A 72089-nucleotide genomic window follows, 5' to 3' on the forward strand; every position below is an offset into this window, starting at 1 on the left:
TTGGTCGTTTTGAGCTAGCGTGTCGTTCGACGGTTCGACGCCTTGAGTAGCTTCACTTCATGTTTTATCACTTGTACGCGTGGTCGGAATTGAGTTTTAAGAAGTTCAAAGTTGATTTGGAAGGGAAATTATCAATTCGGAAGCTTTAAGTTGGAAGAGTTAACCAAGGTTTAACTTTTCAGTAAACGGCCCCGAAATCGGGATTTGAAAGTTCCAATAGATTCGTATGATGATTTCGGACTTAGACGTATGTTCGAGTTGAGTATCGGGTGCTCCGGCAGCATTTCGTCACTTATTGTGGAAAGTTGGCATTTTGAAGGTTTTAGAATTTTTTAAGTTTTGATTTGAAGTGGACTTTGGCGTTATAAATGTCCGTTTGGGATTCTGAGCCTTGGAATAGGTTTGTATCATGATTTGTGACTTGTACATAAATTTTGGCGTAATTCCGGAATGTTAAAGTTTGATTCGGACGCGTTCGTCGAAGTTTGAATGTTTGAAAGTTGAAAGAAGGATTTTGATCGTCGATTCGTAATTTTGATGTTGTTTATGGTGTTTCAAGCCTTTGGATAAGTTTGGATAAGGCATAGGGACTTGTTGGCATGCTTGTACAGAGTCCCGGGGACCTCGGGTGTGATTCGGGGTGGTTTCAGACCATTTCATCTTTTCTTGAAGTTGTTGGTTTCTAGTGTCAGATTTGTTCATCGCGATCGCGATGATAGGCTCGCGATCGTGTAATGTTGATTGGGATCTGAGTGAAGTTGTTCTTCGTCATCGCGTATGGTCAGTTGGTTCATCGCGTTCGCGTGGAAGGGGCCGCGAACGCAAAGTGTTAGCGAGGTGGCCTGTGTTTCGAAGGCTGTTCTTCGCGATCGTAGGGATTGATTCGATCGCGTAAGGTGTTGGTCTGAGGAGGAAGGTTTGGCCTTCGTGTTCGCAGAGCAAGGCTTGCGTTCGCGTAGGCTATTCGGGCAAAGGTTCGCAATCGCGTGTCATTCGTCGCGTTCACGTAGGAGAAATCTGGGGCAAGGTTGGCTTGGTCTTCGCGATCCCGAGGGTACTTCCGCGATCGCGAAGAGGAAGGACCTGGCCAGACTTGATTTTTATGCGGGATTTGGCTCATTTTTCTCTCATTTTCACTTGGTTGGGAGAATTTTGGAGCTCTTGGAGGGGAGCTTTTCATTATCTATTATGAGGTAAGTTATTCTTACTTGTTGTAAGATAAATGCATGGATTATATATGGATTTAAACATGGAATTTTATAAAAATGTGGGATTTTGGAAAAATACCTATAATTTGGTATTTTTGGATTTTGACCACGAAATTAGACATGGAATTAAGAATAAATGATATATTTGGGTTCGTGGTATTATGGGTAATGTTTATCTTTGAAAATTTTCGGAATCCGGGCATGTGGGCCCGGGGTTGACTTTGTTGAATTTTCAAGCGGAGTTGCAAATTGTTATAAATTGATTAGCTATGAGTGCTGGAGTATATTTTTATTAGTTTGCATGTTGTTTGCCTAGTTTCAGATTGATGGGAATCGGTTCGAGGTGTTAGAGAGGCGTTGGAGCCGGTTATGAAATTTTAGAGCGATGTAAGTCTCATGTCTAACCTTGTGAGGGAAAAACTATCTTTAGATGATATATTTTATATATGCTACTTGTTGTGGAGGCTACGTATGCACGGGATAACGAGAGTCTGTACGTAGCTAGATTCATGTTTATGTCCGGATAGACCTAGGACTTTACCATGCAATAAATTGTATAACTTGAATTTAGTTGTCAGCTTAATATTTGAAGACTATAAGTAAATGCTGATAAAGATCATGTTAGATCGAATCTCAATTATGTGAGCTATGTGACAGGATAATCGATTGATGGTAACTATCATGTTTATGTTACGTCTCTGGCCCTGTATAGTAAATATGTGATTCATAAGTTGATAAGTCTCTTCTCTTCATGAGGATCGGGCCGAACGCCTCGGAAATATATGTATATATGAGATGCATCAATTGATCGAGTTGTACGACCTCGATAGTGTATGTACACAACTATGGACCGGGCCGAACGACCTTGGCACAATTCGTGCGTAAAATCGCTAGGAGTCCGAATACCCACGAGATTACCCTCTTGATTGAACTTGGAAATTACGTGATATTCTCTTTATGACCTGAGACCAGATATTTAATTGATAGTTCTTATTTGTCGAGATAGCGTGTGGCACTTGGGGATTTTTAAACTGATGATATTGTATTAATGCATTTAGTTATCTATTGTTCCTTATTCTATTTATCCTGTTGTATTTCATTCTTGCTTATGATTCCTACATTTTATTTATTTGACCACTAGTAAGTGTCGATGTTAACCCCTCGCTATTACGTCTTGGAGGTTAGGATAGATACTTACTGGGTACGAGTTGATTTACGTACTGACGATACTTCTGCACTGAACGTGCATGATCTGACATGTTTATTTGGTGGTCATTCTGGCGCGTAGGCACAACCGCTGAGGGGACTTTATGGTGAGCTGCTTCCTATTCTACGCACCACAGCTCTCAGAGTCTCCATCTTATTTATTTACCTTATCCTGTCTATTTCATTTTCCAGCCATTTATTATATTATTATTGCACTCCTTAACAGACGCTCATGCACTTGTAACACTGGGTTTTGGGATGTTCCATAATTTGTTTATGGTTTGCTTTACATTGACACACTTTTACTTTATATTTTATTTAAATTGTATGTCTCTATGATTTTAATGCATTAATTTCTTTATCTAATAAGATTCATGACTTCAAAATTTATAGAATGAATAATTAAGTTAGTAGTTCACTGTTGGATTGCCTAACGGTGACGTTGGGTGCCATCACAGCCTATAGCAGGTTTTGGGTCGTGACAACTTGGTATTCGAGATCTAGGTTCACTTGGATCCCACGAGTCATGAGCAAGTCTAATAAACTCATGTGGATCGGTACAGAGACGTCTGTACGTTTCTTCGAGAGGCTATAGGGTTGTTAGGAGAAATTCCCTTCTTGATCCCTCGTTGTGCGGTTTGATTCCGTTGAATCTTATGCCTTCATTTTCTTCCTACTCATTCTTATACGATGTTGAGCGCTTGTTATCAATTCGACATCGAGGAGTTGTAGTGGTACTGCAGATGTGGTGCAGGATGTTTCTCCATGCGTATTCGAGTGGGCTATTATCGTCGTCTTGTCGAAGGGTTCTCTGTCGTTTTATCCCAGTGCTAGTGTTGCCTATGGTTTTGAGGCTATGCACAGTGTATTATGATGTTCATGTGTTGTTCTCGCGTAGTGTTGGTGTAAATGGTAGGGTGCTTATTTATGTGTCGCGGTAGTGAATGACTCAAAAAGAGGATTTTTTGGTTTATGGTTTAGAGGTTCGGCATTTAGTTCCAGTGAAGGAAAGGCAATTGGACTATGGATAATCAGGCCTGGGTTGATGGGGTAGCGAGACTTGATATTTTCGAGCGTGGTGGAATTCTTTTTGTGGTGTGGTGTCGTTGTCCTTGTTGGAACGCATTACATTTCATCAGTGTTATGATCTCCTTTGATTTGTCTTCGAGGCAGGATGTTGTGGAATGGTGCCTAAGCAGCGGTTATCAGAGATAGCGGTGTATGGCAGCTTCAGTGTCGAATCAGTGTTTCAAATATTGATGGCTCGAGGGAGATGATCTTTATGGATGCTCAGAGTTGGTGGCAATTTATCCATTCGGGTGCTACAAAGATGGATTATGGTTTGAGGCAGTATTTTGGCAGCAATGGAGGAGGAAGCACATGGTGGGAGGTGTCTCGCAGTGGTTGAATTGCTAGCAGGTCAAGTTTGAACAATAGAGGTCGAGAAGTTGCTTAAGGAGATGGTTTAACCAAAGTGGGAGTGGCAGAGTAGCGTAGAGATTATGTGGTAGGATATCAACATGCTTTGAGAAAGTTTAGAGCGATTTGGGGACCGTGGTGGAAAATGACTAAGTCTATGAATTTCATTTGGGATGGTGGCTATTGTACTGAGGAAGTTTGAATATGGCGGAAAGGAGTTTCTTAGAATGAAGAGGGGTGTGAAACTTGATTATCGTTTTGGGATGCAACATGACTTCAAGTTGGAACATATTGTTGGACCTTCGGATGATGCTAATAGGGAATGAACAGACTCTTACAACTGGTGGACGAGCATGGGCTCAGGAGGGTTTACTGATTTTATGGTAGTTGTAACCAGGGCAATGTAGTTGGAAGATGTCAATATGGAATTACACAGGCGGGATATCTCCTGTGAGCAAGTTAGCGGTTGTGTGACTTTTATGAAGTTCCTACAAAAAGTTCTACTTTCTACCCAGTGGGAGGCACGTACTACGATGCGAGATTGGATCGCTTGAAGAAGATGGTACGACTGTTAGGAAGTCGAATATGAAATGGTAGATAATAATTCTAAATGTTCATGAAAAGATTAACAAGAGATTGCGAGAAATTTGGCGGGTTAACAGTGTGAGATCATGGTAATTGAGTAGGAGGAGTTATTATGGATTCTGGATTTATGTGATTATAGCTTAAGGCTAAATGAGGGATCCCACCACCAATGATTGGGTCATATGGTTGTGTGCCTTAGCAGTATCAGGTTATCGACACATTTGTATATTAGTAACCAAGGGGAGGAAACATCGAGGGTATTTCGGGCAAGGAATTTGATGTATATGTGCTACATTTCACCTTATCGATCCGTGTGTGGATTTTGGGATGACTCAGAGTGTATGTTTTTTATGGATATGACGTACAAGGAATGGAATTCATCCGGTTGCTTCTTTGGGAGTGTACATATGATAATAGAGCACTAGAGTTTGATTATATATCCGGGACCATGTCAGAGTGGGTGACTCTCAATAATGGTTCTAGTGGGTTCAAGAATTAAAGTGCGGTGTTTAAGGATTTTGGGTTTGTTATATGGCGGAGGATTGGGTTTTATAGCAGAGCGTGACGAATACTTGGAGAATTTCTATGTTATCATTGATTCGGATTTGCAGGAAGTCTTCTAGAACGGGTGTATCAGTTGAAGATACTATTGAGTGCATGAGGAGGGTATGAGATGGCTGATGGGTATTGAGACAATGTGGTCTTGTGATTTAGGGTCACTCGGGGTAAGTGTAGTTTGGGGTCCATTATGTGTTTGAATAGAACTATTATTTCAAAGGCAAGTCAAGAGTAAATTGGAAGAAGTTGAGTCAGTTAGTAATGGTTTGAATCAGCATGGTCGTGAAAATGATCAGTTCCTTCGGCGTGTTAAGTTATACAGGTGATTCGTGGTTGTACACGTGGGCTTGACAACCACCGTACTTTGATTAATTTGGAGGTGTTTGATTCTAATGGCCTTGTTATGTGTAAATTGATCCCAGAAGAGTTATGGAGGTTTAGACTATGACTTGGAGGTTTGCATTTTTGCAGTTATGGGAATTCGGTTGCGTGTTGCAATTGTTCTTCTGAAATATGTTGAGTGAAATGGATTCTAGATGATGAAGTGTTTATTCTATTAGTGGTTCAAAGTTTATGATGAAATTCTTGTACTCTCACGTAGCGATAGGTGCAGTGAGCGGTATGGAAATTGGAAGTTGAGGATCAAGGTTATAGTTCGGTGTTGATAAGAATATAAAGAGCTTGGAGGAGCGGGGGAGGATTTCAGATGTTCAGAGTATGCTGACACTATTTTCAGGCAGCCTGGTGGTGGTTTGTTTTGTGGTTGAAGTGTTGGGTATTGAATACGGATGCTTGACTAGTACTATAGAAATAGCATGGTCGATGGCAATTGATGTTCAAATTTTGCTACCTGGTGCGGGAGGTTGTGGGAATATATCCCACGGGAATATTGTATAAGTGTGATGTGTTAGTCATTTGATTGTTGGAGATTGAAATCAGGTATGGAGATGCTGGTACTGTCTCTAATGGGAGAGTTTATGTCGGAGACGATCTCTATTCCTTTAGTTGTGGACTGTGGGAGTTAGTTCCGGATTGGGCGGATGCTCGTGTGTGTCATTAATAAGGTCATTGTGGATCCTTGAAAAGTTATTGGCCTAGTATGTGATGAGCGCAATCGACTTGAGGTCCGTTGGTAGGTCTAATATGAATGTGTGCTCTACATCAGGTCGGATGTATTCATTCAGCATAGCATTGCTTATGGAGGAGTCTTATGGCGTTGGATGTTATTCCTGTCATCAACTATTCTATGTAATACTCTATTATGCCTTGTGGATTGTGAGACGGCTGAATTATTCGCACATGTGTTGTGATACCGTGTAGTTTGTGGTGTTATATGAGCTAGATAGCTCTCGAGATGCGGGTCATTTATTGCACCTTAGTCGTGCTTGGCATTTTGTAGTGCATGGCACTATCTGTCTCCCCAGGGTTGTGTTTATTCACTAGTCGTGCTTGTGGTCGATATTGGGGCATTTTATAAGAATGAGCATTTTGGCGTGCTGGGTATTTCCCTATTGATTGTTATGTGTGGATCGGGTAGCACGCCGCCACATGTATGATGTTTGGATCGGGTTGCGCGCTGCAACGGTATCATGTGTGGATCGGATTGCACGTCGCAATGGTGAGATGTTGAGTACAGTTCTTTATACTTATTTTGTGTGCCTTGTCTCTCATCTCTGAGATAGGTTCATAGCATCTGTTTAGCCATTTTATTCTTGCGCGGGCTGGATAGTTCTTTGCCAGTTCGTTCTTCCTTATGGGTCATATCCGAGTTGTAGCTTCTCGGCATATTGATGGCGTCATATGAGATTTTAGACGGTGTTTGAGGTGGCTTATTGCCTGAGTAACTTGTACTGGGTGAGACAAGGTTATTTGACCTGAGATCAGTGTGATCTGATTTATGCAAGGTATATTCAAGAGAAAATGCCACTATTCATTTCAGAATAAGGTAATGGTTCTTGTCAAGCGGAGGTAATCCATGATTTATTGATTTGGTAGGTGATTATGAGCTTCTACGGGTCGCTTTCATCGATTGCAGTATCGCGACGGTTGGATCAGGGCTTATGCGCGTTATGAGGTATACTACAGGCATCAGGTTAGTAAATTTGCAGCTTCTACGATTGGAGGATATTATTATGGGCATCCGAATTATGTGGTACATTGTGTGGTTTTAGCATGGGTGCATGATCATATTTGGTATGGCGAGTTGAGATTGTTACAAAATTTTGTATGTTAGAATCCGGTGACACAGAAAATTCTGGATATTGGAATTCGGTTCTAAGGCTTGTGGGCTAAGGTAGCGTGAAGGATCTTCAGTCTAGCTCGAGCTAATGTTCTCACATGGGTTGTGGTGGCACGGGTAGGTGCACGAGGTGTTGAATAGTGGTTTTGGGAAACTCTTTAGCAGTTCTTTGAACATTTGAGAACGAACGTATGTTTAAGTGGGGGAGAATGTAACGACCCGATCGGTCATTTTGAGCTCTAGCGCGTCGTTCGGAGATTTGAGTCCTTGAGTAGCTTCACTTCATTTTTTATGACTTGTACGCGTGGTCGGAATTGAATTTCGAGAAGTTCAGAGTTGATTTGGAAGAAAACTTCTCAATTCGGAACCTTATAGTTGGAAGAGTTGATCAAGGTTTGACTTTTGAGTAAATGGCCTCGGAATCAAGATTTGAAGGTTTCAATATATTCGTATGATGATTTTGGACTTCGGCGTATGTTCAGGTTGAGTATTGGGTGGTCCGGCAGTATTTTAGCGCTTATTGTGGAAAGTTGGTATTTTGAAAGTTTTAGAATTTTTTAAATTTGATTTGAAGTGGACTTCAGCATTATAGATGTCCGTTTGGGATTTCGAGCCTTAGAATAGGTTCGTATCGTGATTTGTGACTTATACGTAAAGTTTAGCGTCATTCCGAAATGTTTAAGTATGATTCGGATACATTCGTCGAAGTTTGAATGTTTAAAAGTTGAAAGAAGGATTTTGATCATCGATTTGTGATTTTGATGTTATTTATGGAATTTCGAGCTTTGTATAAGTTTGGATAAGGTATTGAGACTTGTTGTCGTGACTGGACGGGGTCCCGGGGTCCTCGGGTGTGATTCAGGGTAGTTTCGGACCATTTCATATTTTCTTGAAGTTGCTGGTTTCTGGTGTCAGATTTGTTCACCGCGATCACGTAGTGTTCATTAGGAGCTGGGTGAAGTTGTTTTCCGCAATCGCGTATGGAGGCTCGCGATTGCGGATTTTGGTCAGTTGGTTCATCGTGTTCGCATGGAAGGGGCCGCAAACGCGAAGTGTTAGTGAGGTGGCCTGGGTTTAAAAGGTTGTTCTTTGCGATCGCAAGGATTGGTTCGCGATCGTGTAAGGTGTTGGTCTAAGGAGGAAGGTTTTGCCTTCACGTTCGCGGAGCTAGGCTCGCGTTCGCGTAGGCTATTCAAGCAAAGGTTCGCGATCACATGTCATTGGTCGCGTTCGCGTAGGAGAAATCCGGGGCAAGGCTGGCATGGTCTTCGCAATCGCGAGGGTACTTCCAAGATCGCGAAGAGAAAGGACCTGGCCAGGCTTGATTTTTTTGCGGGATTTGGCTCATTTTTCTCTCATTTTAACTTGGTTGGGCGATTTTTGGAGCCCTTGGAGGGGAGCTTTTCATCATCTATTATGAGATAAGTTATTCCCACATGTTGTGAGATAAATGCATGGATTATATATGGATTTAAACATGAAATTTTATAGAAATGTGAGATTTTGGAAGAAAACCTAGAATTTGATATTTTTGAATTTTGACCACGAAATTGGACATGGAATTAAGAATAAATGATATATTTGGTTCATGATGTTATGGGTAATGTCTTTGAAAATTTTCGGAATTCGGGCACGTGGGCCCGAGGTTGACTTTGTTGACTTTTCTAGCGAAGTTGGAAATTATTATAAATTGATTAATTCTGAGTGTTGGAGTATATTTGTATTGGTTTGCACATTGTTTGACTAGTTGCGGATTGATGGGCATCGGTTCGAGGTGTTAGAGAGGCATTGGAGCTGGTTATGGAATTTCGAAGTGAGGTAAGTCTCATGTCTAACCTTGTGATGGGGAAACTACCCCTAGGTGATAAATTTAATATATGCTACTTATTGTGGGGGCTATATACGCACGAGGTGACGAAAGTCCGTACGTAGCTAGATTCATGTTTATGTCCGGATAGACCTAGGACTTTACCATGCAATAATTGTATTACTTGAATTTAGTTGTTAGCTTAATTATTTGAAGACTATAAATAAAAGCTGATAAAGATCATGTTAGATTGAATCTCAATTCCGTGAGCTATTTGGCAGGATAATCGATTGATGGTAAATGTCATGTTTACGTTACGTCTCTGACCCTGTATAGTAAATACGTGATTCGTATGTCGATAAGTTTCTTCTCTTCCTGGGGATCGGGACGAACGCCTCGGCAGTATATATATATATATATGAAATACATCCATAGATCGGGCCGTACGACCTTAGCAGTGTATCTACACGACTATGGATCAGGCCGAACGACCTCGGCATAATTCGTGCGTAAAACTGCTAGGAGTTCAAATACCCACGAGATTACCCTCTTGATTGAACTTGAAAATTACGTGATATTCTCTTTATGATCTGAGATCGGATATTTAATTGATAGTTCTTATTTGTCGAGATAACGTGTGGCACTTGGGGATTTTTAAACTGATGATATTCTGTTAACGGATTTTGTTATCTACTGTTCCTTATTTTATTCATCCGGTTGTATTTCATTCATGCTTATGATTCCTGCATTTTATTTATTTGACCATTAGTAGGTGTCGATGTCGACCCCTCGTCACAACTTCTCCGAGGTTAGGCTAGATACTTACTGGGTACGCGTTAATTTACGTACTCACGCTACACTTCTGCACTGAACGTGCAGGATCTGACGAGTTCATTTGGTGGTCATCCTAGCGTGTAGGTGAAACTGCTGAGGGGACTTTATGGTGAGCTACTTCCTATGCTACGCACCACAGCCCTCAGATTCTTCATCTTATTTATTTACCTTATCCTGTCTATTTCATTTTCCAGCCATTTATTATATTATTATTGCACTCCTTAACACACGCTCATGCACTTTTGACACCGAATTTTGGGATATTCCAGAATTTATTTATCGTTTGCTTTACATTGACACACTTTTACTTTATATTTTATTTAAATTGTATGTCTCTACGATTTTAATGCATTAATTTATTTATATAATAAGATTCACGACTTCAAAATTTATAGAATGAATAATTAAGTTGGTAGTTCACCGTTGGTTTGCCTAACGGCGACGTTGGACGCCATCACGACCCATATCAGGTTTTGGGTCGTGACACCTAGTCTAGTAGAACTCCTTCATATTCGATAACCACAATGCCTATTAGAACATGCATTTCTAATGCAAGAGTAGCTGATTTTATCATTTAATACAAATTTTATTACCAAAATAAAATAAAAAAGAAAGCACAAAAAAGAAGATTAAGTAAATAAAATAACCGGTCTCGCATAATTCAAGGAAAATAAATAAATAGAGATAAACTATAGCAAAACAATGATTTCAAAGTAAGTGAAACTATTAATAGTTCATTTGGCTAAGCTGCAAAAAACTGCTTATTTCAAAAAGCACTTTTATCAAAACAGCTTTCATAAAGGTATTTTTGGAGAATAACAGTTTGTATCTAGCTAATTCATTTAAAAAGTATTTTAAAGAGGAAAAAAACTTCCGTTAACCCAAAAAAAAAGAGAAAAGAGAAACCCTCAGTCAAAACAAGGGGCTTCATCTGGAGTTCTAAAAGTTTAAGGAAAGCAATGGAAAAGATAAGAGAACTGATTAGTTTTGTTCGAATTTATTTGAAATAAAATGTCATGTGAGATGCTCGTGACATTCTTCAGGAACTAATAGCTTGTTTGGCCAAAAGTATTTTTTTTTGTCAAAAGTGCTTTTGTCCAAGTCAAATTGTTTAGTCCAAGCTTTTATAAGGGAAAAAAAAAGTATTTTTGAGTGAAAGTCGAAGCAATATTTTGAGAAACAAAAAAAATAGCTTCTTCCCAAATGTATTTTTTTTTAAAATACTTTTGAGCAAAATACACTTAGAACCACTTTTTAAAAGTTTGGCAGAACATTCATTGTTGTTCAAAAGTGCTTTTCAAATTAATTAGTCAAACACAAATTTCTTCTTATCAAAAGTAATTTTTTGAAAAGCACTCTTGAGAAAAATACTTTTCAAAATAAGTTAGTTTTAAAAGCCGACCAAATATGCTATAAATGGGTGAATTTTCAATTAGTTTTTTCACTATAAGAGAAATGAGAATAAGAAAAATAAAAAAATAGTGTAAAAAAATAGTATTGTAATGACCCGACCGGTCGTTTTGAGTTCTAGCATCTCGTTCTTTGATTTGAGACTTCGAGCAGCTTCATATGATTCATTTTAAGTACGTGCAGAGTTGATTTTGGTTTTGGAGTAGTTCGGGATTGATTTGATAGACCGATTCTCAATTTGAAAGCTTTAGGTTGGAAGGGTTGATCAATGATTGACTTTTTAGTAAACAACCTCGGATACGTATTTTGATGGCTCCAATAGATTCGCAGGATAATTTTGGACTTAGGTGTATGTTCGAATTTGAATTTGGAGGTTCTTAGGATGATTTGGCTCTTTTTGCCGAAAGTTGACACTTTGAAGGTTTAGAGATTTTATAAGTTTGATCATGAGTTGACATTGAGGTTATCAGGTGCGGATTATTATTTCGGAACTTGGAATAGATCCGTTTTGTCATTGGAACTTGTGTGTAAAGTTTGATTTCATTCCGAGTTGATTTGGTAGGATTCATATGCGTTCGACGAAGTTTAAAGGTTCAAAAGTTAAGAGAATGATCTTCATTTTCGATTCTTGATTTTGATGTCTTTTATGATATTTTGAGCTTTTGGATAAGTTTGAATAATATCTTTCAAATTGTTTGCAAGGTTGGATGGGGTCTTGGGAGCCTTGGGTGTAATTCAGGGTGGTTTAGGACCATTTTATGATGTTTGGAGGAGCTGGTTTTTGATGCCTCATATGTTCTTCGCGATCGCGAAGGTGTGACCGCGATAGCATAGTGTATGTTGGGAATTGGGGCTTTTTGAATCACATTTACGACGAAGGATCACGTTCGTGAAGGGCCTGTGCATGAAGTTCTTCGCGTTCGCATATTTTGGGACCGCATTCGCGTAGAGCGATTGGGAGTTGGGAGCTGTGTGTGTCTTGCTCGCAGGGAACATTTGCGTTTGCACTGTGTTGGGCGTGATGTTCATCGCGTTCGTAAGATGGGCTTCACATCGGCGAAGCAGGATTTTGGTCAGAGGCAGCTTTGTACTTTGCGAGCGCGAGACTTTTTTCGCGTTCACGAAGAGTACTGCTAGGCAATGTATTTAAGAGTTTATTTCAGGATTTTGAGCTCACTTCTCATATTTTGAGCCTTAGACTTCGAGAATAAGAGAATCGGAAGAGCAATTTCATTACGACCTTGGATGTAAATGTTTTCTACTTGATTTTTAACAATATATCTTGTTTTCCCATAGATTTACACATAGATTTTGTGATTAGAAAGAGAAATTTGGGGGTTTTGGCTATGATTTTGGAGAATGAAAATTGGAGATTTGGGAGCCGATTTGAAGTCGGATTTGGATGTAACTTGTATATTTGGACTCGTATTGGAATGGGTATTCGGAATTTGTGGGTTTGTCGAGTTCTGGGATGCGGGACCAGATTGATATTTTGGTTGACTTTGTGTATTTGCATAAAGATCGAAGCGTTCTTCTTTGGGGTTATTTCCTTTGGCTTTGTTTGATGTTATTGATTTATTTTTGGCTAGATTCGAGTCGATTTGGAGGCCGATCCGCCTGTGAAGGCATTTTTAGAGTATTGATTTGGCTTGTTTTAGGTAAGAATCTTGCCTAACTTTGGTTGAGGGAACGTTTCCTAATATTTGATATTATTTGCTACATGTGGGAGGTGATGTATATATATGAGGTGATGAGCGTATATACATGTGCCATGAGTATTTATGCTCAGAGTAGATTCTAGCTTATTCTATGACTTGCTTGGTTATGTGTTCTGCTTGATTCTATGTGTTATTCTATTAAATGACTACGTGAGCATAATAAACTAAGATAGAGCTAATGTTAAGGCTACCGGTGTCTTAGTTTGAATATGATAAACTAATCTTGAGATTTATGCTACACTAGCCTCGGACGTAGTCACATGTATGTTATGAACACACACTCGTACTTGTCGCCCTTGTGTTGTGCGTTGAATTGAATGTGTGCTCCTTGTGATATTTGTGTGATCCTTTGTATGAGTACAAAGGTTCATCATTTTCATGCTAGAGATCTTGATTTAGAATTATAATTCTAAATTGGCCAAGTTGGGCATTTGTGAATCATTGCTAAATTGATTAAGCCGTAGTCATGCTTTATATGTTGAATCCTCATCCACATTTATTTATTTTCATATTCTTGTTCACTTTGTTGATAAATTATGCATGTATGATTTTGATGATAATTTGGCTTATTGTATTGTGGGGATAATGGCACATGTGGACATATTGAGCAGATCGTTTGGGTGTTGGCACTAGGTTTTTGTCGTGCGATTGTGATTGATAATATGGATTGTTTTGCTTCGTCCCATTTAGATATAACAACACATCAGCTGAGCTTGGACCCTAGGTTCAGACCGGTAAAGCAAAAGAGAAGACCCTAGTCCGAGGTAAAGTACGCATTCATAAAGGACGAGGTAACCAAACTTCTCAAAATAGGATCCATTCGGGAGGTGAAATATCCTGAATGGTTAGCCAATATAGTTGTAGTGCCTAAAAAAGGGAACAAACTTAGAATGTGTGTAGATTATAAGGATTTGAACAAAGCATGTCCCAAAGATTCTTTTCCGCTTCCCAATATCGATCGCATGATCGATGCCACAGCCGGCCACGGGATCCTTACTTTTCTCGATGCCTATTCCGGGTATAATCAAATCCAAATGAACCGGGAAGACCAGGAAAAGACTTCATTCGTTACCAAGTATGGAACATATTGTTATAATACCATGCCCTTCAGGCTAAAAAATGCAGGAGCTACTTACCAACGCCTAGTAAATAAAATGTTCGAGTAACAAATAGGTAAATCAATGGAAGTTTATATTGATGACATGCTAGTTAAGTCCCTGTGCGCAGAGGACCATTTGACCCATTTGCAGGAAACGTTCGAGATTTTAAGAAAATACAACATGAAGCTCAACCCCGAGAAATGTGCTTTCGGGGTCGGTTCGGGCATGTTCCTTGGCTTCATGGTGTCAAATCGGGGGATCGAGATTAACCCTGATAAAATCAAGGCATTCGAAGACATCACCATCATGGATAGCGTGAAAGCCGTGCAGAGGCTAACAGGACGGATTGCAGCCTTAGGCTAATTCATTTCGAGGTCGTTAGATCGAAGTCACAAATTTTTCTCTCTACTCAAAAGGAAGAACGATTTCGCTTGGACCCTGGAATGCCAACAGGCATTAGAGGAATTAAAACGATATCTATCGAGCCCACTACTGCTTCATACTCCAAAAATAGACGAAAAATTTTACTTGTACTTGGCAGTATCGGAAATCGCGATAAGCGGCATACTAGATCGAGAAGAGCAAGGAATACAATTTTCCGTTTATTATATAAGTCGAACCTTAGGAGAAGCGCAAACTAGATATCCGCACCTAAAAAGATTGGCACTTGCACTGATAAGCGCCTCTAGAAAGTTAAGACCGTACTTTCAATGTCACCCCATATGCGTATTAACCACTTACCCGCTTCGTAATATTTTGCACAAGCCCGAACTATCAGGCCGATTAGCCAAATGGTCCGTCGAACTCAGTGGGTATGATATCGAATATCAACCCCGTACGACCATGAAGTCTCAAATATTAGAGGACTTCGTGGTCGATTTCACACTGACCCTCGTACCCGAAGTCGAAAAAGAACTCTTATTGAAATCAGGTACGTCATCGGGGGTATGGACCCTTTTTACAGACGGGGCTTCGAACGTGAAGGGGTCCGGGATAGGCATCATTTTAAAGCCACCCACGGGTAACACTATTAGTTAATCTATCAAAACTACCAGGTTGACTAACAACGAGGCTGAGTATGAGGCAATGATTGCAGGTCTCGAGCTAGATAAAATCTTAGAAGCAAAAGTCATCGAAGCCAAGTGTGACTCTTTGCTGGTGGTAAATGAAGTAAACAAAACCTTCGAAGTTCGAGAAGATAGAATACAAAGGTATCTGGACAAACTGCAGGTCACTTTGCACCATTTCAAAGAATGGACTTTACATCATGTTCCACGAGAGCAAAACAGTAAGGCAGATGCACTTGCAAATTTGAGATCATCGGTCGAGGAAGGCGAGATAAGCTTGGGGACTGTCGTTCAACTCTCGAGATCCGTGATCGAAGAAGGTCATGCCGAGATAAATTCTACGAGCTTAACCTGGGATTGGAGGAATAAATATATTGAATACTTAAAGAATGGAAAGCTTCCATTGGACCCTAAATATTCGAGGGCCCTACGAACCAAAGATGCTCAATTCACATTAATTGCAGATGGAACGCTGTACCGAAGGACATTCGATAGACCATTGGCAGTATGCTTAGGTCCAGGAGACACCGATTACATCCTACGTGAGGTGCACGAGGGCACTTGTGGGAATCACTCTGGTGCCGATTCATTAGTCCGAAAAATAATCAGGGCAGGGTATTATTGGATCGATATGGGCAAAGATGCAAAGGCGTTTGTTCGAAAATATGACAAATGTCAAAGGTTTTCACCAATGATCCATCATCCCGGAGAGCAACTTCACTCAGTCCTATCCCCATGGCCATTCATGAAATGGGGAATGGATATCATCGACCCTCTGCCATCGGCACCAGGTAAAGCTAAGTTCATTTTATTTATGACTGACTATTTCTCTAAATGGGTTGAAGCACAGGCGTTCGCGAAAGTTAGAGAGAAAGAGGTTATAGACTTTATCTGAGATCATATCGTATGTCGATTCGGGATACCCACGAAAATAGTGTGTGACAATGGGAAATAGTTTGTAGCAGCAAAGTGACAAAATTCTTCGAAGATCACAAAATAAAAAGGATATTATCAACACCGTATCACCCCAGTGGGAATGGACAGGCCGAATCGACGAACAAAACCATCATTCAAAACCTAAAGAAGAGGTTGAATGACGCTAAAGGAAAATTGAGAGAAATCCTACCCAAAGTCCTTTGGGCATATCGAACAACATCAAAATCTAGTACGGGGGCAACCCCGTTCTCCTTAGTATATGGCTCCGAAGCCTTGATTCCAGTTGAAATCGGGGAACCCAGCGCCAGGTTTTGATATACAATAGAAGAGTCAAATAATGAGGCTATGAACACTAGCCTCGAGTTATCGGATGAAAAACAAGAAACTGCTCACGTCCAATTGGCCGCCCAAAAGAAGCAAATCAAAAGATACTATAATCGAAGAACCAAGCTTCGCCATTTTAAACTCGGGGACATAGTGCTAAGAAAAGTCACCCTCAGTACCCTAAATCCAAACGAAGGAAAACTAGTACCGAATTAGGAAGGACCGTATCAGGTTCTCAAGAACGTCAGAAAAGGATCATACAAGCTCGGTATTATAAACGGCAAACAACTATCAATCAATTGGAATGTATCGCACCTAAAACGATACTACTGCTAAGGTACGACCCTCTCATATTCGTTTACATTTCGAAACTAACCCCTGCAGGAGTCCGATCAGGAGCTAGGATGGATACTTCAATACAAAGCCCTAGGTCTGAAAGCACGCGTTGCACTCTTTTTTCCTTAGACCGATTTTATCCCAAATGGATTTTTTGGCAAGGTTTTTAATGAGGCAACCAATGATCGTGCAATACTTAGAAACTAGTCGACAGTATCCGAGGCCTCTTTACAATCGAGCTCGAATACTGGTGGGCATTAGCCCTCAAATATATCAAGATTCTAATGCAAGAAAGTTATTTCGTAACAACAGGGTTCCAATAGGAAACGTTGAAAGAGCCAAATGGTCAAAACGAACCATGCTCATGTAGTTGGCCCGAGCCCTGATGCAAAACATGAACACATGTATAATGACTTGCAAAGAAAGTTCACTTCTTTACCGATATCTTATATCCAAGAAAACTTCCTTTATTTCGAGATTTATTATGAAAACAGGAACGAGTTCGAGCAAGCACTCACTCGACTATTACGCCTACGGGCCACATTACTTCGAGTTTGAATCATTCACTCGGCTACTAAGCCTACGGGCTACTTTTATTTCGAGTTCGAGCAAGCAGTCACTTGACAATTATGCCTACGGTCTACATTACTTCGAATTCGAATCATTCAATCGACTACTAAGCCTACTGGCTACTTTTATTTCTAGTTCGAGCAAGTACTCACTCGACCATTACGCTTACGGTACATTACTTCGAGTTCGAATCATTCACTCGACTACTAAGCCTATGGGCTACTTTTATTTCGAGTTTGAGCAAGCACTCACTCGACCATTATGCCTACGGGCTACATTACTTCGAGTTCGAATCATTCACTCGACTACTAAGCCTACGAGCTACTTTTATTTCGAGTTCGAGCAAGCACTCACTAGACCATTATGCCTACGGGCTACATTATTTCGAGTTTTAATCATTCACTCGACTACTAATCCTACGGGCTACTTTTATTTCGAGTTTGAGCAGGCACCCACTCGACCATTATGCCTATGGGCTACATTACTTCGAGTTCGAATCATTCACTCGACTACTAAGCCTATGGGCTACTTTTATTTCGAGTTCGAGCAAGCACTCACTCGACCATTACGCCTACGGGCTACATTACTTCGAGTTCGAATCATTCACTCGACTACTAAGCCTACGGGCTACTTTTATTTTGATTTTGAGCAAGCACTCACTCGACTATTATGCCTACGGGCTACATTACTTCGAGTTCGAATCATTCACTCGACTACTAAGCCTACGGGCTACTTTTATTTCGAGTTCGAGCAAACACTCACTCGACCATTATGCCTATGGGCTACATTACTTCGAGTTCGAATCATTCACTCGACGACTAAGCCTACGGGCTACTTTTATTTCGAGTTCGAGCAAGCACTCACTCGACCATTATGCCTACGGGCTACTTTTATTTCGAGTTCTAGCAAGCACTCACTCGACCATTACGCCTATGGGCTACATTACTTCGAGTTTGAATCATTCACTCGACTACTAAGCCTACGAGCTATTTTTATTTCGAGTTCAAGCAAGCACTCACTCGATCATTATGCCTACGGGCTATATTACTTTGAGTTCGAATCACTCACTCAACTAATAATCCTAAGGGCTACATCACTTCAAATTTAAACAATCACTCGACTAGTAAGCCTATGAGCTACCTTATTTTAAGTTTGAGTAAACGCTCACTCCGTTATAAAGGCTACGAAGTCCAAAATCGATCAAAATTGCCTAAATCCTTGTGAAATTATTCCAAAGGCATGAATAAAATCTTCACAAGACAGGAAACAAAACAGAAGTAAGTCGGCAAAAGAAAAGGATATTTTTATATATACAAGATTGCTTACATGATTGATTACAACATAGAAACTAAGGGCTAAGCTTCTTGGTTATCCCCGGGAGCGGTCTCTTCTCTATCGGGCTCCCCCTATTTCTCGGACCCGCTCTTACTCCCATCATCATCATCATCATCATCATCATCATTATCATTATCATCATCGTCATCATCGGAAACCAAGGCTTCAGCATTGGTTTCGAGTTCTTTAGCTCTTTTTATCTCTTCAGCAAGATCGAAACCTCGAGCAAGGATCTCCTCGAGGGCCTCCCTCCAAGATCGGCACTTAGCAAGTTCAGCGACCCAATGTGCTCGAGTATCGGCGGTCTCTCTTGCTTGGACCTGGGCAGCTTCAGCGTCGGCCCGATTAACGGCAACGAGTGCATCTACATCAGCCTTTGCCTTTTCGGCATTAGATTCGGCCTTGGCAAGTTATGAGGCCAACCGAGCCTCGAGCAACTCTATTCTTCTTGCTTAAACCAAGCTTTTCTCCTTCATACTATGAAGTTGGTTTTCGGACGATGATAATTGGGCTCGATCTGCTTCTTTCTCTGCAGCAAAGCGATCCATACCTTTTTTCCACTTAAAAGACTCTGCTTTTATCTCATCGACCTCCTCACGGAGTTTCCCGATCATCTCAATTTTTTGCTGCAGCTGTGAGACCGAAAACTTAGCCACCGTTCCGGTATCAAGCCCATAGGATTTTAAAAGTATCATTACCTTCTCGGACAGATCGATATGATCTTGGTAAGCCTTGTCCAACTCAGTTCGGAGGTCTTTTATTTCCTCCCCCCTTTGCCCTAAGAGGAGCTTAAGGGAGTTCTTCTCCTCCGTAACCCGTTGAAGGTAGGCCTCATATCGACGCAGCTTGGTTTGGGACCGAGAAAATGATTCTCGATAAAATGCCGCGGCCTACAAAGAAAGAATAAATGAAGTTAGAAAAAAAACTTAAAGGTAATGTTATATAATTTAAGGCTTACCTGATTCAAAGCTTGCTGCACTCCGTGAAAAAGATCTGATGCGTCACTTGTACCGGTAGCATCCTCGACACCGATAAACAGGTCACAAAAAGGATCCTCTCCATCATGAGGCCTATCTAATTCGAGGACCCACAAAGCTTGGGCCTCCCAAATTGCCCCTGCAGAAAAAGCAGGGAAGGTGGGCGAGTCTTCGATTGCTACTGCCCCAAGTGAATCACTTGGGGCATTCTCTTCGATTCGAAAAGATTCTGGAAGATCCCCTTCAGACATATCCCTCATTTGTTGGCTTCGATGGGAAGCATCTTCGATCTCTAACAACTCGGAGACTCTGCCCGAATCTTTCTCTGATATATCCTCAGTTCGAGGCGGAGCCTTATGAACCACCATCGATCTAGCTGCCTGTGGAGCGTCGGTGGTCTTCTTCGTTCGGGCTGCCAGTGCAGACCCATCGTTCTCTTCTTCTTCTTCTTCTTCTTCTTCTTCTTCTTCTTCTTCCCTTAGATGCATAACTGATTCTACGGTCAAAGGAATGATATTCTTGTTCGACTTACGATCCGTCCTCTTCTTCAGTTTTTGATCTTCGAGGACGGGGGCTCTTTTCCTCTTATTATCTTTCATCGGCTTTAGGACAAAGGCCGAAGCCTCTTCCTCGACGGATGAGGGCCTCAAAACCGCATCTTTGCCCACACCTACATACGGAAAATTTTATTAAAGTGTGTGAAAAGCATCTTATTCGAACTACCAAAAGATACGAGAAAGGTGTTTACCATGATTTTTGGCCTCCCATCGGCCCTTTAACAAGTCATGCCATGAGCTCTCGGCGTATGAGAAGGTCGAAACCAGATCACGTACCCAGTTCTTGAGATCGGGCACTATGCCGGGCATCCAGGGAACCGCTGCATCAGAAAAGGGGGAATATTGGTAAGAAAGGAAATGAAAGGACAAAATAGTAGGAGATAACAGCAGAATTACACTTACACTTCATGTTCCATTCCTCGGGAAAAGGCATCTTTTCGGTTGGAATAAGGTCTGAAGTCCTTACTCGAACGAACCTGCCCATCCAGCCTCGATCCGTATCCTCATCTATACTCGAGAACAGAGCCTTGGTAGCTCGACGTTGGAGTTTTATTAACCCTCCTCGAAAAAGGAAAGGACAGTATAATCGGATAAGATGATCGAGGGTGAAAGGCATCCCCTCGATTTTACTCACAAAATATCAGATCAAAATAACGATCTGCCAAAAGGAAGGATGTATCTGGCCTAGGGTTATTCAGTATTTACAACAAAAATCTATGATAATAGGGTTGAGGGGACCTAATGTGAAAGGGTAAGTATACACGCTTAAAACCCCTCTCACGTGAGTAGTAATATCCTATTCGGGAGACGGCATTACCACTTCTTTATTCTCCCAGTTACAATCTTTTTTTATCCGCTCGATATTCTCCCGGGTTATCAAACAAATATATCTCGATACGGGCTCACATCGGCCAGGAACCGGCAAACCTTTATCGAGTTTGAAATCGAAGGTAAGAACACACGCCGCCAGAATGCATTCCTCAGGCCGTGGATCCACCGGTGTTTTGTCGGCGGTAGATTGGGAAGAAGAAGCTTTTTCTTTTTGGGGGATAATTTTTGATGTCTTCACCATTTTGGATTTAAAGAAGGTGACAAAGATTTGGTGGTTTAGAAGAAGAATTTTGCAAAGAGGAATCACAAATTCGCGAATAAACTCTGAGAATACGAAAAAGAACTTGGAAAATTTGGAAGATTGAAGATATAAAAGTAGAAAATGATAAAAGGAAGGGCTATTTATAGATTAAAGCAATGGCGGTTCAGTATCAGCGGTGGCCGACCACCGTCTGACATGCATTAAATGCCTTGAAAGACTAAATCGACGGGACAACTATCACGTGCATCATGATCGAGTCCAACATAAATGTCAGCTTATAATCCGATCGAGTCGTTGAAAAATTATATATTTTCACACCACATCCTTCCCGAGAAACGAAGGGACTATATGTATATGATCGAAATAGATTTCGGCCTTCGTACTATTAATTGAGGTCGAAACATAATGGATTGAAGAAAGACTTCGAGATGGGTTCCGAAGATGGTACAAACAAGCTTCGGATTCCAGGTATAGGTCAAACACCGAGTTCGAAGTCATCATCGAGCTCGGGTCTGAATCGAACTGAGATGAGATAATTTCGAGCTTAAGGGTCAGAGGCCAACCGGGACCGAGTCCGAATCATCACCTGATCCCGAGTCCATATCGAGCTCTAGAAGCACTACCAACCAACACCAAGGCCGATCGAGTTTGAACTCACAGACAAGAGCCGTTACAAACACACTAAGGGAGAGAATCTCGACGAAAATTAGAAAAAAATTAATTTATCACGGATTCTCCACTATGTATTTTTAATTATATCTAAAGTAGGATCCTCCACTATAAAGAGGATGGCTACATTTCTGTAGAAGGTGGTTTTTGGCTTACATTGTAATTCAAGCACCATATTCTCCTATATTGAAGAGTTGTTCTTTTAAGCTTCATAAATTGATTCAACTTGCTTAGTCCTAAAAATCATCTTCTTTACAACCTTATTTACTTCGCATTCTTTACAATCCATATTTGATATTTATATTTATCCTTACGATTTGTATTAAGCTATACCACATATCCTTAGAACTACGTACAAATTCAACTCTATCCGTTTTTTCGGGTAAACAATTCTATGAATGTTTTCTTGGATTTTTCTATGTGTTATATATGTTTTTGAGTTGTACAGGTTATGTGAGTATCTTTTAGACTTAAAAATCTCGTCACTACTTCACCGAGGCTAGTCAAGATATTTATTAATTATACGAGGTCGGTTGTATTCAAACTATACTTCTTCACATTGCGCACAGATCTTGGAGCTGAGTAGCTGTGGAAGACGAGGCCTTGCATTGGAGACGTACCAGCGTTCCAGATTCAAGCTACCTCTTGTTCATGATAGTTTAGGACTTCTTTTCTATTTATGTAATAAAACAAATATTGTATTTATTTTTTTATCAATTTCGTAAATCTAAATTATAGTAGTGAATGACTTGTAGTACCAGTCCTTGGGATAATTGTATTGAATTCTTTGCAGTTTTTATTATTAAAATTGATGATTTCTAATTATAGTTGTAACTTATACTATTTAGCTTACCTAGCTGGTTGGGTTAGGTGTCATCGCGACTTGGTGGGGTCCTAGGTCGCGACAAGTATTTAATATATTTAAAAATAAAAAAAAGAATTAAAAAGTTATATAAGCTTATAATTAAATAGTATAATTACTACTAAATCTTACCCATCTCTTGAGAATTAAACACTATAATTGTTCCTCGACAGTTTCACTCAATTTCATGTTGATTAAATAATTACTTAGCGAAACAACTATCTCAAACTATATACTCCCTCCGTTACAATTTAGATGAGATAGTTTGACTTGGCACGGAGTTTAAGAAAAAAGAAGAAGACTTTTGTGGTCTTAAAAGTTTAATGGGTAAAAATTTTGTGGGGACATGACATTTGTGTGGTTATAAAAGCTTCTCATTAAGGGTAAAATGGGCAAAATGAAGAGTTTAAAGTTGAATTATTTTCAAATTTAAAAATATATTATTTATTTTAAAACAGACTAAAAAAAAAGTAACTCTATCTAATTTGAAACGGAGGAACTAATTACATTCAATCACACACAAATTGCTTTCCAAATTGCTTTCCAATCATGCTCTAAAAGTTAAAAGTGATAAGTAGGTTTTTTCCCCAAAAGAAAGCATCCAATTTCAAACCCAAAATTCTCCACTGTTCTAGAACCTACTTTTTTCTCCCCTCCCGAATTTTAGAGCCTTCTTTTGTCTGACCAAAACAGGAAAAGAAAAGAAATTCTAGAATCTCCTTTTGACGACTTGCCGTGTGGTTTTTCCTAACTTAGTATGGTATTTGATTTCTTCGCCGTATAGTTCTCCTAATCCGTTGCCACAATTGATTTCCCCCATCTATAAATACGCTGCATTGACCCTTTTTTTCTCCATATACTAGCCATCTAGCTTTGTTATTGATACATTCCTCTGAAAATCAACCAATCCATTCTCAAGGTACCATAACTTTCCTGTTTTTCATATTTCGGTTGCTTTAACTGAATCTAGTTGCATTTGTTTGTTCAATATCTGAATTGCAATGATTTTTGTTAAAATATTTTGTAATGGATTCCGTATGAATAATCAATCAATAGGGATGAACGTTTTTTGAGGGAAAAGGAAAAGTCTTTATAGTAATGTGTGATCTATTGTATTGATTTCCTTTTTACAGTAAATTTTAGTTTAAGATCCATCGAAAAATAGAAGTTTGAAGAATTCACTCTATAACTTAACCTAATCAGCAAAAAATTTAAGATATTTCGTATTATTATAGGGTCAATAGATTCTTATTAACGCATGAAATATAGATTTTGTTGGAGGAAAAACAGATTTTCGAAGAATTGCCTAAAAAGTGACTTATTTGTATAGAAGTATGTGTAGCAGTTGTGATATTTCAAGGGACCTTATATAGGAGTTTGGTTTTATTAATACAGATGCAGATCTTTGTTAAAACCTTAACTGGAAAAACCATTACATTGGAAGTTGAGAGCTCAGACACAATTGATAATGTTAAGGCGAAAATCCAAGATAAGGAAGGTATCCCGCCAGACCAGCAGAGGCTGATTTTCGCTGGGAAGCAATTAGAAGATGGAAGAACGCTGGCTGATTATAACATCCAGAAGGAATCTACCCTTCACCTTGTTCTCAGATTGAGAGGTGGCATGCAGATCTTTGTGAAGACGTTGACGGGGAAGACGATCACGTTGGAGGTGGAGAGTTCTGATACCATTGACAATGTGAAGGCCAAGATACAGGATAAGGAGGGTATCCCACCAGACCAGCAGAGACTGATTTTTGCAGGGAAACAATTGGAAGATGAAAGGACTCTCGCAGATTATAATATTCAAAAGGAATCCACCCTTCACCTTGTTCTCAGGCTAAGGGGTGGAATGCAAATCTTTGTTAAGACCTTAACCGGGAAAACAATCACATTGGAAGTTGAGAGCTCGGACACGATTGACAACGTTAAGGCGAAAATACAAGACAAAGAGGGTATCCCACCGGATCAGCAGAGGCTGATATTTGCAGGGAAGCAATTGGAAGATGGGCGTACTCTCGCAGATTATAATATTCAAAAGGAGTCAACTCTCCACCTAGTTCTCAGGCTAAGGGGTGGAATGCAAATTTTTGTTAAAACCTTGACTGGGAAGACAATCACATTGGAAGTCGAAAGCTCGGACACGATTGATAATGTTAAGGCCAAAATCCAAGATAAGGAAGGTATTCCACCAGATCAACAATGTTTGATCTTTGCAGGAAAACAGCTCGAGGATGGACGGACTCTCGCGGATTACAATATTCAAAAGGAGTCAACGCTCCACCTTGTTCTTCGTCTCCGTGGTGGAATGCAAATCTTTGTTAAAACCTTAACTGGGAAAACCATTACATTGGAAGTTGAGAGCTCAGACACAATTGATAATGTTAAGGCGAAAATCCAAGATAAGGAAGGTATCCCGCCAGACCAGCAGAGGCTGATTTTCGCTGGGAAGCAATTAGAAGATGGAAGAACGCTGGCTGATTATAACATCCAGAAGGAATCTACCCTTCACCTTGTTCTCAGATTGAGAGGTGGCATGCAGATCTTTGTGAAGACGTTGACGGGGAAGACGATCACGTTGGAGGTGGAGAGTTCTGATACCATTGACAATGTGAAGGCCAAGATACAGGATAAGGAGGGTATCCCACCAGACCAGCAGAGACTAATTTTTGCAGGGAAACAATTGGAAGATGAAAGGACTCTCGCAGATTATAATATTCAAAAGGAATCCACCCTTCACCTTGTTCTCAGGCTAAGGGGTGGAATGCAAATCTTTGTTAAGACCTTAACCGGGAAAACAATCACATTGGAAGTTGAGAGCTCGGACACGATTGACAATGTTAAGGCAAAAATTCAAGACAAGGAAGGCATCTCACCGGATCAGCAGAGGCTGATATTTGCAGGAAAGCAATTGGAAGATGGGAGGACTCTTGCTGACTATAACATTCAAAAGGAGTCAACAGTCCACCTAGTCCTTCGCCTTCGTGGTGGAATGCAAATCTTTGTTAAAACCTTAACGGGAAAAACCATCACATTAGAAGTTGAGAGCTCAGACACGATTGACAATGTGAAGGCGAAGATTCAGGATAAGGAGGGTATTCCACCAGACCAGCAGAGGCTTATCTTTGCTGGGAAGCAGTTGGAGGATGGTAGGACACTTGCAGATTACAATATTCAGAAGGAGTCTACTCTCCATCTTGTGCTGAGGCTGAGGGGTGGATTCTAAGCTTGTTATATGTTTCTCTGACTTATTCTTGATGTATGTTTTAGTTTTATTACTTCTGCTACTGTGCAAAGGCATCTATAAGATGTCAATGCTGTGAAGTGTGAATGGACTATTGTTTCTTTAGTGGAATTTGATGTTGTTTCTTATTAAGTTTATTCCTTTATGACATTAGCCTTTTTGAATTACTGGGGTCTGATTTGCAGCTAAAAAATCATACTATGAACATACAGCCTTCAGACTGATGGAACCATTTGAAATAGCTAAACGTGATACCTAATTCTGTGCTTATATACTGCAGAAGAGGGGCTGAGATAACGAGCCTGGATTTAAGTTTGTGGCTTTTATACTTAACTCTGGTTTCTTCGTAGTTTTATTCAAGTTTGTGGCCAACATATCAGTATTTGTGAATTTGAACTTTTGAAATATTTAAAAAGCTTGTCTAACGAGTATTCGAGCAGTGGAAACAACTTCTTGCAGAAATGGAGGGTAAGGTTGCTGTCACGCCCCAACCTCGGGGAGCGCGACCGGTGCTCAACCGAGTGAACCCGGTCGAGCAAGCCTATTAAACCTTTCCTACCTGACTCATTCATAATCCAAAAAGGGATCGCATCACCATTTGTAAAACGGGGAGGGGGGGGAGGGAGGTTCAGTTATATAAATATATAAACGTTGCTAGTTCATTTTTCCTTATATACATTATGCCATAGTTGAGTTCCCAAAATACAACTCGATCCAACGACCACCCCAACATACATACATGACCCACATAAACGTCTACGGAGACTCTAAGAGTACAAAAGAGCAACATGACAATGCCGGCAACAAGGCCCCGGCTATACCTCAAAATATGAAAACTTATACAAAAGGACTACATGACCCCTCGGAGAAATGGGGCTCACCAAGACTGTTGTGAGGAGAGAATGAGAGCACCACCTCTTTTTAGATTAATAATCTTTAGTGCCAAAGCCACAACTCATAATGCCATCGCGTTTTTACATGGAGTCTGGTCTCGGCCCGACCGGCTAAGCCAACTCAAGTGAGACATATCCATATCCACAATGTAAATCAATAATTCCAACACAAATGCCACTATGTGTACAGTATGGCGTCCGATCTCGGCCCGATCGGCTAAGACATCTCACTTGAGACATAACCTCTTTCAATTGTTCACTAAATTCACATTTCCTTCCCATCTTTCGTTACATGGCACAAACAACCTCATTTATTAAGTAGTTCTTGGCACTTGGGAACATTTTACAATTCAAGTCTTTCCCTTTTATTCGTTCAAATAACATCATCATTCATGTAGATAAGTACCATCACATAAGGCATTTCATACATAAGGGAATGAGCTTGGAAAATCATAATTACGTTCTCAAATAGCATGATGACATGATAACCATCTAAAACAATTAGGGAACATGAATCTTTCAATCCAACACACTTAGGCAAACAATTCTAGTATGATCAAGTTGGAACTTACACCCATTATTCGGAAACCGGGAGTTCGATTCTAGGAAGAAGAGAGTTAGCCATACATACCTCAATTTTGCTTCTTTGGACTCTACAATTTTTCGGAACCCTTAGCAACCTCAATCTATTTTAGCAATATACAAATTGAACCCAGAATTAGGAAAACATTCATGGTTATAACTCACTTTCTTTCCCCACACTCTTTATCACATATGCATGCAAGATAAACTACCCCCATACTCATGAAGTATCACCCTAGTACCCCATTATAGCTATGTTTGAAATTTAGAGCTGGGGTGATGAAGCCTTACCTTTTAGGGTGAAGAATTTTGGTGCTCTATTTGAATATTTCCAAGGCTTTGAGTGATGTTTGAAGATCAATTTGATGAAAACTTAGGCCCTCCCTCTTGAACCCTCTCTCTCGGAGGGGGAGGGGAGGGGTCAGTTATATAAATATATAAACGTTGCTAGTTCATTTTTTCTTATATACATTATGCCATAGTTGAGTTCCCAAAATACAACTCGATCCAACGACCACCCCAACATACATACATGACTCACATAAACGTCTACGGAGACTCTAAGAGTACAAAAGAGCAACATGACAATGCCGGCAACAAGGCCCCGGCTATACCTCAAAATATGAAAACTCATACAAAAGGACTACATGACCCCTCGAAGAAATGGAGCTCACCAAGACTGCTGTGAGGAGAGAATGAGAGCACCACCTCTTTTTAGATTAATAATCTTTAGTGCCAAAGCCACAACTCACAATACCATTGCGTTTTTACATGGAGTCTGGTCTCGGCCCGACCGGCTAAGCCAACTCAAGTGAGACATATCCATATCCACAATGTAAATCAATAATTCCAACACAAATGCCACCATGTGTACAGCATGGCGTCCGATCTCGGCCCGATCGGCTAAGCCATCTCACTTGAGATATAACCTCTTTCAATTGTTCACTAAATTCACATTTTCTTCCCATCTTTCGTTACATGGCACAAACAGCCTCATTTATTAAGTAGTTCTTGGCACTTGTGAATATTTTGCAATTCAAGTCTTTCCCTTTTTATTCGTTCAAATAACATCATCATTCATGTAGATAAGTACCATCACATAAGGCATTTCATACATAAGGGAATGAGCTTGGAAAATCATAATTACGTTCTCAAATAGCATGATGACATGGTAACCATCTAAAACAATTAGGGAACATGAATCTTTCAATCCAACACACTTAGGCAAACAATTCTAGTATGATCAAGTTGGAACTTACACCCATTATTCAGACACCGGGAATTCGATTCTAGGAAGAAGAGAGTTAGCCATACATACCTCAATTTCGCTTCTTTGGACTCTACAATTATCCGGAACCCTTAGCAACCTCAATCTATTTTAGCAATATACAAATTGAACCCAGAATTAGGAAAACATCCATGGTTATAACTCACTTTCTTTCCCCACACTCTTTATCACATATGCATGCAAGATAAACTACCCTCATACTCATGAAGTATCACCCTAGTACCCCATTATAGCTATGTTTGAAATTTAGAGCTGGGGTGATGAAACCTTACCTTTTAGGGTGAAGAATTTTGGTGCTCTATTTGAATATTTCCAAGGCTTTGAGTGATGTTTGAAGATCAATTTGATGAAAACTTAGGCCCTCCCTCTTGAACCCTCTCTCTCTCTCACTCTAGAAGTATCAGAAAATGAGCTCAAAATAGACCTAAGGGGTGTTTTAACGGAATGGGGGTCGGGTTTTAAATTAAGAAAAATAGTGCCCCAACACAGGTCTGCGGTTGCATATGCGACCGCATAATGGTTATGCAGTCCGCAAAGTGACCGCAGAAATGGCCCTCAGGGGCCTAAACTTTCGGCTCACGTATGCGACCATTATGCAGTCCGCATACTTGTTCTGCGGTCGCATAATGCATCGCAAAACTCCCTCCGCAGAAATCCAAGAGGAATTATGCGACCGATATGCGGTCTGCATATCGATTATGCGGTCGCATAATCGACCGCAAAACTGACCTCAAATTGGCCAAACTTATTGCTTCACTCTGCGGCCATTATGCGGTCCGCAGAGTGATTATGCGGCCGCATAATGGGCTGCAAAAACGCGTTCTTCTGCGAAATATTTTCCTCTCAGTCTGTAGGATACAGTTCAATCCAAAAAGTCCGAACCGCGGCGAGCTAGGTCGCCGCGAAGAATTTCTACTATAGTAATACAGGAATCTATCTTGGCACCACGAAAACCCGAGTATTTTGGTTAAAATTTTTACGGGTCCTTACAGTTGCGTACAATAGATTTTTATGGTTCGGCCCTTCCCCGGACCCCGCACATAGCGAGAGCTTAGTGCACCGGGCTGCCCTTTTTGTATAACGAGTATTGCAAGTGAAATAATGTGTATTCAAATATTATTAGCCGGATAGTTCACCAAAATGTTTGTGCAATTGTTCATTATGTGAATTTCAGTTTTAATAAAATTTGAGGTGGAAAATTTTGTTTGAGGAATATTTAAGGGAAATTCATGTTCAAATACATTTTTTCTAAATACTATTTTTCTATTACAATTTCGAGTACTTAACTCTTTTATAACTTCAGAAAATACAACTCCTAATTCCTTGTTTCACAAATCTCTGAAGTACTTTTTTTAATAGGACGTCGTATGCAAGCATTTCGAGAAAACAAATTCTTATTCAAGTACATTTAATAAGGTGTGCGGGTGGGTGGGATAGGTGTGGGAGGTTGGTGGGGATGGGGAATAGGGTGGGGAAGATTGAAAAAGAGTTTTGGAAAATATTTTTCTTTCTCTTGATAGGAAAAATATTTTCCTTCATACCAAACACACCATGAGTTTATGATCTATAACCTCCAAGCATAGGAAAGTTATTTTGTATTAAGTCAATTTGATCCTATTGGTGATCTAATCTACAAGTTGCTAACATTTCAATTTGCTCCCCTTTAGGACAATGGCAAGCCCAGATATCTGATAGGAAACTCTCCCATTGTAAAGCCAGTTAGTCCTAATAATTGTTCCTTTACTTGGTCTGCCACCTCATTTCTTACGCATTGGATGGAACCTAAAATCTGGCAACACACTCATTATTCTCAAGACACTAGACAAATATTCCATTACTATAATACAAATAATAGTGGTGAAGTAGGATCACCCTGCCTCAATCCTCTCTTTCCTTCAAAGAAGCCATAGCTCTCCCCATTTACCTTCATTGAGAATGTTGTTGTGGTAACAAATGTGAGCATCCACTTAGTGAACTTATAAGGAAAACCAAAGCCTTTCATTACTTCCTCCAGAAATGACCAATTCACCATATCATAGGCCTTTTTCAAATATATCTTCATTAAACAATTATGTGATATTACTCATATAAAATAATGCATAAATTCTAGTATAAGTAACATAGGAGGTCATTTCGGTCCCTTTTACTTGTCATGTTTAACTTTTGCCACGACTTTTATATACTTTAAACTAGACAAATAGAACCAGTTTTGAACTAGTTGTAATTAGTTTTAACTTGATTTTGGATTTTTATGTTCAATTAAACTTTAATATGTTATTTTTAAAGTATTTATTGAATGTTTTGGTTGTTGTTGTTGTTGTGTTGTTGTTGTTGTCCAAATTTATAAATGTTTGGTTAGAACTCTATCATTTTAGCCAAATAGAAAACTTTTAGCAAAAATAATGGAGTACTAGTTGTGTATTTTCTGTTATTTTTTTCTTTAGATATAATGTCTATTTATTCTTTATTTTCGAGTCAAATCAGTAAAAACTGGCTACAGCTCCATTATTTTTTACCAAATAAAAAGGTATAGCCAAAATAATGAACTTGTAATTGTACACTCTTTTTATTTCTTCTTTTGATGCAATGACTATTTATTTCAACTGTGTATTTTTTCTTTTTCCGATAATATATGTAAAAAAAATATTTTAGAGCTCCATAATTTAGAGTTATATAAAAATTTATAGCCAAAATAATAAAAACCAAACTATGTATTTTTTATATCTTTTTAGATAATTTGACTATTTATTTCAACTGTATAAATCCTTATTTTCAGGTCAAATTCAAGAAACAGTAACTAAAACTTTATTATTTTTATCCAAATAAAAATATTAGCCTAAATAATGTAGTTCTAGCCAAGTTTTATTATAGATATTATTCGAAAAAGATTATCTAAAAAAGTAACACATTTAAAAAGGTATAAAATATATTTTATTTTTCAAAAATATCACATGGACAGGAAAATTCAAGTGGCAGGCGAGTGCATGCCACTTTCCTAGGATGAGATCGTCCAATGAGGTAACAGCTATCGCATAACCAAGTATAGGGGGTAATTAAGACTATAGATAGTTCAAGGATGTAACCAATAATACGTGTCAAGTTTAGGGGGATTTTAAGGTATTTTGCCTATAACAAATCAAACAAATCATCTTCCACTTAGGAGGGGAGGTAAATCTTCCTCCCTTTATTAAATAACTAGTAGTCGTACCCCGCGCGATGCGCGATCATTATTAAAAAATATTAATTTAATTAAATTGTGATCGGGCTTGTTTGAACATTAGATCGTAATGCTTTAATAAGTTTCAATTTTCATCTTATTTGTCAATACGATATGCCTAATATTAAAATCACTATCAAATTAAAGGAACTTATATAGTCATCGAATAACTTTTTTGTTCTATATTTATCTTTATTATATTATCCAATTTTTAGTATTATTACATTGTTAATAGAAATTTTTATTAGCATATTAATTTGTTTAATATTTTATCGTATATTTTATTACTCTTGAAATATTTTTTGTATTTTGAAGTTTATTCAATGTTCTCAATAATTGGCAATTTTTTATTATAGCTAATTTTATTTTTTCTTATTTTTGTTTTTTTATTTTAAAATAATTTTAAAACTTCAACTTGAAACTACTCCCCAATTTGAATGGGAGTTTTTTTATTTTAAAATAATTTTAAAACTTCAACTTGAAACTACTCCCCAATTTGAATGCACTATAACTGATTATAAGATATCTTATTTATTAATTCAAATAAATAGAGTAACCAACCAATTAATTCAAAATTTAAAATTCAAAAGGTTTTTTAGTTAGAAAGGTAGTTTGTTTTGTCCTAATGCTACTTGGCTTTTTGTGATTATGTCACATGGCTTAATATGGTGTCTTTGCCTCTCCTTTTATTATATATAGATAGAAGATAGATTATTATATATAGATAGATTAGGAATATCCATTTTAATTACATCCTCACGTGATTAAAATTTAAATGTATTTGTAATGGCAAATATTTTTTATACTCCAAATTGAAACTACTCTCCAATTTGAATGGGTAGTTTTATTTTCTTTTTTTATTATAGCTAATTATGAGATATCTTTATTTATTAATTTAAATAGAGTAACCAATTAATTCAAAATTTAAAATTCAAAGGTTTTTTTGTTAGAAAGGGAGTAACCAAAACTATTCTCCGACTTGAATAGGTAGTTTTTGTTTTGTTTTTATTTTATAATATTTTCATTTTTTTACTGTAGCTAGTTTAATTTTTTCTTATTTTTTATTTTTTAATTTTAAAATAATTTTAAAACAACAACTTGAAACTACTCCCTAGTTTGAATGCCACTTGATAAATATTTTATCTTAACAATTCCACTTGACTTTTTGTATTTTTCATTTGAATTGAAAGTTTTTTTATTTCTTTATTTTTGTTTTTTAATTTTAAAATAATTTTAAAACTCCAACTTGAAACTACTCCCCAATTTGAATGAGTATTTCTTTTATTTATATATTTCCGTTTTTATTATAGCTAATTTTACCTTTTCATTTGTTTTTTTATTTTAATATATTTTTAAAACTCCAACTTGAAACTACTCCCCAATTTGAATGGGTAATTATTTTTCGATATTTATTATAGCTAATTATAAGAAATCTATATTTATTAATTCAAATGGAGTAACCAATTAATTCAAAATTTAAAATTTAAAAGATTTTTTAGTTAGAAAGGTAGTTTATTTTGTCTTAAATCGACATAGGTGGGTAGGTAGAGAATACCTAGGGGCGCGAGACAACTCTCTCTAAGGAACTCGACAAAATAACCCCGTAACTTTGGGAGAAGGGGTGCCTCCTCACAACCTCCAACTTGAAACTACTCCCAAATTTGAATTTTTTATTTTTTATTTTTTTCAATTTCGTTTTTTATTTAAAATATTTTTAAAACACCAACTTTGTTGGAGCTTTATCCTAAAAATCTATACTTGGCGTCTCATGGTTATACCACTTGGCATCATATAATTATTTACTTCTTTTTTTTGTGTGTGTGTATATATATAAAGACTACTATATTAGAAAGAAACTACTCCCCAATTTAAATTGGCAATATTTTATTTCTTTATTTTCGTTTTTTATTTTAAAATAATTTTAAAACTCCAAATTGAAACCACAACCCAATTTGAATTGGCAATTTTTTATTTCTTTATTTTCATTTTTTATTTTAAAATAATTTACAACTCCAACTTGAAACTATTCCCCAACATGAATAGGTAATTGTTTTTTATTATTAATATTTTCGTTTTTTTATTGTAGATAATTTAATTTTTTCTTATTTTTTGTTTTTAAATTTTTCGGTTTTTAATTTTAAAATAACTTTAAAACTCCAACTTGAAACTACTCCCCAAATAACTAATTATTAACTACTTATGCCATGTGAATTTTTTTTATGATGCCGCGGTTTTTTATTTTTTGTAATTTTAGTTTTTTATTTTAAAATAATTTATAGTGTCCAACTTGAAACTACTCTCCAATTTGAATGGACAGTTTATTTTTTTGTTTTTTATTATAAAATATTTTATTTTATTATTTTATAGATATTTAAATTTAAAAACAATAACCAATAATTAATTATTAACTAAATAACTAATTATTAACTACTTATGCCATGTGGCTTTTTTTTTTTATGATGCCACTTGGCTTTCCTCTCCTTTTAATAGTATATATATAGAATATAGAATATAGATATAGATATAGATTTATAGATATTTAAATTCAAAAACAATAACCAATAACTAATTATTAACTACTTATGACATGTTGTTTTATTTTTTTCTGATGCTACTTGGCTTAAGGAGAGGGCTTTTTTCTCTCCTTTTAATAAAATAACTAATTATTAACTACTTATGCCATGCGACTTCTTTTTATGATGCCACTTGGCTTAAGGAGAGGGCTTTTTCCTCTCCTTTAATAATATATAGAATATAGAATATAGAATATAGATATAGATATAAATATAGATTTATAGATATTTAAATTTAAAAATAATAACCAATAACTAATTATTAACTAAATAACTAATTATTAACTACTTATTTCATGTTGCTTTTTTTTTTTTATGATGCAGCTTGGCTTAAAGAGAGAGTTTTTTCTTCTCCTTTTAATAATATATAGATATAAAAATAATTTAAATTTAAAAATAATAATCAATAATTAATTATTAACTAAATAACTAATTATTAGCTACTTATGCCATGTGACTTTTTCTAGGCTTATACTTTAATAATAATATATATAACTTGCCATTAGAACACTTCTAGTCATCAACTAGAATGCTTAGAAATGATTTCCCACCAAATTGACGCACTTTTCCAACGGTCCAAAACGACTCTCCATCTTCTCCAACTTCATTCTCTAATAATCAAAATAGCTCTTGATCACGACGAATATCGTCTTTCCCAGTTCATATCCTTCTCATCTTCAATATCTCTCCAATTTTCTCGCACAATCTTCGATAATTCTCCAATTACTCCACCAATCTTCGCTTGGAACACACTGATGAGAGCATATTCAAAAAGCTCCACGAAAATTGAGTCCGTGAAGCTCTTTAACCAGCTTCAAAAAATGGAATTAAAACAAGATAAATTCACATTACCTGTCGTGCTAAAATCTTGTGGGCATTGTTTGATGATTGGAACTGGTGGGTCGTTGCATTCAATGGCTTTCAAGTCCGGTTTCAGTTCGGACATACATGTGAACAATACCCTTTTGAGAATGTATGCGGTATTTGGTGCGATCGGATATGCTCGGCGAGTGTTTGATGAAATGCTTGAGAGGGATATAGTTTCTTGGAGTTCTATGATAGCCGCTTATGTTCATTGGTACGCGATATTCTTTTTCAGTAAGATCTGTTATTGCCTCATTCTTCGTAGACCATCTCAAGAAGATTGAAACCTTTTTGTATTAGGAAGTTCTTAATCTTAATAATCTTTAGTTTGTCCTTAATGACATGCTCCCTAAGGGCGGAGATAGGCTTTAAGATATGGGTGGCACAACCCAGTAGCTTGGGTCCACAACCCTATATATGTGTTTAGAAATTCATTAAATATATACAAAAATCAAATTCAGAATCCTACTAGCAGTTCAGGTTGTTGTACTAGATTTCAAAACCCATAAAGTTCAAATCCTTGATCCGCCGCTAATGTTCACATAGGATTGTTATGGCGTGTTGAACACAACTAGATGTTTAGGATATGGGCTTGTGATATATTTAGCTTATTTGTGAAAAGTCTTATTTCTTTCTAATAAACTCTGTTATACTCAAACATTATCATATAAAATGAAGCTTAGAGTGTATGTGTATATTTTATTCTTAGATTTTAGTTTGTTCTTATTCTCTTACTCAAATAGTTCTTCTACATACTGTGGTAAAAAAATATTTCTGCATATTGCTTTGGATCGGGCTTTTTATTGTGTTATGTATTTATTTATTTTCAGATTTTTCTTCTTTCTCCTCCTAAACATATTTCATATATCTGTATATTAGTCCGGAATCGGGCTTCTTGTTATGTTTTGTGGATACCCCTGAAAGTGTGTCAAGACTATGTGTCGCTGCTATAGATATTTGTGGAAGGTATTTGGTAGTACTCAAAGAGTTGTGGTGATGTGATAAATCAAAGTGAGATGATCGTTGTAATGTGGGTGAGCACAGAACAAAAATACAAGCTTTGGGTAAATTTTCGAGTGCCTCAAGTTTACTACTTCCCGAAAACAAGTTTAAGTATCATCTTATGAGAAACTTCTAAGGGCTAAACTTGTTTTGCTAGGTCTGACTGCTGACGCATAATAGGTGTCAGTTTCCATGAATAATGTAATTTTATTTCCATCATTCAGAAATTTGGCGCCCAAAGTATTTATGGTTCTCTTAAACAAATGTGGACCAATTCTGCTTTTGTAGAAGTAATAGAAGCTGAAATAGTGGTTTTTGTTTCCAAATCATTTAGTGGACCAATTTAATGGTTTTCTGTATCCGACCCCTTTATTTTGGCACGTGAATGAATATTTGCTACTTTTCCATCTCCTTGATGTTGGATATCTGATAATATGACTGTCTTGCTGCTTTCTTCTCCTGTTTAACTTTTAAACTGAGGTATTTTGCTTTATGTCCTGCTTTTCAAAATCATAATAATCAGCTTTTTCCTGGATGCCTCAGTAACTTGCCTTCAGATGCTCTGCTCCTGTTTCAAAGCATGAAGCTAGCAAATGAACAGCCAAATTCCATCACTTTGGTCAGCTTGCTTGGAGCATGTACTCATGTCCTGAATATCAGATTAGGGAGATGTATTCACTCGCACATTGTCACCAGTGGTATTGAACTACATGTTGAACTGGAAACAGCCCTCCTGGGAATGTATGCAAAATGCGGGCATATAGAGCAGGCTTTCCACATCTTCAATTCAATGGCTGACAGAAATCTGCAGACCTGGACCATCATGATTTCTGGCCTTGCCGATAATGGCCATGGAGAAGAAGCTGTATCCTTGTTTACCTGCATGGAAGAAGTTGGCTTTAGACCGGACAGCTTGTCATTTTCTGCGATTCTATGTGCTTGTAGTCATAAAGGCCTTGTTGATTTGGGCCGTAAATATTTTCATAAAATGGTAAGTATTTACAACATCAGGCCAACTATGGAACACTATGGATGCATGGTGGATATGTTTGGACGTGCTGGAGAATTAGAAGAAGCTTATGATCTTATAAAGAGCATGCCTATAGAGCCAAATTCTGTGATACTTAGGAGTTTCATTAGTGCTTGTAAGCATCATGGTCGTGTTCCTTGTGCAGACGAAAATATAAGAGATATTCTGCTCAAAATAGAGCCTGAACTCGGATCAAACTATGTACTTGCTTCCAATTTGTCTTTTCTTTTTAATTGCAATGATGCAAACAGCCTAAGATCAGCGATGAAAGTGAAAGGGATAAAGAAACATCCTGGTAGTAGTTGGGTGCAGCTGCTTGGTGGTTCTTCAGAGGACAGCATTTGAAGGATCTGGCGACGGTATTCTGGTTTATGCCAATAAAAGAGGAGTGATTCGGATCCGAGTCACTGCTACATTCCAGTAAATAAGCTATGGTGGAGGAAAATGAGTTCTTTCTTTTTTGATGATGCCATCAGGCTGACACACAACTTTAGAGGAGCTAGTGCTTTGACCATTGGGAATAGAGTTATACTGGTATTCTGGTAATCTAACATTTTTGCGTAATTGGAAACCACTGAAAAAGATGAAAATTATATTCATCCTGAGGCTCATGGGAGATAATTTTTGAGAGGAACTCCACATAATTGGTAAATTTGAAAGAGGGCAAGTTGTGATCTGGACTAATTATGAAATGGGAGTCCTGGAAGGAAAGAGGCTGTTTATGTCAGGTCAGAGACACAAGTTGTCATCCTCCTCGAATTACATTATGACAATCAACTATACCTCTATCCCAACCTAGTTGTGATTGGCTGTGAGTCTCCTATATCCATTCTATCCTATTCGAGCTCAAGCTTTTCGATACTGGTAAACAATTTGTTGTCTCCTTAAACTATTGTCTTTTCAAACAAGGTGGTGAAGATACTATATTAGAATGCTATTCAGAAGATGGGGTTAACCTAAATGACACCTTTGCATGGGATGCAACTCTGGTTAAAAACTATGAGGTGTTGCTCTGTCTTGGGCTGACGACACGGGGAAACAAATTGAAAAAGCTTTTTGAGTGTCAAGAGTCATGCAAGCTTAAACTTTCTTTAATGTATGTCGTTACTTTGGTCTAGCCGATTGTCACTGAACTTTAAAACTTTCATGTCATGCTGGAACTACGTCCTCTCCTAGAACCTCTAAAATGAAGGACAATCAAGGAGTGAACATGTCATCAAAGGCGGATCCAGAATTTAAGCTTAATGGGTTTAACCTTGCACTAAACTCGTTGTACTGTTAAAATGATGGGTTCAGATCTAAACTTGTTGATATTTTAGTAGGTTTTTACGTATATAATTATATTCCATGTCGAAAGTTTTGAGTTGAGATGAACCCATAACCAAAAGACTGCATTCGCCTCTGCATGTCATGCTGGTATATTTTTGTTGTATGTAATATTTGGAAAGTGAAGCTTTGGTAGTTTAATTACTCAAACTAGAAAAATTTATTTGGGTTGATATAACTCCTTTTCACAAGTTATCTACTTTTAAAGTATTTCTCTGAACGCTCTGCACGTTCCAATATGCATCACTTAGACAGCCATTTGCATGTGTAGTGTTGTGTAAAGCTTGACTTCAAGCCATCAGGAAAGGGGGATGCTCTGTATACTCATTATATGTTAATCATCTATGTCATTCACATTCTATGATTTTAGTATGATTAAGCTAATCTTCACATAAATATCTTCTTTATTATCACACTAGCCCATGACAGTTGAATTGATGCTTACAGATTTCTTAAATAGATGATCTTCGTATAGAACAGCTTACTCCCCTGTTTTATAGTTTGTTGAATTCCTTGAACAATTAAATATGTGCCGAGAAATCTGCAATCTATGTTAACTTTTGTAGATATTTAATATTTGTATTTGAAGAAGTGTCACAAAGCTTGCTTCGGTTTATTGATTTATTTTGATTTTATCCTTGGATTGTTGACTGCATTTTTGTTGACTCCTAAAAACTGATGGATTTTGCTCGCATCATGCAATATTTTAGTCTAATCTTTGTAGAGGATAATTTTTCTTAGATTATAAGACCTTTTATTTTTGATTTATGAAGTCTTGTCTACCCTTGGGGGATATTATGTGTACGATAACTGAATTGACTGATTAAATCTTTATTTTCTTAACTTCTTTCTAAAGCACCCTTTTATATGCTTTACCTTTTCCGCTTACATGATTATTGTCTTAGAGACAATTTTTTTGTTATAGTTTCCTGGACTACTTTTGTAATTTCCTATTTATGGTTCTTTATTATGCATATCGTGACATTCACGCCCGTTACCATGTTACATTATTGCTAATATTCTCTGCTACTTGGTTGCTTTATCTTCATTGTTCCTTGAGTCGAGGGTCTATCGGAAACAACCTCTCTATCTCTATGAGGTAGGGGTAAGGTCTGCGTACACATTACCCTCCCCAAACCCCATTTATGGGATCAAACTGGGTTTGTTGTTGTTGTAAATTCAGTTCTTTTACTATTTGCTATGCTGGTTCATTTGTCTCCAATCTGTATTAAGTTTTAGCTGTATGAGATACATTACATCATTGTTTGTCGTTTGTTTTGGCAGAGATAAGTAGATGTTGGAGATTGATTGATACAGGCGTCTGACGTTCCTAAATGGTTCATGAGTTTCTTTTGCAGGAATTAAGGTTCTCTTTCCACCACTGAGTTCCTTATCTGGATGTAGATCACTCACCTAATTGGAGAAATTTTGTACTACGTTTACCTGTAAGTATTATAACCTTTCTTCTGTATATGGACTGGTTTTTGAAAATGGAACATGGAGTAGCATTTGCTCAAATATAAACTGAATTCTCAAAGTAATAACGAATTAACGAATAGATATTCCGATCTTTCCTTGGCATAGACATATTATAAAGCACTAGTATCAACGACCAGCTATAGTCTCATTGCATTCTAAATTGATATTCCCTCCGTTTCATTTTACGTAACACTATTTTATAGGGCACGGAGTTAAAGATAGAAATAGAGGATTTTGAAACTTATGATTTTAAATATGTCATTACATTTCTGTGACTAAAACAACATGTCATAGGGGTAAAAAAATTCTTTTACTTGGGTGACTTGCTTGTGCTTTTATCACTGCCTTCTGAATTTGCTTCTCTCTCGTTTTCATCATAGAAAACATCAATCTGAGTGTGAAGGTAAAGAAAATGAGGTATTAACTTCTCCACTCACTTCCCAAATATTGTTTATGCCTCTTATGATTATTAAGCTGTTAGTAGGTCCGACTATCGACTGCTCAAAACTATTCTTCGGGGTTAGATTAGATGCATATTGAGTACCGTGTTTTTATACTCATATATTACATTTATATATATTTTGTGCAGATTATAAAACTGGCTTTGGAGGTATTCACCCAGCAGAGTAGGAGTGCTTTTAGGAAACTTCGTGGTGAGCTGCTTACTTGATACGATCCGCAACACATGGAGTCCATCTTCCCTATTCTTTATATCTATCTTTGTATCTTATTATTTTTGAACAGACCTTGTATTCAATTGGTATCTTGTACTCTTATTAGATGCTTGTGACTAGTTGTGAGTCAGTGGTGTACACAAGAAATTTTATAAGCGGTGTCATCATTTAAAAAAGTGAGCAAATGAATAAATAACTATAACGATAAGCGATGCCATTTTTTATATTTTTACCGCATATTTTTATTTTTCTTATTACCTAACATATATATATTTGGTAAAAAAAATTGACGAAGCGGTGTCATGTGACACCGCTTGGGGTAAGTGTGACACCCGTATTTTGGGAGAGTTTATGAGACATTTTTGGTCTTGTGCGGATCCTGTTTGAGCTTTATGCACATTTGATATTTGAGTTATGACTTATTCCGCTTTGCTTTTATATTATGAATCAGTTAATGGCTTAACAGTTGGATTCTGTTATTATGTGAGTGCTGACTTGCCTAGCAAGCGGGTTAAATATTATAGTTAAATGTTATCACAACCTTTAGTGGAATTTGGGATCGTGATACAATCAAACACAAGAGACACCAATGTGGAATGTCTCTTGAAGAGTATGTCTATAGGTTTAGGAAAGAGCATGAGATATATGGTTTGCAATAAATAAGGTCCACTTCAACAAGCGAATGTGACGTAAATAAACTAAGGAAATTTCCGCAAATCATAAAATAACATATCATGTCGAGTAACCACAACAAAGATGACATTTTCTTGCAAGCTGCAACTTCTATTTGTCTAAATCTCTAATAACAAAGGCAGAGACGGATCCATGATTTAAATTCTATGGGTTCAACCTTTAAGAATTTTAGCATTTAATCCATTATCTTTTTAAAGTTATGGATTCACATCTACTATTCGTTGCAATTGTAACGAATTTTATACATAAATTTATACTCCGCGACAAAAGTACTGGATTCATCTGAATCCGATACCGAAGGGCTGGATCCGCCCCTGATTACAAAGGCATCTCTTGTCACTCTAAAAGTATGACAGCGTTCGTTGATATAAAAGTTATGAGACTATTTCTTCTGTAGTACTATCATAAGGATCTATTTTAATCCTGGCTTGTTAATTACATGTGTATGAGAGGGTCTTTTCTTCTTATTTTATTTTATTTATTTTTTAAAATTTTTACTATACATATGGCAGTGGGGAAAGGGAAATAGGGAGGGGATTATAAGGTGAAAAATCAAATCCTCCTCAATAAGATAAAAGTTTAGATAGCCGACCAATTGAATTACTAAGGTTCCTGATAGTCTAGGTACCAATATAGCACAAAAGATTCTAACATTTCGTGGCAAAATATTTTCGGAGGTTGGATAGAATAGGGGAAAAGAAGGGAACATCTATTTAAAATATGTGGTTCAAATTGCTGAAGAATTAAAAAGATAAAAAGTTAATTAAATGTGTTTGACATATAAAGGAAAATAAACGACTTATTTTTCGAATGACACTTCCATAGAAAAAGTTTTCCGGTGTTTACGTTGTGGAGAGAAAAAGTATATTTCAGAAAAAGCACTTTTATTAAAGATTAATAATAGTATTAACAAATTCTATAGTGTTTTTATGAAATTTTTTAGCAATTTCTCTTGAATATCGTAAGTCGTAACTTGAATAAAATATGTCATTAATTATTTGTATTATAGATAATACTAAAGTTGAGAAAACAAATTAAAACATTATACTTTTAAAAAATCACATAAATTGGAAATTGGTAAATAAAAGGCAAATTAAACATTGCTTTAGACAGTAAGGGGAAAAGGAATTTCACTCCTTTCACCAATATAACATACACGTCCAGCTCAAGTACTTAGCTTAATTAGCTCTGCAATATTATATCAATGACAATTCTTTCTTTAATTACTTTTCATGGTTGTTTTGTAGTACATAATTAATGCTTCGATAATTGCATCAAACTATAAATTCAAGTAAAAATAATGAACTGTTGTTTGATAGTAACACTATTATTACTTTTATATTAAAACTATATACTCATCTAACTCATATATATTGAATGCATGTATTAAATTCTCGTGGATTTGATTGTGCATGAACTTAACGTGCAAGTTTGAGCTTAATGAGGTGGAAAGAACAGCTTTTTGGAGGCTTACAATGTGCTTTAGATCTGATTTCAGTGATTTTTCAAGAACAAACTTTTGAGAAACAATTGTATATGTGTTTCAGAAATATTTTACTCTCAAACAAAGAGAAGAAAAAACAAAAGTTCGCACGTAACATTTTCCTAGTATTTCTATTGTCACGCTTGTTTTTAAATTTTTAAATTTTTGTTATAACCGTATCACTGGCAAAACTAATACGAATGCACATCCTATGTGACTCAATAAAAGAAAAGTATTCTCTATCAGGAATTTTTTTATTCTTACAACTCAAACTCGATACCTCTAATTAACGATAGAGGTATGCCATCCATTAATATCTGTCACCGCCGCATCCATGGTTCTTTGTCATGTTTGTACTAATAAAAAACTTTTAAAATAAAATAAATGGAAATAAAGTACTTCATGATTCCTTAGTGTTAAGAGCTCAAATGCTCTGTTAATGGAGAGGAACGAAGAAGAGAGACGAATAAAACAGAGAGAAACTTCTAGAAAATTGGAAAATGTTTTCATTATCTTCACAATACACTGTATATTTTTTAATACAAAAATAACTAACTTCTTAATTACTATTCCTAACACAAACCAACTAACTAACTTGCTAGCTCGTCAACAACTCAACTCCCCTCAACACTCGCCCTCAAGCTATGTGGTGTAAACAAGTTGAACACTCCTAGCTTGGACAACAAAAATTCAAGATGTGTTCGACCAAGGCCTTTAGTTAGAAAGACTGCCAACTGCAACTCTGACTTCACATGTGCTATTTCTATCAACCCCTTTAGTATCTTCTCTCTAATGAAATGACAGTTAATCTCTATGTGCATTGTTCGTTCATGATAAATTGGATTGGCCGCAATCTGAAGGGCTGTTTTACTATCATAAAACAACTTCACTGGCAGTTGAATTTGCAAATTCAGTTCTCCAAACAGTCCCACTAGCCAAACTACTTTTGCAATTGTTGTTCCCATGCTTTTGTACTCAGCTTCTGCTGAACTTCTTGATATAGTACTATGTTTCTTTGATTTCCATGAAAGTAAAGAGTCTCCAATCTTAACAACAAAACCACTTATTGATTCCTTGTCATGGGACAAGTAGCCCAATCAGCATCACAGAACACTATCAGCTCATTAGACATTCTAGAGGATAGTAAAATTCCTAAGCCAAGTGCATTTTTAAGGGACTTGACCACCCTTAGGGCTGCCTCCATGTGTGACTTCTTGGGTGAGTGCATGAATTGGCTCAAGTTTTGTACTGTATAGGCTATGCCAGGCCTAGTTATTGTGAGATATAAAAGCTTGCCCACCAATTTGTGATAGCTTGTGGCATCTTCCGGTGTCTCATCTATCTCGGTAGCATCAACTGCAAGCCCTTTGTCATATGCCGCACTTGTGAGTCTCTGATTGACCTTCAATGGTGTGCTTACAAGTTTGGATCCTGCTAATCCTAGTTCTGAAATTAAATCCAAAGCAATCTTCCTTTGACAAACAGAAATCCTAGCCTTACTTCTAGCTATTTCAAGACCAATCTCCCCCAGGTCCTTGATCTTGAAATGATGATGAAGTAAGGCCTTAGTGTCCTGAATAAGAGAATCAGAAGAACCAGTGATCAAAAGATCATCCACATACACAAGGATAATCACAGTATGTCCATCAACTTTCTTAGTGAAAAGATATTAGTCGTAGTGACTCTGGGAGAAGCCAGAACTCAGAAGAGCCTCAGACAACCTCAAATTTCACTGTCTGGATGCGTGCTCCAGTCCATATAAGGACTTTTATAATTTACACACCTTAGACAACTCCCCCTGGCTAGCAAAACCTGGAGGCTGCACCATGTATACATCCTCCATCAAATCCCTTTGCAAAAAGGCATTGAAGACGTCCATCTGGTAAAGTTCTAACCATACATGGCTGTCATGGACAGAACAACTCTAACTGTGACCATCTTCACCACAGGAGAAAAAGTCTCCTGGTAGTCCAACCCCTCATGTTGTCTATATCCTTTTACCACCAAACGAGCCTTATATCTCTCTACCTCTCTCTTGACATTATACTTTACCTTGTATACTCATTTACAACCTATGGCCCTCTTACCAGTAGGTAAGTCCACCAAGGACCAATTTTGATTGTCAAGTAAGGCTTGAATCTCCTACTTCATCAATGTTCATCCTGTAGAGCCTCTGAATAAGAGTCAAGTTCTTTGATGACAGAATAAATGCAGATGGAGTCAAGGTAAAAAACTGAAAGAGATATGTAGGACATGTAGTGAGACAGAGTGTATATGCATAAGGATGATGTGTGTTCACTAGGCAGGGGACCATGCACAAAATCATTCAACCATCCAGGAGGTTTGAAAGTTCTAGCAGTCCTTCTGGGCTATGAAGAAGGAACAACATGAGAGCTAGTAAGTGAAGAATGTCCTGCTGCAGAGCCTCTGGACTGTAAGGGAGGTCCAGTTGATGGGAGCACATGACTGGTGGCTTCAATAGTGGCATGCATACCAGTACGAGGTCCATGGACAAGTGAACCTGGTTGATCAAGGAATGGTCCTTGATCAAAACTGGGCACCTGAGCAGGAGAACCATCCTGAGTAGATGGTGGAACTGAATATAGGTCCACATGTGTCACATGTGCAGGACAAGAAGGAATCCTGTATGCATATGATGTCTGAGATGATTTGAAAGGAAAAACATCCTCCTTAAAAACGACATCTTTGCATATGAAGAAGACCTTGTGTGAGAGGCTATAGATTTTGTATCCCTTTATGTACTAAAATACCCCATGTGCACTGCTGCTTCAGCTCTGGGTCCAAATTTGTCTCCACTAGCACCAGTAATAGTAGCATAGGACATGCTGCCTATGACTCCCAGGTGATTCAAGTTCCTATAGAAAATTTCAAAAGGTGACTTGTTGTCCAAAACTGGAGATGGTATCCTATTAATGAGGCACACAACATTGATAGCACAGATACCCCAAAATCTCAAAGGTAACCTTGCCCGAAGGATATGTATGTGCTTCCTCTCAACGATCCCATTTTGTTGGGGTGTGTGAACACATGAACTCTGATGTATGATCCCTGCATTACTAAATAAAGCTATGCAGAAAGAATTAAAGAACTCAGTGCCATTATCACATCTAAAAACCTTTATTGATGCATTAAACTGAGTTTGTACAAGCGATAAGAATTTCTTAAGGACAGTACTAACATCACTCTTCAAATGTAGAAGAAACACCCATACCATTCTACTACGATCATCCACCAAAGTAAGAAAATATCTATAACTATCAAAAGTGGGGACCCTATAAGGACCCCAAACATCTGCATGTACTAAGTCAAAAGGCTTTGTAGCTCTACTGTGACTTATAGAAAAAGGAATTCTTGTCTTCTTAGCCAGAGGGCATACAGTACAAGACCTATTATCATGTTACTTTTAACTAAAGAAAGTCGTCTTAATATCCTCCCAGATATATGTTCAAGCCTCTTGTGCCATAGCTCTTCCTCATCATATACTGTCAGGGCTACTGAAGGAACAAGTGATGGTGACTCTTTATTCTTTGAGTGCCAATGATACAGATCTTCGTCCATTCCACCAAACCCCTTCACCTTCTGAGTGTGAAGGTCCTGCATTAGGCAAAAGTCAAGATAGAATGCCATAAAACATCTCAGCTCTCTTGTCAACTTTGCTACTAATGACAAATTGAACTTGGGTAATCAGGATTTGGTCCTACGTAGAGCAACTCACCTAATTGGAGAAATTGTGTCCGACGTTAACCTGTAAGTATTGTTGACACCCAATTTTGTCTATCCTTACTCCATATTATGCTAATGAGCTACTATTTTATTTAAGAGTCATAATAATATTTATAAGCATTTTTTTTATATATTATAACAAGTACTACAACTTTATTATTATTATTATTATTGTTGTTGTTGTTGTTGTTGTTGTTGTTGTTGTTGTTGTTGTTGTTATTATTATTCTTGTTGTTGTTGTTGTTGTTATTGTTGTTGTTATTGTTATTGTTACATCTTTTATAATTTGTTTTTACTACATAGTAGCAGCTTTTAAAATATAAAAGCATTTACAATTTATTCTTTAGCTTGTTCAAATATTTATATAAAATATTATTTATTTTTTTAACTTCTTGTATTTTATTCTTTATTTACTAATTCCTAATTACTTTATTATTATGTCATTTTAATTTAATAGTAGCTCAATTATCAACCTTACACCTAACCCCAAAATCAATTAAGCCGAATTCCTTTAGCCTCTAAACTGATAACTTTTCCAATTCCTAAAATTCAATTGCGCCAGCAACTCGCCAACACCTTTCCCCAATTCTTTGATTTGCTTTCTTTCTTTATTTTTCTCTTTTCTTTCCTTTTTTTTTAAAATTTTCTTTCCTTAATTCTTTTCCTCTTCAAATCTGTAAAGAAATTGTGATTGGGAGCCGTGATTTTAGCTTCAATTTTAGTTGAAATCACTATCGTAATTGAAGGTTTGCATGTTCTTCTTTCCATCTCAACATCCGTAGGTTCAAATTAATTAGATGAACTTGAACAGGATATGAGGTAAGAGCTCTAATTCTTCTATATTTTTAATACTATTTTGATCTTTTAGTAGTGAAAATCTTTTATTTGGATGGACTTTACTCTGCTACGATTAATTTTTCAAATGGAAACCCCAATCCCCTTTGATTGCTATGACTCCAATTCTACCGTGATTGTTTGGGTCTGATTTTGATAGCTCAATTGGAGACCGTAACGGCTATAAAGGATTCAATTATAAATACGGATGGTTTTAGGGGGGTTTAGAGGGGAAGAGGCTCTGTTTATCGCTGCAACTCTGTTTATCGCTGCAACTCACATATTATACTTCCATACCTTACATCTGTATATAGCTCACAATTACACGCTTCAGAGAACTGGCTTTTGATCACTGCTTTGACCTCTGCTTCACTGCTAGTTTTTTTTTCTTTTCGCTACTTCTATGCTTTGCCGACCATAAGCCAAGGCAAGGCTTGGTTTTTTTAATTAGTTTGATACAATCTGGATGTATCGAGTTCGAGTATTGGTTTCTCCTTATTGCTGTTTGAATTTTCGCACGTATTACTGCATACTTTGGAGAGTATCTGGCTTATTTGTTGCTGTTGAAGTTACTGGATTTTTAATCTTCATATTATATTGTTATTCCGCTCTCCAACTGGTTAGTTCCCTGAACGACGCATCATAATTTCTTTATGTGTTAATTATATGGTAGAATAGACTAGTTTTTTTGTCCTCTGCTCTCTTAAAATTTTCATGTATTTTATTCTATTTGCGCGTTGTATTTGCACTTGGACATGCTGAATGTTGTGCGACATTCCATTTCGAGCATGCCAAGTTAATAACCAGGTACGTCACTTAATCGCTATGTGTTGTGCCTCCCGTATGGTTCTCTGATTCGCTATACATTAGAAGTCACCTCTTAGGTCTAACTATATGAATTTGAATTGACATCACGTCTTGCAATATCCTTGAATGAGATAGTGTGATCATGTCGATCACCTAATAACCATTGTCTAGACCTAAGGAAGTTAGCTTGATGTCTAATGCTTGGGATTTCAATGCTTAACAATGAACTCCAGGATTTTTCTTGCTTGAAAGTCATGACTTGTATTTGCCTATTTTCTCACTGTTAGACTTATCCTAAATAGCTACCATGTTATTAGGATTTTGATCATTTTTATATCATGACTTTATGCTTAACAAAACTTATTTGCTATTGAATACTACAAGCTGGGATGTTTGAGTTCAATTCAATCACTTAAATATCATATTTTTAGGACCTACGCCATTCATTCATGCTTCTGTGTCAAATTTGAAGTTTCTAGTGTTGTTTTTTTCCTTGACTTGGTTTAACTTGGACATATTCACCTATAGATTATGTGTTTAGAAGATAATGCTTTAACTAATAATAACAAAGTTGTTTCTTTGGAAAATAGTCCAAGTTGTCTGCTTTCTTTGTGCGTTTGTTGCTTCTGTTCGGTTGCAGGGGCCTAGACTTGATAGTTTTGGCCAAAGTTCAACTCTTCAGAAGGGGGATTAGGAAAGCTCATAAGAGTCTACGAGAAGTCTGCCAAAGTTTGAAGTTCAGTTAGTTAATTTCCTAGGCTCTAGTTATAAGCTCTATTCAGATAGCATGTAATAACTGAATGTAATAGTGAAATGGGGCTACTTGGGATAAGGGATATTTCATGCTTGTGTTCTATGTGATTACCTGCTGTTATTTGCTTTCATTTCTTCTTGAAAACATGTTAACACGTTAAATTGGATAGCTTTTGCATTTGAGCTTTTTGTGGTGTCTTAGTCCTTAGTAACGTTTTCTTACTAGTATGTTGGGCTCACTTTAAAAGATAAAGACTGTCATTTGTCTTTGACCGAAGCTTCTAAGCCTTCACTTTTTTTTCTGTTCCTTTTAATTAATTCAGAAATTCGTTTTAATTTAGCCCAACGTTTGCTTCATATTTTTTACTTCTTTAGATCTAATCACTTCTTTATATGTATGCTTATATCATGGGTATTATTCAAGAAGACTTATCATATTTTAGAGTACACTTGACCATTTTTTACTACATTAACAATTACTTAATTAATTCGGAGGCCAACATGAGCCCTTACTTGCCTTATGTGTTACTTGTGTAAGTCCCAATGTGCTCCTTTTATGTGATGCTAATAAGAATAGAAATAGAAACATGAGATTTTTCTTAAGTCTAGAACCATCTCTTTAGAATAGTGTCCAAAGCCTCATGGACTATAGGAAGGGATGGGTAGTTTTGAATTAAGACGTGATTTAGAATTGATTAGTGCGCTTTTAGGTTAACAACTTAAAGATAGTAATGAGGGTAGCAGACATGATACACAAATTGCCTGAATAGCCATTACACTTTTGGCTATAAAAGTCTTAGCAAGCTTTGCACGGGAGTTGATCCATTAGGTGTAAAAACTTAGGCTCCCCTTTTACTAAATAATCATGCCATACTCTATTTATTCATATTCATGTTTGTTGCTGGATTAGTTACGCTTTACTTTTTGTATCCAATAGTTTTATACTATTACTTGAATCTGTATTGTTTCTATGTAAAGGTTATTTTTATTAGTAATAAAAACTCGTTTTCGCTTTCGCCCAAATTTCCTCTTACCCCTTAATATATTTTTTAAATGACTATTCTCATACAGCTTTATGTGCGATTCATTTTATACAAAACTTCCTTTCTTTTACCTATTGCTAGAAGTTGTTCTTTCTCCTTTTTCATGCCTATCTCACTTAGAATAATTAATAGACGACTCACATCATTTAATATAAATTATTAACTTGCAATTTAGTTTTCATTCATCCCACTTAGTTTAAAATTTGTCCTGGACCCACAGTTGTGGATTTCGAAGAGTGCCTAACACCTTCTCTCCAAGGTACTTTGAGCCCTTACCCGATCTTTGGTGGCGTTGACTAGTCAAACAGAGTTACTTGTAAATAGGTGCCCCTAACGCACCTTAAAAATTGTTAGGTGACGACTCTTCTCTTTTAATACCCATTTTAAAAGAGTTGTCACATGTCGAAGCCCGCTTTCACGAAAAAATGGGGCGCGACAAGTATTATAGCCTTTCTTCTGGATGTGGACTGGTTTTTGAAAATGGAACATGGAGTAGCATATTCTCAAATATAAACTGAATTCTCAAAGTAATAACGAATTAACGAAGAGAAGTTCCGATCCTTCCTTGGCATAGACATATTATAAAGCACCAGTATCAACGACCAATTATAGTCTCATTGCATTCTAAATTGATATTCCTTCCGTTTCATTTTTACATAACACTAATTCATAGGGCACAGAGTTAAAGATAAAAATAGAAGATTTACTTAAAAAGCATGTCATAAGGGTAAAAGAAATGTCGAACAACAATACCAAAATGGTCCTCGTTGTTGCCATATTGTTATTTTTGTGTTTCATCTAGAAAGTACTGTTTGATTGCGATGTCTTACCATAGTGATCAGATACAAGATCCTTTTACTTGGGTGACTTGCTTGTGCTTTTATCACTGCCTTCTGATTTTGCTTCTCTAGTTTTCATCAGAGAAAACATCAATCTGAGTGTGAAGGTAAAGAAAATGAGGTATAACTTCTCCGCTCACTTCCCATATGTTGTTTATGCCTCTTATGATTACTAGTTTCTCCGCACATGCATTGCACGTGTATACCGAGTCATAGAATACACAAATTAGTAAATAACATATATGCCAAAAATAGTTAATAATATACATGCATATTCGAAAAAATATTTAAGTTAGTTATAAATTAAAATTTTAAATATACCAAAAACCCGCATTATCGCCTAACCTTAAGACATTTGATGAACAAAGTCAAAAGGCATATTCTCCAATCAACTTTGTCTCTATTGCACACTTTCAATTAAACTTTGGTATATCCCTGTTTTGAGGTTTGATTGCTCCAATAGGCAATGCAGGAAGCAATATTCTTTGATCAATTTTATCTTCTCTATAACCTTCAGCGATCACAAATATTATTTCTGCCTCAACATAATTATCTTCTCAAGACCAATCTCTTTTCTAAATGTCAAACCTCCTTTTTATAGTTTGATGTACATTCAATGTCAAAATCTTAACTTCACCATATACACATATTTATACGTAGATAAGTGTTGGCTAGAGTTCAAATTTTATTACTGATTATGAAAGGTTGAATTGTGTAATGAGTCATTCTTTATCTAGTAAATGAAATGTAAGTAATCAAGTAAGATATAATTATGACAAAAAGTCCAAGTATGCCTATGTACTATTAAAAATTACTTGATATCATATTTTATCAATAAGATTCGAGAGCTTGATATCTTCGTCAAATGATCATGGTCCTTTTTTCTCAATATAGTTATCATATCAAGGAGCTCTTCTTTCTCTCCCAGTTTATTTGTTTAACTAAATGGAACTCAGATAAAGACAACTTAAATTCAACAAGGAAATATTTATAGGATGCAGATTGTTGCAGTAGCAGAAACTAAACTTGATCTTGTATTTACTATGTAAATTCAAAGAATATTTTCTTGATATTTAATGATTAATGAGTCTATATCTTCAATCCTGATTCCCGACTCATGTATTCTCTCTTATGAGATTTGTTTTCATGCGAAATTAATCCACATATCGAAGAAAAAAAGATTGAATAACTCGTGGGAGAATGTATTTCCACAAAACAAAAAGTATGGCACAGAAGTGTCGGAACTCTTAATTTTGAGAAATTATTTAGACTGCCATCTATGACGTCAACACTTTTCTAGAACTCCACAAGATGATTAAACTTGTCAGCTACTCCTTTTGTTGTACAAAATCGACCAATAAATCAACATAAAAGAACATAAAAATTAACACACAGATAGAGCGATAAGCAAATAAAGAATAAAGGTAAACTAAAAAAAATATAATATTGCAGATTTCATAATAAAGTGAAACGCGACTGGAGAAACTTTGAAACAAACCAAAATAGAAGTGCAAATAGATCAAAGTTAAAGAAAGCAAACATTTGAAAATGAGAAGAGCACGTCAAACATGCACTATGACCACAAAATTTAAAAGAGCACGTAAATGAATATTAAAATATCTGATAAACAAATTCGGAAAAAGTTCAATAATTGTATTTAAAAAACACATGCGTACAAGCTTTGCAGATATTTCATCAGTGGATGAACCCAATAAGGTTACCATACTGATCGATCGTAGATAAAACAACAATATAAGAGGCAATGTAATTTTTTGACTTTAGTCATGAAGATGTGTACTTAGAAAATGAAAGCATGTCTTTTCATAAAGTGAAGAAATAGTGAAAGAAGTTAAAAAGTGACTTGTGAAAATACAGAATTTGAATATACTACGGATGTGGTAGAAGCATAAGAGACATCTATATCAGTCACATAAAATGGTGGCAACTCTTCAGATATTATCTAGGTAAATAAAAGAAAGATATTTTAATATTTAGTTTTTTAATTATGAACTTCATGCTTTTAAAGTTAGAACCTGATTGTTACTTTCTTCTTGGGTAATGACTTGGAGAATTTGTTACTGTTAAAATCATATAACTTCTCTCGTACATATGTTTTCTTGATTCATCCCTTAGAATGTCCATATGACATTTTCATTGTCAAAATTATTATTTGGGTAAAACGTTGAGATATATATGCATGGCGACTTTCAGGAACAACGCCCACACTCACTTTTATTCATGCACTTTATATTTTTTAGCCCAAGACATAGAAGAATTCAAATGATTATATAGTACCACAAAATATTACTATAATAAAAGTTAAGGAAAAAAGACAAGAATAGAAACTCAGTAGCATTTCAATTATATATCTTGGAGACATTAAGTTGTAACTAAAGATACATTGTTTCTTAGAATACCTCGATCCATCCGATTTTGAGTAAAAATATTTGTCACTTCACCGCTACATAAATTGAGTGCATTCAAATTCAGAAATGAAAGCACACAAAATCGGAGGATTAAAATGTTAGTACGTCCGACTATTGACTGCTTGCAACTACTTCTTTGATGTTAGATTAGATACTTATTGAATACCGTGGTTTTGTACTCATATTACACTTCTATACATTTTTGTGCAGATTCTAAGACGACTCGTTTTGGAGGTATTCACCTAGCAGAGTAGGAGTGCCTTTAGGAAATTTCGTGATAAGCTGCTTACTTGATATGATTTGCGGCACATGGAGTCCCTCTTCCCTACTCTTTATATTTGTCTTTGTATCTTCGTCATTTTCGGGCAGACCTTCTATTCAATTCAGATCTCTATACTCTTATTAGATGCTTGTGATTAGTTGTGACAACCGTGTTTTAGGAGAGTTTATGAGACAATTTTGGTCTTGTGTGGACCCTGTCTGAGTTTTATGCAATTTGATATTTAAGTTATGACCTATTCCGCTTTGCTTTTATATTATGAATCAGTTAATGGCTTAACAATTGAATTCTATTATTGATGTGAGTGTTGGTGTAATATCTCGTAATTTTTTTTAAGAAAAGGGCATATTGGTTATTTTAGCAAACTAATTGAAAACCAAAAAACCAAAAAGGGGGATTAGGGCCAAAGCCCATTACGGGAGGCACAAAAAGGCAAAAGCCTAGGCTTAGAAGCCATTAAGCTTCGGCAGAAGCATTCAAGGAAATAGAAAAAAAGAAAGTAAAAAAAGAAAAATCCGTGTCAGCCACTTTTGAGAATCAAAGGAAACGTGAGGTTTTAGTTTTCTGCCATTGAAGAGGACTACAAGTATTCAACAGAGAAAGCTAATTAAACAGAGAAGAAGAAGGTAAATTTCTAAACTTAATTCATAGATTTGATTCATAAATTCCATGGCTATAGAGTTGGGGTTGAGAGTTAGTTGAAGAATTAATATTTATGAAATAATAGAGTCCATGGAATTTTTCATGAATTGGTGAATATACTATATGTTTGGGGTTGCAAACTTATATATTCGTGTATATACCATTAAAAAAAGGATATTCCTTCAAAAACTTTTCCGATTCGTTAGTGATTGGTAACCAAATATGATTGCTACTAATATTAGTGATATTGAAAAAAATGATTACAAAGGAATTTTATAGCTGTGAGTTGGGATACTGAAATGGATCTTGATATTTCAAGTAGAATAAGAGGAATTATTGGATAAATATAATTCGACGAATTAAGAGCCAAATATAAAATTCGGAGGATTGGGTATTCTAAATTAGTGATGAATTTAGCCTAAATGAGGCAATTAACACGAGATCGATATTGATGTGGTTATAGATTGATTGAAGAAAGTCATACGGATCGCTCGAGGTGACGAGTTTGGTATTTCACACGAGTACTGTAAGTAGTAATCTTACCGCAATTTGTATTTTTATAACTTGCATGATTTACACATAATTTTTAATATGAATATATTGCCGAATATTTTGAGTTGCATGTGAGACAAGTCTTTTACTCGATATGACACCGAAATAGTTATTTGAGATGATTACTGTTATTTTAAATATTCTTGTTGTCACTAGATATGTTTTACCATTACTTGAATTTACAGTTATCGAAATAAAATTACATGATTTGATAAGAACCGAAATGCCCTATATTATTTTAAAATATTTTCTTATGAGTATAGACAGATTACAGAGATAAGTATAAATGGGAGTAGACTTTGAAGGATCCCGTAGCTAACGACGAGTTCGTTAGACCTGGTGCACCTTGTAATTACCGATTATCGTTATAACCCTCGAAGGTAGAATTAGCATACCGTTACTGATTTTTCTCGAGTAGGGACTACCGTTATATTTGACTTCTTGCGAGATCTTGAGGATTTACGGTGTTCTCTGATACATCGAGGGTGGGATTAGGATGTGTTCTCATGCAAAATGGGCGCGTTATAGCTTATGCTTCGAGAAAATTGAAAAAGCACGAGTAAAACTATCCTACACATGATTTGGAGATGGCTGCAGTGGTATTTGCTCTAAATATTTGGAGGCATTACCTATACGGCGAAACTTATGAGATTTATACTGACCATAAAAGTCTGAAGTATATCTTTCAGCAGAGAGATCTAAATCTTCGGCAGCGTCGGTGGATGGAACTACTCAAGGACTATGACTGTTCTATTTTTGTATCATCCTGGAAAAGCCATTGTGGTGGCTGATGCATTGAGTAGAAAATTTATGGGGAGTTTGGCACATATAGCTCCTACAAAAAGACTTTTGGTCAAAGATATTGTAACGACCCGACTTGTCGTTTTAAGAATTAACGCTCCGTTCAGTGACTTAAAGTCTCGATCAGCTTCGTAATATATATTATGACCAACGTATATTGTCGAGTTTGGTTTTCGAAATATTCGGAATTTAATTTAAAGAACAATTCTCCTTTTTGAAGCTTAAATGGAAAGAGTTGACCAAAGAGTTGACTTTTGAGCAAACGACCCCGAAATAGAATTTTGATGATGTCAATAGCTTCGTATAATAATTTCAGACTTAGGCGTATGTCCGAATTTGGATTTGAAAGTCCGTAGGACAATTCGACGAATTTTGGCGAAAGTTAGAAAATAGAAAATTTTTGAAACGTTTGACCGAAGGTTGAATTTTTGATAACTAGGTCGGATTTCGATTCCGGAAATTGGAACAGCTCCATTACGTCGTTTATGAATTGTGTGCAAAATTTGAAGTCATTCCGGATTGATTTGATACATTTCGGTGCAAAATATAGAAGTTGAAAGATTTGAAAATTCATAATTCGATTCGATGCACGATTCGTAATTTCGGCGTTGTTTGGCGTGGTTTGAAGCCTCGACTAAGTTCGTATTGTATTTTGGGATATGATGGTGTATTTGGTTAAGGTCCTGAGGTCCTCGGGTGGATTTCAGAAGGTTAACGGAATGCATTTCGGACAAGGGAAGCTGTTGAAATTTGTTTTCTGTTGCTGAAGCTGTGCTGGGCAACAACTGTTAGTTTCGCTTCTGCGGAAGCTTGATCGTAGAAGCGAGATTGGGAGGGCTGGCAGCTCATCGTAGAAGCGGACAAGTTTAGGCACCTGCGACATCGCAGATGCGATCACTGGAACGCAGAAGCAAAGCGAAACATTCTAACGCAAATGCGATTATTCAGCTGGACAATGTGCTTCGCAAATGCAAGATTTGTCTTGCAAAAGCGAGCTCGCAGAAGCGCAGAATCAATCTGCAAATGCGAAAACTGGGCAGAAACATTTAAGGACCAAAAATGGTGATTTCGCCATTTTCGATTGAGATTTTGGTGCTCAGTGTTTTGGGCGTTTTTGGAGGATTTCTTCACGACTTTCACTTGGGTAAGTGTGCTATATCCGAAAATGATTATATATCATAAATCCATTGTTATATTCATCGTTTAATTCGGATTTAAATGGAAGAAAATAAGATTTTTGAAAAACTTTTCAAGAACGAAAATTTAAGATTTGGAGGTCGAGTTGTTATCGGAATTTGATAAAATTGGTATGGTTGAACTCATATCGGAATGAATGTTTGGATTTTGTAATAATTATGTCGGGTTACGAGAGGCGAGCCCCGCGTTGATTTTGGTTGACTTTTTAAAATAAAATTTTAAGTCGAAATTTTATTATCCGAAATTATTTTCGATAAATTTTAATGAAGTTATACAATTAATTTGGATAGATTTGAGCTGTTCGGAGGTCAATTCAAGCAAGAAGGCGATTTTGGAATATCGGCATAACTTCAAAAAGGTAAGTATTTTGCCTAACCTTGAGTGGGGGAATTACCCCTTAGGCATCGAGTCTTATGTGCCATTTGTGAAATGTGAAAAGCCGTGTACGCGAGGAGACGAGTACGTACTCGGGCTTATATATGCAAAATTTATTGGGTTAAAGTCTTAGGCATTATTTGTGTAGTAAAATTGGATAATTATTGGGAATTATTAAATCATCTATTTGCCATGCCTCAATTCTCGTTTGTTGAATTTGTTTTTATATGACAATCTGATGTGATTATTACTTGAATATTATGTGAATTCCGTGAGTTTGTTGATTTGATATTTCCTGAAAATAATTATATTATGCATTTTTCATCTGCAAATAATTAATAAAATAAGTTTAAACTTAAGTGTTAATATAATTATTAAGAATTTGGATTAATGAAGGCGTTTCCCTATACTGAGTATTTTCTATCTTTGTTGATTGTTTTGAGATTTTATATATGTTGTGTGGAGCCTTGGGCTATTTTTGAGAAATTTATTGATTTTACTATATCATTGGAATAGGTTGTGGTTGTTGGGTAAATTGTGATAGGAATTGATTGTGTTGTGTTGTCGTGATAATATTCTGTGTAAATTGTTGTGTGATTTGAGTTATTATTATGAAGATATAAGGGTCGTATTTCATTGTTGATATTATGTGGGTATAAAGGTGGCATTTCACTGTGGTTACGTGTGTTGGAATATTGTCTGGGTGGAGTGATAAGTGTGGCTATTATGCAGAGAGATAAGGGTGGCTATAGGAACGATAAGGGTGGCTATTGATATTGTCAGGGCGGAGGGATAAGGAAGGCTATTATAGGAGTGATAAGGGTGGCTATAGGAGAGATAAGGGTGGCTATTGTTAGGTATGATATGTGATGATATGGGGTTATTGCGTTGGTAATTTTCATGTGAATGTTGTAATTTTCCTTGTGTTTATTTCTATATCTTGTACATTTTGTCTTGTTGTTTCGGTAAACTTGATAATAGTCTGATCTATGTTGAAAATGGGAGCATGTGGCTATTGCCAGGCGGATTATAAAATGAAATGCGGGCACGAGGTGCCGTGAGTAAATAATAATGATATTGGCATGTAAGTTGTCCATGCGGTTGTGATAGAGAGATTGGCATGAGGTGCCGTGAAAATATGAAAGTTGGCTGAGACCCGTATTTTATGATTTTGAAATGCTGTGTCAGAGGGTGACTTTTATTCGAAAGGTATTTATTTGAAAGAATTATATTTGAAGATATTTTGTTTGAAAGAATTATATTTGAAGATATTTATTTGAAGGAATTATATTTGAAAGAGATTTATTTAAAAGAATTACATTTGAAATATATTTACTGAAGGGAGTATATTCGAAATATATTTATTGGAAAGTATTATATCCTGAAGATTATTATTCGAAAAAGCATATAGGCGAAATTTTTATATTTGAAGGACTTGATTAATTAGTTGTTCTTGTATTCATTATTTGTTGAGTAGTATTAATAGTGTTCTTGTTGCCCTGCTGTGTATATCACTGGTTGATTAGTGTTGCCATCATTGTTATTTGTATGCTATTATTTATGTATACTATATTGCACAGGTTATTAGACTAGTGAGTATCTTGACTGTACCTCGTCACTACTCCACTAAGGTTAGTCTTGATGCTTACTGGGTACCGACTGTGGTGTACTCATACTACACTTCTGCACATTTTGTGCAGAGCCAGGTATTGGAGATGTGGGACTCGGACAGAGGTAGAGTGGGATCGCAAGGATTCAAGGTAGAGCTGCTTGGTCGTCGCAGTTCCTTGGAGTCTTTCCATTTTATTGTACTGTTAATTATTATTCAAAGAGTATTGAGTATTCGATCCTTGAGATCATTTCACGTATTCAGCTAGAGTTCGTGACTCAGTATTACCAGTCTTGGTAGGTTGTCTGCAACTATTTTCATTGTTAGTTTCTATTTTAAAAAATGGCTTGAAATATAATTGTAATTGGCTTACCTAGTCTTAGAGACTAAGTGCCATCACAACGCATGTGGTGGGAATTTTGGGTCGTGACAAGTTGATATCAGAGCTCTAGGTTCATAGGTTTTACGAGTCACGAATGAGTCTAGTAGAGTCTTGCGGATTAGTACGGAGACGTCTGTACTTATCTTCGAGAGGCTACAAAACTATTTGGAAATTTCCACTTCTTTCATTCTTGTCGTGCAGAATTTGTTGAATTTGGAATTTGAGCCTTTGTATCTCTATTCTCTCACAGATAGTGAGGACACGTGCTACCGGGTCAACTGATCAGGCATCCGCGCATTCTGCTAGGGTCGCAAGAGGCCGAGACCGAGGTAAAGGACGAGGAAGGGCACGTACCATGACTAGAGCACCTGTCAGAGCAGCAGTTGAGGAGCCTCCAGTAACTCCAGTTGGGGGACAGATACCAGAAGCACTTGTTGTTACCCCTAGACTTCAGGAGACTTTAGCACAGTTCCTGAGTATGTTTGGTACATTAACTCAGGCGGGATTGATCTTTGTTGCACCAAATATTTCGCAGTTTGGGGGAGTAGCTCAGGCTCCTACCACAACTCCAGAGCAACGAATTCATATTGGTCAGGTTTCGGGTGTAGTACCAGTATAACCTGTTATTCCGGTTCAGCCTGAGGTCAGGCCAGAGGCATCAGAAGAAGAAACAAAAGAGACATGAGAGGTTTAAAAAAGTATAGTCCACCTACTTTCATTGGCACAACTTCAGAGGATGCCCAAGGATTTCTAGAAAAGTGTCACCGTATTCTCTGCACCACGGGTATTGTGGAAGTGAGCGGAGTTGCCTTTACTACATTTCAGCTGTCAGGCGCAGCGTATCAGTGGTGGCAAGTTTATGAAGAAGGTAGATCGACCGATGAAATACCACCAACTTAGGCTCAATTTTCAGAAATAGTTTTGAAAGAGTTTGTTCCCCAGACTCTACGAGATGCGTGGCGCACAAAGTTTGAAAGGTTGCGTCAGGGCACTATGACAGTGTCAAAATACGCTATCAGGTTAAGTGTGTTAGCCCGTCATGCACCTATCTTGGTTCCTACAGTCAGAAAGCGAGTCCGTAGATTCATTGAGGGGCTCAATTATGATCTTAAAATATGCATGGCTCGAGATTTACAAACTGATACTCCATTTCAACAAGTAGTGGAGATTGCAAGGAGGATTGAGGGTATTCTAGGTGAGGAAAGGGAGAATAAGGAGGCCAAAAGGTCTCGAATCTATAGAGGGTTCAGTGGATTTTACTCTTCAGCTATGATCCATTATGGCGGAGGCTCGAACAGTCGGCCAACTCAGTCCGTACATCAGATTACTTGGGGTGCTCCAGTAAGTTCTTATAGTGCACCACCAACACGAGATTCTTACAATGGTTATTCCAGTTATCCGGCATAGACTCAGTACGAGCAACCGCGACCTCAGAGGGGTTGTTATGAGTGTAGTAATACTAGGAACATTATGAGAGATTGTTCCAGACTTGGGAGGGGTGGATTTTATTAGAACACTCAGGCTATGGGTCCCAATGTAGTTACTACCCCACGTGCACAACCAGTTAGAGGTGGAGGACAGGCGGGTAGAGGGCGCCTTAGAAGGGAAGGTCCAGCTCGTTGATATATTTGCTATGGTGTGTCTGAGGCCAGTACACCAGATGGTGTCGTTACAGATATGATCCTGATTTGTTATAAAAAGGATATTTTTTCCTTAATTTGATTCGGTTCTGAATATTGAGGTGAGTCCTTCTATTATGCTCTGCTTATTGGTGAGCTTCATAATTTTGTGAACTACTTATATGTTTATCCTTGTTGGGATATTTGATAATGTTAGCCCATGTCTATCATTTTATTTTGTACACCATTGAGGGTTATTGTCACGACCCAGAATTCCCACCGTCGGGACCGTGATGGCGCCTAACATTTCACTTGCTAGGCAAGCCAACGTTAGAGAATCATTAAACCAAATCCTTATTCCCATTCAGTAAATAACAATAATTAGCTATGATGAAATATAATAAGTGCGGAATAATATAAAATCTGTATTAATTACTACCACCCGAATTTGGAGTCATAATTCACGAGCATTCTAGAATTTACTATAAGTAAATAGTCTGAAAGAAATACAACTATCTGAATAAAAGAAACAGTATAACAGAAAAGATAGACAGGGACTTCAAGGTCTGTGAACGCTGACAGATCTACCTTGAGTCTCCGGATAGCGGTCCAATAGCAAAATCTCGATCAACCCGAGCCGGTAACAAAATCTGAATAGAAAGTGCAGAGTGCAGTATCAGTACAATCGACCACATGTACTGGTAAGTGTCGAGCCTAAACTCGACGAAGTAGTGACGAGGCTAAGGCAAGGCACCTACAAATCAACTCGTACAGTTTCACAAAGTATATACAATTAACAGTAATGAAGAATTAGATAGGAGATATCGGGAGGGGGAAACATGCTGGGGGAAATACGAGATAAAGAACTACAACAGAATGATAACCGGAACAACCAATATATATTATAAATCAATAGGAACACGAATACAGTAAAGGAAAAATGCACGGCATCACCCTTCGTGCGTTTACTCTCAATCTCACCATAAAATCAATAGAAATGAAACGATATCACCCTTCGTGCATTAACTCTCATATCATGGCACGGCATCATTCTTCGTGCATTAACACTCTCAATATGGCACGGCATCATCCTTCGTGCTTTTACACTCACAATATGGCACGACATCACCCTTCGTGCATTAACACTCACAATATGGCACGCCATTACCCGCCGTGCATTAACACTCTCCCTTACCATAATGCAATGCATAAATAACAACAGGGAGATAAAATAACAAGTACAAGCCTTACTTCAATATTTGGTTCCACAATATCAATCTCAACTTTGAAATAAATACTCGATTATCACCAGAAAATCCGTAAACATGATAAGAACAATCAATTTAACAACACTAGTATAAACATGTAGTAATTAGGCATAGGAATGAGACAATATAAGAAAAATGGAAGAAACATGGAACACAGGTAAATTGGCGGTGCATAAGTACTTTTCATCTCACATATATGCCGCTCACATGAATTTCACGTAGCAAATAGTCTAAGGTTCCTAATTCCTTCAACTTAGGGTTAGATACAACACTTACCTTGCTCCGAAGGCCACTTAATTCTCATTCACAGCTTTTCCTCTAGAATTCACCTCCAAACCACACGTATCTATTCAAAAATGACTCAATAATATCAAATATTGCTAAAGGAATCAATTATATTGCATAAATTAAATTTTCCAAATTTTCCTCCAAAAAGTTAAAAATTGACCCCCGGGCCCGCTTGGTCAAAACCCGAGGTTCAGACTAAAATCCATTTACCCATTCACCCCCGAGCTCGGATATATAATTTATTTTTGAATCCGACCTCAAATTGAGGTCTAAATCCCCAAATTTCTGAAATTCCTAGTTTCTACCCTAACCCCTAATTCTACCATGAAAACTCTAGATTTTAGGTTGATAATTCACAAAATGTAATGGGTAATTGAAAGAAAATGGTTTAGAATCACTTACCAAAACTTTGGGGAAGAAAATAACTCTTGAACATCGCCTCTAGCCCGTTTGGTTTTTGAGAAAATGAGTTAATGGCCAATTCCCGTTTTTGGATTCTGTTAAGTGTTGGACGACAGTATTCATCGCATTTGCGAGAGCACTGTCGCGTTCGCGAAGAGTATAGGCTACTAAGCCTTCGCGTTCGCGAGACCATGTTCGCGTAGGCTACCCCCCTGGCCTTCGCATTCGTAATGAGCCGGCCGCGTTCGCGAAGGGTAAATCCCCCATCACTTCACGTTCGGGACCAGGCCTTCGCGTTCGCGAAGAAGAGATTTCAGCCTCACCAGTTTACTCTTCGCGTTCGCAAGAGGACCTTCGCGAACGTGAAGAAAGACATGCCAGAACACCAAAATCTGCAAAAAACCAGATTTTCCAAAGTCCAAAACATCCCGTGGCCTATCTGAAACTCACCCGAGTCCTCGGGGCTCCAAACCAAACATGTACACAAGTCTAAAAACATCATACGAACTTGCTCGCGCGATCAAATCGCTACAATAACACCTAGAACTACAAATTTAGCACCAAATCAAATGAAATTCTCAAGAACACTTTAAAATTCCTATCTTCTTAACTGGACGTCTGAATCATGTCAAATCAACTCCGTTTCTCACCAAATTTCACAGACAAGTCTTAAATATCATAATGAACCTATACCGGGCTCCGAAACCAAAATACGAACCCGGTACTAACAATACCCAACATCAATCAATTCTGAAAAATAATTAATTTTCAGACTTTTAATTTTCATCAAACATTCATAACTCGAGCTGGGGACCTCCGAATTCGATTCTGGGCATATGCCCAGGTCCCATAATTTGATACGGACCCACCGAGACCGTCAAAATATGGCTCCGAGCCCGTTTATCAAAAATGTTGATCAAAGTCAATTAAAATCAATTTTTAAGGTAAAAATTCTTATTTTCATAAACTTTCAACATAAAAGCTTTTCGGAAACACGCCCGGACTGTGCACGCATATCGAAGAGGGTAAAAATGAGATTTTTAAGGCTTAAGAGCGCAGAATCGAGTTCTAAAATATAAGATGACTTTTTGGGTCATCACATTCTCCATCTCTAAAATAACCGTTCGTCCTCGAACGGACATAGAAAAGTACCTGAGCTAGTGAAAAGGTGGGGATATCTACTCCGCATATCGAACTCGGACTCCCAAGTAGCTGCCTTAATAGGCTGACCTCTCCACTGTACTCGAACTGAAGGGTAACTTTTTGATCTCAAGTAGCGAACTTGCCGGGCTTGAATAGCCACCGACTCCTCCTCGTAAGTCAAATCTTTGTCCAACTGGACAGAGCTGAAATCTAACACATGGGACGGATCACCGTGGTACTTTCAAAGCATGGACACATGGAATACCAGATGAACTGATGACAACCCCGGTGGCAATGCAAGCCTGTAAGCCACCTCTCCCACCCTTTCCAGAATCTCAAAAGGGCTGATATACCTAGGTCTCAACTTGCCCTTCTTTTTGAACCTCATTACACCCTTCATGGGTGATACCCGAAGCAACACTCTCTCCCCGACCATGAATGCAACATCACAAACTCTGTGGTTGGCATAACTCTTCTGCCTGGACTGAGCTGTGCGAAGTCGATCCTGAATAACCTTGACCTTATCCAAGGCATCTTGTACTAAGTCTGTGCCCAACAACCGAGCCTCTCCCAGCTCGAACCACCCAACTGGCGACCGACACCGCCTACCATATAATGCCTCATAGGGAGCCATCTGAATGCTCGACTGGTAGTTGTTGTTGTAGGCGAACTTTGCAAGGGGAAAGAACTGATCCTACGATCCTCCGAAGTCTATAACATATGCGCGGAGCATATCCTCTAAGATCTGAATAGTGCGCTCGGACTGCCCGTCCGTTTGAGGATGGAATGCTATGCTCAACTCAACCCGCGTACCCAACTCACGCTGTACTGCCCTTCAGAAGTGCGAGGTGAACTGCGTACCTTGATCAGAAATGATAGACACGGGCACACCATGAAAACGGATGATCTCACGAATGTAAATCTCTACCAACCGCTCCGAAGAATAGGTAACTGCCACAGGAATGAACTGCGAGAATTCACTTCGAATGAAGAAATTCAGAATATTATTTCCTGATACTGATATCTCAATTTCTCAAAGTACTTCAATTGGTACACGCAAGAAATAGGCTAATTCTGCAGCCTTTTGTTCAATTTCTCGTGGAGTCAAATTCTCATTAGTACGAGTCAAGGGAATGGACCCCTGGCCTTGGATGTCCATATAAAGAATGACTTAGTCAGCCTGTCCACAATGACCCAAACTACATCGAACTTCCTCTGAGTCTGTGGGAGTCCAACAACAAAATCCATAGTGATACGCTCCCACTTCCACTCAATAATCTCTATCTTCTGAAGCAAACCACCAGGTCTCCGATGCTCACACTTTACCTGCTGGCAATTTAGACACCGAGCTACATATGCAATTATGTCTTTCTTCATTCGCCTCCACCAATAATGTTGCCGCAAGTCCTGATACATCTTGGCGCCGCCCAGATGAATAGAGTACCGGGAACTATGGGCCTCCTCAAGAATCAACTCACGAAGTTTATCCATATTAGGCACACAAATACGACCCTGCATCCTTAAAACTTCGTCATCTCCAACAGTAACCTGCTTGGCACCACCGTGTCGCACTGTGTCTCTAAGGACAAGTAAATGAGGATCATCATCTTGCCAATCTCTGATGCGCTCAAACAAAGAAGACCGAGCAACTGTACAAGCTAGAACACGGTTGGGCTCAGAAATATCCAACCTCACGAACTGGTTGGCCAGGGCCTAAACATCCAATGCAAGCAGTCTCTCACCAACTGGAATATAAGCAAGGCTACCCATACTAGCTGACTTTCTACTTAAAGCATCGGCCACCACATTGGCCTTCCCGGGATGATACAATATGGTGATATCATAGTCTTTCAATAGATCCAACCACCCCCTCTGCCTCAAATTGAGTTCCTTCTGCTTGAACAAATACTGCAAGCTTCAATGATCCGTGAATATCTCACATGGCATGCCGTAAAGATAGTGCCTCCAAATCTTCAACGCGTGAACAATGGCTGCCAGCTCTAGATCATGAACAAGGTAATTCTTCTCGTGAACCTTCAGCTGTCGTGAAGCATATGCAATAACCTTGCCACCATGTATCAATACCGCACCCAGACCAATACGAGATGCGTCACAATATAATGTATAAGATCCTGAACCTGTGGGTAACACTAATATCGGTTCAAGTCAAAGCTTTCTTGAGCTTCTAGAAGATCGCCTCGCACTCGTCTGACCACCTAAACGGGGCACCCTTCTGGGTCAACCTGGTCAACAGAGCTGCTATAGATGAAAACTCCTCCACAAATCGACGGTAGTAACCCGCCAAACCCATAAAACTACGGATCTCTGTAGCTGATGTGGGTCTAGGACAGTTCTAAACTGCCTCAATCTTCCTCGGATCCACCTGAATACTCTCTGCTGATACAACGTGACCCAAGAAAGTAACTGAACTCAACCAAAACTAGCATTTTGAGAACTTAGCATATAACTGGCTGTCTCTCAGAGTCTGAAGAATGATCCGAAGGTGCTGCTCGTGCTCCTCTCGGTTGTGGGAGTAGACCAAGATATCATCAATAAACACAATCACAAAAGAATCCAAGTAGGGCTTGAACACCCGGTTCATCAAATCCATGAATGCTGCTGGGGCATTTGTCAGCCCAAGACATAACTAGAAACTCATAATGCCCATACCGAGTCCGAAAAGATGTCTTAGGGACATCAGATTCCCTAATCCTCAACTGATGGTAGCCAGATCTCAAATCAATCTTCGAAAACACCTGGGCACCCTGAAGCTGATCAAATAAATCATCAATCCTCGGTAATGGGTACTTGTTCTTGATTTTGACTTTGTTCAACTGCTGATAATCTATACACATCCTCTTCGATCTATCTTTCTTTTTCACAAACAACACAGGTGCACCCCAGGGTGAGACACTAGGTCTAATTAAGCCCTTGTCAAGCAAATGTTGTAATTGTTCCTTCAATTCTTTCAACTCTGGCGGGGCCATGCGGTATGGCGGAATGGAAATGGGCTGAGTGCCCGGAGCCAAATCAATGCAGAAATCAATGTCCCTGTCGGGTGGCATCCCCAGCAGGTCTGCAGGAAACACCTCTGGAAACTCACGAACAACTGGCATTGCATCCATGGAAGGAACCTCCATGCTAGAATCACGGACATAAGCCAAATAAGCTAGACACCCCTTCTCGACCATATGCCGAGACTTCACATAAGAGATAACCCTACTGGCAGAATGGCCAAGAATCCCTCTCCACTCTAATCGAGGCAACCCCTACAAGGCTAAGGTCATCATTTTGGCGTGACAATCTAATATAGCATGATAGGGTGACAACCAATCCATACCCAGTATGACATCAAAATCAACCATATCGAGAAGTAGACGATCTACACGAGTATCAAGACTCCCAATGGTGACCATACACGAACGATAAACACGGTCTACAATAATAACAGCCCCCACTGGCGTGGACACATACATAGGAGCACTCAAAGAATCACGGGGCACAAACAAATATGAAGCAAAATAGGATGACACATTGGAATAAGTAGATCCCGGATCAAATAGAACTGAAGCATCTCTACTGCAAACTGAAACACTACTTGTGATAATAGCGTTAGATGACACATCCTCAAGCCTGGATAAAAAACATAACACCGGGGTTGGGCCCCACCACCCTGAATTACGTCCTTAGGACGACCTCTAGCTGGCTGGTCTCTACCTCTAACAGCCTGACCTCCACCTCTAACAGTCTGGCATCTACCTCTAGCTGCCTGACCCCTGCCTCTGGCTGGCTGAGCAGGTGGTGCAGCAACTGGTGCCGGAATAATGGCACAAGAACTCTGATATTGTGAGCTTCCCGTTTCCCGAGGGCAAGATCTAGCAATGTGCCTTGGATCACCACAAGTATAACATAACCTCAGCTACTGTGACTGCTGACCCTGAAATTGACCTTGTCGATCTGATTAACCACCCTGATAACTCTGGAGTGGAGGTGCACTAATAAGAGCTGATGGTACACTGTAGGCTACCTGGTCGGAATAAGGCATATGAGGACCACGATCACCTGAGGCACTGTGGGATGCCTAGATTGCTGAATGAAATGGCCTGGGAGGATGACCTCTACCAAAAGTACCCCTGCCTCTAGATGAGGCACTGCTGAACTCACCGGAGTAACGAGGTCTCTTGTCAGGCCCCTGACCTCCCTGAGCAAGAACCATCACGACTCGTCTGGTGACATTAGCAGCTGCCTGAAAAGAAATTTCACTCCCAGTCTCCTTAGACATCTGCAATCTGATAGGTTGAGCAAGTCCATCAATAAACCTCCTCACCCTCTTTCTCTCTCGATGGGAAGCAGAAGAATAGTATGCCGGGCCAATTCCACAAAACAGATCTCATACTGAGTAACAGTCATACTGCCCTGTTGGAGACGCTCAAACTGACGTCGACGCTCCTCTCTCAATGTGATAGGCAAAAACTTCTCTATGAAGAGTTGAGAGAACTGGTCCCAAGTAAGAGCAGGCGACCCAGCTGGTCTGGTCAATAAATAATCTCTCCACCATTTCTTGGCAGAACCAGTCATCTGAAATGCAGCAAAATCGACCCTATTGGTCTCCACTATACCCATGTTCCGTAGAATCTCGTGACAACTGTCAAGATACTCCTAGGGATCCTCTGAAGGAGCACCACTGAAGTGAATTGGGAAGAGCTTGGTAAACCTGTCCAACCTCCACAAAGCCTCAGAAGACATAGCTGGCCCATCTCCGACCTGTTCCGCAATAACTGGCTGAACTACTCAGATTGGCTGAGCTGCTAGAGCCTGATACTAGGGAGCTATCAGCTCCGGAGCGGGAGTAGTAGGAGTCTGCGCTCCTCCTCCAGCCTGAGAGACTGCTGGTGCCATGGGAAATGCGCCCGTATGGTCCACACTCTCCATAAGGACCACCAAACATACCAAAGCATCCTGATGTATCGGGGTGGCAATGAACCCCTCCAGAACCTGAGCTGGTCCAGTAGGAACAGTCTGGGCTGGAACCTCCTCGTCAAGCTCTATCTGAGGCTCCATTGCTGGGGCTACTGCTCGGGCTCTAGGCTGAGCCCTGCCCCTACCTCGGCCTCTGGCACGGCCTCGGCCTCGATCTCTGCCCCTCATAGGAGCTGCCACTGGAGGCTCTGGCTTCTGCTCAGCTGAGGAAGCGGGTAGTGTTCTCGCCATCTGCGAGAGAATAAGAGTAGAAGAGTTGAATCAGTATTGAGAAAACAATATCGCACGATAGAGCAAAATAGAAGTGAAATTTGTTCCTAAACTTCATAGCCTCTGGAAGATAAGCACATCCGTCTCCGTACCGATCCTTCAGACTCTACTAAGCTTGCTCGTGAATCGTGAGGCCTAGGCAACCTAGTGCTCTGATACCAACTTGTCACGACCCGAAATTCCCACCATCGGGACGGTGATGGCGCCTAACATTTCACTTGCTAGGCAAGCCAATGTTAGAGAATCATTAAACCAAATCCTTATTCCCATTCAGTACATAACAATAATTAGCTAAGATGAAATATAATAAGTGCGAAATAATATAAAATCTGTATTAATTACTACCACCCGGACCTGGAGTCACAATTCACGAGCAATCTAGAATTTACTAAAAGTAATAGTCTGAAAGAAATACAACTATCTGAATGAAAGAAGCAGTAGAACAGAAAAGATAGACGGGGACTTCAAGGTCTGTGAACGCCGACAGATCTACCTTGAGTCTCCGGATAGCGGTCCAATAGCAAAATCTCGATCAACCCGAGCCGGTAACAAAATCTGCATAGAAAGTGCAGAGTGCAGTATCAGTACAATCGACCACATGTACTGGTAAGTGTCGAGCCTAACCTCGACGAAGTAGTGACTAGGCTAAGGCAAGGCACCTACAAATCAACTTGTACAGTTTCACAAAGTATATACAATTAACAGTAATGAAGAATTAGACAGGAGATATCGGGAGGGGGAAACATGCTGGGGGAAATACGAGATAAAGAACTACAACAGAATGATAACCGGAATAACCAATATATATTATAAATCAATAGGAACACAAATACAGTAAAGGAAAAATGCATGGAATCACCCTTCGTGCGTTTACTCTCAATCTCACCATAAAATCAATAGAAACGACACGACATCACCCTTCGTGCATTAACTCTCATATTATGGCACGGCATCACCCTTCGTGCATTAACACTCGCAATATAGCACGGCATCACCCTTCGTGCTTTTACACTCATAATATGGCACGACATCACCCTTCGTGCATTAACACTCACAATATGGCACGACATCACCCGTCGTGCATTAACACTCTTCCTTACCGTAATGCAATGCATAAATAACAACAGGGAGATAGAATAACAAGTACAAGCCTTACTTCAACATTTGGTTCCACCATATCAATCTCAACTTTGAAATAAATACTCGATTATCACCAGAAAATTCGTAAACATGATAAGAACGATCAATTTAACAACACTAGTTTAAACACGTAGTAATTAGGCATAGAAAAGAGACAATATAAGAAAAACGGAAGAAACATGGAAAACAGGTAAATTGGCGGCGCATAAGTACTCGTCACCTCACATATACGCTGCTCACATGAATTTCACATAGCAAATAGTCTAAGGTTCCTAATTCCTTCAAGTCAGGGTTAGACACAACACTTATCTTGCTCCGAAGGTCACTTAATTCTCAATCACAACTTTTCCTCTAGAATTCACCTCCAAACCACACGTATCTATTCAAAAATGACTCAATAATATCAAATATTGCTAAAGGAATCAATTATATTGCATAAATTAAATTTCCCAAATTTTTCTCCAAAAAGTTAAAAATCGATCTCGGGCCCGCTTGGTCAAAACCCTAGGTTCAGACTAAAATTCATTTACCCATTCACCCCAAGCCCGGATATATAATTGGTTTTGGAATCCGACCTCAAATTGAGGTCTAAATCCCCAAATTTCCGAAATTCCTAGTTTGTACCCTAATCCCTAATTCTACCATGAAAACTCTAGATTTTAGGTTGATAATTCATAAAATGTAATGGGTAATTAAAAGAAAATGGTTTAGAATCACTTACCAAAACTTTGGGAAGAAAATAACTCTTGAAAATCGCCTCTACCCCGTTTGGTTTTTGAGAAAATGAGTTAATGGCCAATTCCCGCTTAAGTGCTGGACGAAAGTATTCATCGCATTTGCGAGAGCACTGTCGCGTTCGCAAATAGTATAGGCTACCCCCTGGCCTTCGCGTTCACGAGACATTACTTGCGTTCGCGATGAAGGAACGACCAACCCTCCCCCAGGTCCCCAAGTGCTCCGCTTTCGCGATGAGCCGGTCGCGTTCGCGAAGGGTAAATCCCCTATCACTTCGTGTTCATGACCAGGCCTTCGCGTTCACGAAGAAGAGATTTCAGCCTTACCAGTTTACTCTTCGTGTTCGCAAGAGGACCTTCGCGAACGCGAAGAAGTACATGCCAGAATACCAGAATATGCAGAAAACCAGATTTTTCAAAGTCCAAAACATCCCGTGGCCTATCTGAAACTCACCCGAGCCCTCGGGGCTCCAAACCAAACATACACACAAGTCTAAAAATATCATACGAACTTGATCGCGCGATCAAATTGCCACAATAAAACCTAGAACTACAAATTTAGCACCAAATCAAATGAAATTCTCAAGAACACTTTAAAATTCCTATCTTCTCAACTAGACGTCCGAATCACGTCAAATCAACTCCGTTTTTCACCAAATTTCACAGACAAGTCTTAAATATCATAATGAATCTGTACCGGGCTCCGAAACCAAATATGGACCCGGTACTAACAATGCCCAACATCTATCAATTCTTAAAAATAATTAATTTTTAGACTTTTAATTTTCATCAAAAAATCATAAC

The 72089-nt window shown here is 38.0% G+C and overlaps 2 protein-coding genes and 1 long non-coding RNA gene across 10 annotated transcripts; all 3 read left to right on the top strand.

Moving 5' to 3' along the window:
• The first annotated feature begins 23409 nt into the window (after positions 1-23409).
• Positions 23410-26185, top strand: LOC107798392 (polyubiquitin-like). The gene is made up of 2 exons (XM_016621370.2): positions 23410-23729; positions 24206-26185. The coding sequence occupies exon 2, from the start codon at positions 24206-24208 to the stop codon at positions 26033-26035; it is 1830 nt and encodes a 609-aa protein (XP_016476856.1). The 5' UTR covers positions 23410-23729; the 3' UTR covers positions 26036-26185.
• Positions 26186-35081: 8896 nt separating this feature from the next.
• On the top strand, positions 35082-41081 carry LOC107826186 (pentatricopeptide repeat-containing protein At5g66520-like). Of its 8 annotated transcripts, none has more exons than XM_075239684.1 (5): positions 35141-35684; positions 37016-38366; positions 40187-40273; positions 40688-40724; positions 40897-41081. In XM_075239684.1, the coding sequence occupies exons 1-2, from the start codon at positions 35146-35148 to the stop codon at positions 37845-37847; spliced, it is 1371 nt and encodes a 456-aa protein (XP_075095785.1). In that variant the 5' UTR covers positions 35141-35145; the 3' UTR covers positions 37848-38366; positions 40187-40273; positions 40688-40724; positions 40897-41081. The 8 variants fall into 8 exon arrangements, with proteins under 8 accessions (XP_075095790.1, XP_075095785.1, XP_075095786.1 ...); XM_075239685.1 differs by having other exon boundaries at positions 37016-38313; XM_075239688.1 differs by having other exon boundaries at positions 37016-38230.
• A 13264-nt stretch (positions 41082-54345) lies between these two features.
• LOC107796422 (uncharacterized) lies at positions 54346-59455 on the top strand. The gene is made up of 3 exons (XR_001650399.2): positions 54346-54509; positions 54989-55051; positions 59151-59455. It is a non-coding gene; the product is annotated as an uncharacterized LOC107796422 (long non-coding RNA).
• The last annotated feature ends 12634 nt before the right edge of the window (positions 59456-72089 follow it).

Source organism: Nicotiana tabacum, chromosome 19 (assembly GCF_000715075.1).
Source record: "Nicotiana tabacum cultivar K326 chromosome 19, ASM71507v2, whole genome shotgun sequence".
In the NCBI taxonomy this organism is placed as follows: Eukaryota; Viridiplantae; Streptophyta; class Magnoliopsida; order Solanales; family Solanaceae; genus Nicotiana; species Nicotiana tabacum.

What these genes read in the sequence shown, in the direction of transcription:
- LOC107798392 (XM_016621370.2), top strand. Translation starts at nt 24,206, where the DNA reads ATGCAGATCTTTGTTAAAACCTTAACTGGAAAAACCATTACATTGGAA.
- LOC107826186 (XM_075239689.1), top strand. Translation starts at nt 35,146, where the DNA reads ATGATTTCCCACCAAATTGACGCACTTTTCCAACGGTCCAAAACGACT. An exon ending in ATAGCCGCTTATGTTCATTG is followed by an intron (nt 35,685 to 37,015) that starts GTACGCGATATT and finishes TGGATGCCTCAG; the next exon opens with TAACTTGCCTTCAGATGCTC.